General features: G+C 42.1%; 1 protein-coding gene across 2 annotated transcripts; it reads right to left on the bottom strand.

Moving 5' to 3' along the window:
• Window positions 1-19,773: 19,773 nt before the first annotated feature.
• Window positions 19,774-56,933, bottom strand: LOC126164596 (geminin). 2 transcript variants are annotated; one of them, XM_049920254.1, is made up of 5 exons: window positions 56,749-56,933; window positions 56,548-56,669; window positions 47,047-47,156; window positions 25,475-25,647; window positions 19,774-20,751 (listed from the first exon to the last, which is right to left on the bottom strand). In XM_049920254.1, the coding sequence occupies exons 1-5, from the start codon at window positions 56,797-56,799 to the stop codon at window positions 20,701-20,703; spliced, it is 507 nt and encodes a 168-aa protein (XP_049776211.1). In that variant the 5' UTR covers window positions 56,800-56,933; the 3' UTR covers window positions 19,774-20,700. The 2 variants fall into 2 exon arrangements, with proteins under 2 accessions (XP_049776211.1, XP_049776212.1); XM_049920255.1 differs by lacking the exon at window positions 56,548-56,669 and having other exon boundaries at window positions 56,749-56,919.
• Between the last annotated feature and the right edge of the window lie 15,156 nt (window positions 56,934-72,089).

Here is a 72,089-nt window from a genome sequence, read left to right as displayed (position 1 = left end):
ATATTCTCTTGTGATCAGAAACATTTTTTAAAATTATTCTCAGGTAAGTTACTTTTGATCTGTTGATCCATTCACCGTCATTGACAATGTTTCTGATTTTTTTTTTCCAAGTAGAAACAGAAAATTAAAGCACAGATGAACATTTATTTCAACCACCAGAATTTCCAATAGTATTTCGCTGCAGATACTTGTCTTATTAAAAAGAATTGTGAGAACAACAGTGAAGAGTTCCTAAGTGCCATGTCAGAACCATCTCATATCAATGGGCTAAGGGCACATTGCCATCAGTTTGTGGTGTAATGTGGTGATTCTGAGGAATAACATGTTCCACTTATAACCACAAAAGTTGTTCGTGGATATCAAAAACATGGTTAACATAGTTGTTAAGTGTGGGACAACTCACTGTGCACACTCTGGTTTGCTATATGTGGAGTACAACTAGGTGTGACAGTGAGTGATGTCTCCACCAGCTGTGGGGGCCTGCTTATACTTTGGCGTCATGGCTTGGTGGATCCTTGGAAGTCACAGAGCAAAGGATGAGGGTGACAATGTCAGCACCTGAACAACAGAAGACAATAAATGAGAACTGTCAGCCTGTCTCTTCTGAAACGTCAAATCGGTACAGCAACTCATGTTGTTATCTAGTTTGAGCTACATATTGTGAGAGATTTGTTCACCCACAGTTGTAAAGGCTTTTATAATACAAAAAAGTTGCTGCAAAAGTGACTACATCACTTAGTAGCTTGAATAGCTTTCAGCACTTGCCTCACAGCAAAAGATGAAAAAGTCTCACATCTTGGTCTAGTGGCACTGCATAGCTGGTCCACTATGAAAAGTACCTTCAAGAACAGTGACCGTAAGACAATTACGAGGTAAAAGTTGGGATGTGTATTAACTGGGTAACAGATCATCCACTGAATGCAATACAGCATGACTGGAACCATAAACCTGTAATGCTACAAATTTTATCAAACCAGTCACCATATGTAACTCTCTCCAATTTCTATCCAATACATCATCATCACATTTATCCTAAGAAATCACCTGTACAGTTTGTGGCAAAAATCTTGACGTCCAGCCTGTTGCTGCACCGACTAACTGGAACCAATAATCTGCCCTCACTGTAGATAGCAGCAGTGTATAGCACACTCTACCATGTGAACAGTATATTGCTGTATGTGATACCAGTCTGGTAATAAAGGGCGAGCAATGTTAGATGCATGTGGTCTCTAAGACCACTGACACTAATATTTTCATTGTGCATTTTATATAGATTTGCTAAAAGTATAATTGAATCATAGTAGTAGTTTATTTCACTTTCAGATACACCTGAAATGGGATGACTTCATATCCAACATGGCTGTTCTTGAGAAAGCAACAATATATAACATGGAAGCTCTTATCATTGGGCATCAACTCAGATGGGTCGGACATGTCCAGCGGATGAAAAATGACAGACGTCCACACCAAATGCTGTACAGCGAAGTGAGCACAGGTAAAAGGCCACGAGGTGCCCCTCTCAAACGTTATAAGGATCAGTACAAGAAAAATCTGAAAAACTTGAACATCGATCCGAGTAACTGGTCCACAATAGCAGAAGATCGAAGTCGCTGGCACTCAATTACCTCAAATGCTCTTCAAAACTTTGAGCTGGAACATCGAAGAATGGAGAATGACAAATGCTGGAGACGTAAACTCCTCCAGGCTCAGCCACGTCCTCCACCTTCCATCAGCTGTAATGTCTGTGGCCGCCTGTTCCATGCTAGGATTGGATTGCTAAGCCATCAACGGCACTTCCATGCCTGAACTGTGACAAAGGAAATCTCAGGAGGGAAATGAAAACTCGGATACGAGTATCAGCCGCCGCCGACGACACCCTCAATAGCAGTTCCATCCAAAAATTCTGTCCAAAAATATTTGCTCAACAGAGACCTGGGGTAGCTTTTGACTTTTGAACATCTTATGCTCCAGTGCTTCTGGGATAACTATCAACATTCACATTCCCTTCCCATCATGTCTAATCTTCAGTGCTTATTCTTGCTCACTGCTTCAAGTTTGAAGTACTTGGTTACTGTATAATTTTTTTTATGAAAAATGTTTACTATGAGCATAGCAAATATTGTGCAAAGCACACTTTCAATGAAAATTCATGTACACTATTAACTTTGAAGATAATGGGATTGATTCATGAAGAACTTAAGTTGACAAAGGAATACAAAGGTACTACACTAGAAGTTACCCAGAATGGTTTATTTTACAACTACCTAGTGTGGAAGCCCACTAGAACTTGGTGTGGGTAATGCTAATACCATTCACATCTTTCACAGTGTGAGCTGTTTGCCTTAACACTTAGAACAAAGACATAGTATTTGCAACACCAGTGTCCTGTTAGTCTACAGGTACAGTGTTGGAATCCTAGTGTGAAGGCTACCATATCAGGCAGTTCACTTGCTGGAGAACAAATACACTTAAGTATATCTTTCTTATTGGACTTGCAAATGGCTAGAATGAGATTTCGTAACAAAATAAGAAAACCTCTGCACTACTACTACTAATACTGCTGCATAAACTTGACATCTCCTTTTAATAACTGCCAACCTTCTGATAAACTCAAACAAAATTCATCATTATTAGAAAGCATATTTTTGTTGTTGTTTTGTGAAAATATCAGAGCCATCCCACATTGGTGGGTTGCTGAAAATAATTTTCTAAGTTAGTGTCAGTTTTAACTTGCATGTCATCAGAAGTGACACTCTTTACTTTATAGCAAAACTGACCATTTCCTTTAGAGTGGGAAACTGACTGCAAAACATTATGTACAAGGTATGTGTTTCGTATGGTATAGTGTAAGATATCAAGAGAGTGAAACATCCAGCCAGAAGAAGTGAAACAAATCAGGAAACAAAGCTGCGTCAAATGTGATCTTCTGCACATTCTGGGATTTATTCAGCAGCTAAGGCTAATAACAGTTGCTACGCAGTGTATTCTACATGCAGTAACGTTTTGTGTTTGTTAAGTATAGATCTAGCATACTGACTGGCAAGACCTCTTCAGGATGGCTTCACATAGACTGAAAAACTGAAATACTGCATTTCATTGTGAGTGCTATACAGAACTTTTGCCTCTGAGTTGCAAAGGCCCCTTTTGTGCCATTAAGTATACATAATAAGGTGTCAATCTTATATTTGAAATGTAGTTAGTGAGAATCGACATTACCCAATACAAACTGGAAGGAAGTTTAGCAGCAGATCAGATGGTGCTTATACAGACAGAGTGAGGTTATAGCATACCTCTGAGCCCCTCCAGCTATTCACACAGTACAGTTCAGAAACAAAATGATGACCACTGCACAAAATCTCCATATCTCTATCCTATGTTGTGTCACTACCATGGGACTGTCTGGTACAAGGGTTGTATGGTGCTGGACTGGTAGCATAGCATACCCTTAATATTCCAGCCAGGACAGACATTTTATCAGTAGACCCTAGTTGCTGCATTACTTCCTTTCCTGAATCTCAGTGTATTTTATTAACCTATGTTAAAAAAAGAAAATTTTAAAAAACTGAATAGTGTTGATAAACCTAGTGATACCACACGCACTCTTTTCCTCCCCTCCGAGGCTTGGACATCTGTCATTAATTTTCTCTCTTTTGTAATTATTCATTTTGTTCCTCTGATGAATGATTTCTTTAAAAAAAATCATGTGTTCACAATAAAAATAATGGTTGCAAACCTTCTGCACAGCTTTATTTCACAACTTAAGCTTTCCTGGTTTGGTTGTCTCACAGTTAAGTTTATCACCAATCTCATTTCTGCTCCTACTCATTACTTTTCTCTTTCATTAGTTAACTCTCAGTCCACAGAATGTGCTCCTTGGGTTGTTCATTCCATTCAACACGTCCTGCAAATCTTTCTAGGAATGTAATGAGTGAGTCATATAACTGATATCCTCTCCTGAGCAATTTTTTCCCTCCATCATCACTTCTGCAATGTACATACATGTTACCATGAAAGACCAAGATTGGAGAATGTCAAGATTTACATAATCACTTGTGGAGAATGTCAAGATTCACAGTTGCCTGGTGTACGTCCAAAATATTTGCTAAATATTCTTACTTACACTAGCAAATGTCAACATTCGCTAAGCACTGATGGTACATGATGAATAAAAATATTTTTATGTTTTACATGCCTAAAATATATTGTGGTACAGGTTAAAATGGGAGAAATATTAATAAATAGCACATGTAAATAATCTGTTGAACTTAAAAGGAGCAGTACACTCTAAACGAGAAATGAAAATACTTAATTTACTTAACTATATTATTGATATTATAATCACATTTATTGCAACTACTTAAACTGCTAAGACATTTTTAATTGAAGAATCCATTGCTTTTACAATGGCATTTAACTGTGGAATACTTTTTGCAATGACAGTATGTACTGCACTGCCCTCCACTTCTTGAATTAGCAGCAGCTGCTTCTCTCAGCAGCAGTTCTTGAGAAGAAATATCATCTATGGAAAATCGCTTTTCTTTACAAATTATGAACTAATTGCAGGTATAAAGTTGCTCAAGGGCACCTTCTTTATTTGTTAATTTTTGCAAAATTTGGTGTCTTCTATTACTCTTTTAGAAATAAACTCATGTTGTTCAACCAGGGCTTGACATGAAGACATGGTGAGTTGCAGTTCTGTTTCAATATTTTCCTTTTGAATGAATAAGGTTTCTGGTACAGGCACTGCGGAACTTTTCTTCATAAGCATTAAGTTTCTTCAGGCTGTGTGTGTGTGTGTTTTCTTTTTTTCTCCATTTGTTAGCCAGGCAACCATGATGATGCTATGCTTCTTTTCAGATTAACACCAAACATGGCTTCATAAGGACATTGGTGTATTCATTCATCAACACGAATGTGTAGTGCTCTTGGAAAATTGAACAAAGGGCAAACCATCTGACCATGTATTCATACCGTTCTTGTTCATCCATGCAGTTAGCATATTATGTACATCCTGATTCGCCCTTTCAACTGAGCCGTGTGTTTGACTATTTCAAGACTTTCTGTGCACTATCTTAACAGCTTTCCACATTGTGTGCAGTTTGGATATGACTTGGTTACAGAATTCCCTACTATTATCAATTGCAGTATAGCTGGAGCACCAAACATCAAAAGTATTTGTCAAAGGTGATTCACTACTTTGTGGTGTTACATGTCGTTTTGAATGGGAACTTTTCACTGTCTTACGTTTGCAATGTTTGTAGGTAAGCAAACTGTTCATGATACACCACTATGAACTAATATTTGCCAACCCTGTACGACTGCTGGTCTATAAGATCGACTTGCCATCTAGATCTTAACTCTGAACTGACAATCGGTTTCACAAAAATATCGTTTTTACGAGCACTATATTTCATTTACATTCTTTAAATAAATTAAGCCCCCCCCCCCTCCCATGAACCACTGAATTTGCTGTTGGTGGGTAGGCTTGCATGCCTCAGCGTAGCCGTCCCGTAGGTACATGCACAACGGAGGGGTATCTGTTGAGAGGTCAGACAAATGTGTAGTTCCTGAAGAGGGGCAGCAGCCTTTTCAGTAGTTGCAGCGGCAACAGTCTGGATGATTGACTGATCTGGCCTTGCATCACTAACCAAAACGGCCTTGCTGTGCTTGTACTGCTAACGGCTGAAAGCAAGGGGAAACTACAGCCGTAATTTTTCCCAAGAGCATGCAGCTTTACTGTATAGTTAAATGATGATGGTATCCTCTTGGGTAAAATACTCCAGAGGTAAAATAGTCCCCCATTTGGATCTCTGGGTGGGGGCTACTCAGGAGGACGTTGTTATCAGGAGAAAGAAAACTGGCATTCTACAGATCGGAGTGTGGAATGTCAGATCCTGTAATCGGGCAGTTAGGTTAGAAAATTTAAAAAGGGAAATGGATAGGTTAAAGTTAGATATAGTGGGAATTAGTGAAGTTCGGTGGCAGGAGGAACAAGATTTCTGGTCAGGTGAATACAGGGTTATAAATACAAAATCAAATAGCAGGAGTAGGTTTAATAATGAACAGGGAAATAAGAATGCGGGTAAGCTACTACAAACAGCATAGTGAAAGCATTATTGTGGTCAAGATACTGCCATAGTAGTACAAGTTTATATGCCAGCTAGCTCCGCAGATGACGAAGAGATTGATGAAATGTGCGATGAGATAAAAGAAATTATTCAGATAGTGAAGGGAGATGAAAAGTTAATTGTCAAGTGTGACTGGAACTCTATAGTAGGAAAAGGAAGAGAAGGAAACGTGGTAGGTGAATATGGAATGGGAGTAAGGAATGAAAGAGGAAGCCACCTGGTAGAATTTTGCACAGAGCACAACTTAATCATAGCCAACACTTGGTTCAAGATTCATAAAAGAAGGTTGTATACATGGAAGAAGCCTGGAGGTACTGAAAGGTCTCAGATAAATTATATAATTGTAAGACAAACATTCAGGAACCAGGTTTTAAATTGTAAGACATTTCCAGGGGCAGATCTATTGCTGTGCTTTTTCAGTATACACTGAACTTTTCCCGATAGCATGTTGGCGTGCAGTATAAAGGGCTGTGGTTACCACTTCCTCTGCGATTTCTTCCACCCCCACAGATTGTACAGCAGTGGTGGGTTGAAGAATATGCTTCATCTGCCATTCTGAGTATCCATTTTTTGGAATGCAGTTCTGAGGTGTTTCATTCCTGGGGTGGACACATTGTGTCTCAGATGGTGTGTGCACTGTGTACTAATGTTTCTGTTACCCCATTCCTCTGTGCAGACTGGTGGCAACTATCTGCATGCAAATGCAGTTCAGTGCATTTTCTTCTGATAAACGCTGTGGCTATGGTACCATCAGCTCTTCTCTTGACCATGATGTTGTTGTGCCCCCAGAATTTTATGAAAGTCTGGAGTCACTTGGGTTCCAGCCCCTTCGAACACACGTTATTTTGTAGTGGGTTGTAGCATAAACAGATACACACTGCCGCAGAACTTTATTTGTGCAGGCTAACTGAGAAAGAAGAGCAAAACCGGGCCAACAAGTGATGCACTCGGTTGCAGCAAAGAGAAAAGAAAAACTTCCGGCCCAGAATTCTGTGGACAAATTTCATGCACGAAAAACATTGGTGATTCTTGCGTGTTGTGGAGAGACAACAGAAGAAAAAAAAAGATTATTATTAATAGTGATTTGGTCTCGAGCAGACGGACATGTATATTAGTATTGTATCGTTGAGAAAAAATGTTATTTAATTTGGTTGAATTCAGTCGTGTGTGAATGCCCTAAGAAAGTGTGGGCTTACTGTTTAATGTGGCAGTGAATTGGTGTATTGAATTTTGATCATAGAATATGTTAACAGCAACTGAATTTTGAGAGAATCTTTATTTGGACTAGATAATAGGATTTTGTAATAGTAGATGAATTTTCACCTTCTTCAAAATATAGAATCTTCGGAGAAGAGTTTGATGCAAGCAGAAGATGCTGGAGCTGCGGGGAAGCTGAGCCTGTATCCGGCATTCAAGTAAGTTCACACTGATAGTCCAAGGAGTACGGTTCTAAGTTTTAGAGAAGATACAACGGGGCACAGCAATGTCCCAAAATGGTAGTCTTCCACCATCTTTGGTCTCCATAGCGAATTTGATGCTGGGATGTACAGAGCTCTGAAAGAAGTTTGTTACTTCCATGTGGCCAGATGATGACTGTCATCCACATAACAGAAAAAAGCTGGGGTTTCATTTGGCTGACATCAGTGCCTTTTCCTTGAAGTGCTCCATATACAAATTCACAACTGTTGGCGAGAGAGGGATGCTCATTCTGGCTCCCTCTGTCTGCTCATAGTATTCTCCACTAAACAGAAAATACGTGAAGGTTAAGACATACCCGAAAAAATCAGTGGTCTTCTTGTCCAGTTTCTGAGCAATGAGTTCTAGTGACTGGTGTCAAAGCTCACCACAATATCCAAGATGCTCAGTCTGAAATTACTGAGGCATTTCACAAAATCCACAGAATTGCAGATATGATGTGGGCATTTACCTACATAAGGACTCAGTATCTCTGTCAGATATTTTGCTAGCAAATTAGGTGTTTGAATGTTATTGACAATGTGGCTAACAGCACCATATCTTTGTGGATCTTGTCGGGTCCATAAAATCTTGTAGGCTGAGATCAATGTCGTGACAATTTCTTCATGACCCACCCTGGTAACTCCAATTCCTTGAGAAGTGCACTGGCCTTGTTCTCCACCTCCTAGGTGGTGTCAGTATTGATCTTTTTATAGGAGTCATCATTTAGCAGGCTCTGTGTCTTCTCAGTGTAGGAACTACATCGATGCTACCACAGATGCAGATGCAAGCATCTCCACTACTGCTGACATGCGCCCTCAGACACAGACCACAGAGTGAATGGCCCGTGTTGGGAGGGGATAGAAGTCAGCTGCACTGCGTCAGGAGCTCAGTTAATCAACGCACCTGACTATGGTGACATGTCTGATCAGAAAAATAGTGTGTCTGTTGTACACTTTCAGAACGACAACTGCTGGAACAATGTGTAGTCACTAAACTGTTTGACTCTTGGTTACCTAAGGTAGTGACCGCACACTGGCACACACCGTTCCACTGAAGTTCAAAGTCACTGTTTCTAACACCTGCGATTATTAAAATATAAGTGAGCAATCAGTAACTACAAGTGACTCACGAGAATTTGTTTGATGTTCCCATTTAATCAATAGAATTCAGCTATAAGTACGAGGACAGTTCAATAAGTAATGCAACACTTTTTTTTCTCTGCCAATTTTGGTTGAAAAAACCGGAAATTTCTTGTGGAATATTTTCAAACATTCCCACTTCGTCTCGTATAGTTTCATTGACTTCCGACAGGTGGCAGCGCTGTACGGAGCTGTTAAAATGGCATCTGTAACGGATGTGCGTTGCAAACAACGGGCAGTGATCGAGTTTCTTTTGGCGGAAAACCAGGGCATCTCAGATATTCATAGGCGCTTGCAGAATGTCTACGGTGATCTGGCAGTGGACAAAAGCATGGTGAGTCGTTGGGCAAAGCGTGTGTCATCATCGACGCAAGGTCAAGCAAGACTGTCTGATATCCCGCGTGCGGGCCGGCCGTGCACAGCTGTGACTCCTGCAATGGCGGAGCGTGCGAACACACTCGTTCGAGATGATCGACGGATCACCATCAAACAACTCAGTGCTCAACTTGACATCTCTGTTGGTAGTGCTGTCACAATTGTTCACCAGTTGGGATATTCAAAGGTCTGTTCCCGCTGGGTCCCTCGTTGTCTAACCGAACACCATAAAGAGCAAAGGAGAACCATCTGTGCGGAATTGCTTGCTCGTCATGTGGCTGAGGGTGACAATTTCTTGTCAAAGATTGTTACAGGCGATGAAACATGGGTTCATCACTTCGAACCTGAAACAAAACGGCAATCAATGGAGTGGCGCCACACCCACTCCCCTACCAAGAAAAAGTTTAAAGGCATACCCTCAGCTAGTAAAGTCATGGTTACAGTCTTCTGGGACGCTGAAGGGGTTATTCTGTTCGATGTCCTTCCCCATGGTCAAACGATCAACTCTGAAGTGTATTGTGCTACTCTTCAGAAATTGAAGAAACGACTTCAGTGTGTTCGTAGGCACAAAAATCTGAACGAACTTCTCCTTCTTCATGGCAACACAAGACCTCACACAAGTCTTTGCACCCGAGAGGAGCTCAAAAAACTTCAGTGGACTGTTCTTCCTCATGCACCCTACATCCCCGATCTCGCACCGTCGAATTTCCATATGTTTGGCCCAATGAAGGACGCAATCCGTGGGAGGCACTACGCGGATGATGAAGAAGTTATTGATGCAGTACGACATTGGCTCCGACATCGACCAGTGGAATGGTACCGTGCAGGCATACAGGCCCTCATTTCAAGGTGGCGTAAGGCCGTAGCATTGAATGGAGATTAGGTTGAAAAATAGTGTTGTGTAGCTAAAAGATTGGGGAATAACCTGGTGTATTTCAATGCTGAATAAAACAACCCCTGTTCCAGAAAAAAAATGTGTTGCATTACTTATTGAACAGCCCTCGTATCTTCAGTCTACTGCACAGAGTAAACGTATGAGTGTCTCGTCCAACAAAAGATTGCACGCGAGAGAGATTATCTTTCAGATTTAAGCTACAGTCTTTTGCCAAATAATTCCACATGTTTCAGCTGTAAAATACACTGAAGACTGTCACCAACAAACTAGTGTAGTTCAGAGCTCCAGCTATTCAGCCTACATTATTAAAGGTCAGTGCCACTGCAAGAAAATTCTGCAAGTTCAATGCGGTATTCCACACGACTAATACAGCATTTCATGTCATCGTATGCTGATTTTTACTAAGCCTGTACTGAATTTTACGAAGTCCAACACTAGGGCATTTCAGCTGCCAGAATTTGCCCTGGTAATTTCCACTAAACTTTCCGACTCATATGACATCTGAATTCCATTTAGGTAACACCTGGTTCACACACCTCTCTCATTTTGCATACCCAGTCATTAAGCACCCACACTTCCACTCTAACGCCATGTCCCATACTTATACGACCTTTTGTCTGTAATGCGACACAAAGTAGTAAACGATTTTTGCTATTTGGGTAGCAAGATAACTGATGCTGGCTGCAGTAGAGAGGATGTAGATCGTACATTCGCTACAGCAAGAAAAACAGGGTGTATACGGGGACAAGGAAAAAAAATTCCCGGATTATTCCCGGATTTCTCCCGGATATCCCGTTTAAAAAATATGCTTTTTCCCGGGCGAAAATACACTTTTTCTGTGCTAAGTGACAGTAGGTTTTCCGTAGATTCTCCCTCGGAACTGTAAAACTTATCAATCCTTTGAATGGTTAACGTTTTATACAATCGCGCAGAACTTCCCGGGAAAAAAAAGAAAAGACGGGGCAGAGAAGTTTTGGAGAGACTTTTAATTAAAAAAAAAGAGAGAAGTTTTGGAAAGACCTTTGATTTGCAGCAACATATACGCTGTATATTTTCGTATTACGATAGTATAAATTCGAATTGCACCAAACACAGCGCGTTAGTCTTGTAAGCGGGATCTCGCCAGCCGATGACAGCAGCTATTCAGAGCATAGGACACGTGTTATAGTCAGCCAATAGCAAGATCACTGGTCACATAGCGCGAACACGCAAGGGGAAAAGTTAACGGTTTACATTAATGTACACAGTACCGTATATCTACAAGAAAAGCTAAGCTTTCACATATAATTTTGGTCTCTAAGATTAACACGCTACAACAGAAGCTAAGTTTTCACATGTAATATTGATATTTTTTTTTTTTTTTTTTTTTTTTTTTTGCGTGTGTTATACTTTAAGATACATCACACAAATGTGCCAGTAAATTTAAAATTCTGACATAAATGTCTCGGCTCGAAATTCTTGTAAGTGGCTGGTCCTCAAACTGTTCAGTTTCGAATGCTCTGTGATTTAGATATCCATCCCACTTTCTCACACGTAACATAATTCATCTTGCGTAAAAAGAAATTTACTTTGAAAGTAACGCTTTTCTAACCACCGTTCGCAATACTATCCGCAGACTTAGAAATAGGTTCGATTTACCAGTTGCCAGAGAGCGCCAGAAAAACAGGCAGCGTGTGCAACTGTATTGGTGTAGGAAGCCCGCATGTTCGTGTGTATTAAGCTTGTCAGTGTGGTTTTTGGGATGTAAATTTTCTTGGAGTACCAGTACTCTGCGATCTCATTTTTGGTTCTTTGTTATGGCATAATGCCATATATGGCAGAAGATGATAACGTGCACTTGAAATTAGCTTCGCTTGGAACTAGGCAATACTGTAGAATGAAACACTTCGTTTCAAATAAAATGACTGCCTCAGCGGAAAGCTTAATAAAGCCAAATTTCTTTAGCAAACTTGCAAAATTAACTTCACTGTTCTGCAATGCGATTAATGCTTGACTACTACAAACTTGGAAATAAAATAAAATCAGAAAACTGAAAATAATAATATATTTTTGCCCTCCATAATTATGTGAATGTATTTTAATTCACTTGATAACTTCCGGCCACAGAAATCCGTTTTGTTTTCATTTGATGTGGGAGCTGTACACGAAGAGAAGCAGCTAAATCACTTAACGTAAACACGGGTCATGTGGAGAACCCCCTCCCCACTACAACTCTGTGCAAGCGTGAATCTGGCAGCTAGGGCGCGGGAGAAAAATTTTTCTCGTTTGCATCTGGCTGCTTGCTGCTACTACCGATACAGCTAACAGCCAAACTTCAAGTAGCGGGAGAAGGCACTGCTTATACCCGAGTCAAATGTGCATGCGCAACAGACCGCTGGCAATTGGTCAAACAAACCTTACGTGAACAGTTGTGACGTCATGCTCATAGCAAGCCGTTTATTGTTACGAAGAATTACAGTCTGCGCCCTACGGCCTTTGACATATTTTTGCTATTTGCAGACGCTTGTGCGTGCACGGTGTTTTGTTGTTGTGCATTGCACATTTCCTTTGCCACTAAAGTTTTATTTTTTTCCCTCTCGCTTATATTTTCTTGCTGCAGTATCATTCTCCAGTAGCAGGATACAATAACATTCTTTGCTAGAGAATCAATACTGCAGTCAAAATTACAAAAATTTAACTGAAAGCTAAAACAATTAAAAATTCCCGGAATTCCGAAAAATTCCCGGGTTTTTCCCGGTTTTCTCCCGGGTGAAAAAATTCCCGGGTTTTTCCCGGATTTCCCGGTTGTCCCGGGTCGTAGACACCCTGAAAAACATTTCTGAAAAGTGTAATTTTTTAACATGAAATACAAATTTCTTTTCTGAAGATAACTGTCTCAGGTGTAGGTATCTACATTACTGAAACGTGAACAATAAGCAGTTCAGGCAAGAAGTGAACAGATGTTTTAATACGTGGTTGTACAGAAGAATGCTGAGAATTAGGTGGGTAGAGTTAGTAGCTAAAGATGAAGTGCTGAACTGAATTGGGGGAGAAAAGAAATGTGTGGCACAACTTGACTAAATGAAGGGATCACTTGATAGACCACATCCTGAGACATGAAGGAACCATAAATTTAAAAATTAGTCATGGAGAGGCGCGCAGAAAGGAATATATAACCTCCTGAACACCTGATGTTCTGAATACTATCTTCTGTGTCAAACATTAATATAAGCTAGGATGTGCCTTTTAATGAACGAATAGTTTTAACATATTTCTCCTCCTTTAAATATAACATTGTTCATGTCGTCTAGTGAACGGATCATCTAATTTTGACAGGTGCTTCATTCCTATATCTTTATGGGGAAGGCATCAGCCTAACTGCAATCCACAACAATTCACTATAAAAACTAAAGAGATTAATGACTAAAATCAATATATGGATACGAGAGAGAGAGGGAGGGAGGGAGGGAAACAGACAGAATGAATAATACAAATAACTTTGCTGTACGAAATGAGGCAGGGTTTAAAATCTGAGGAATTTCCAAAGAAAGAGAAAGAAAGGAATATATTGCAGGAGTACAATGTCTTATCCTTTGGTCTTTAGCCCAAGTGGGCAATATTACTGTACTATTCTTTCCTAGTTCTTGGGTAGCTAGGTATCAAGTGCAGACATTTTCAGGAGTGGAGTGACAGAGTAACAAGAGGGAATTGAGAATTAATGATGTGGTACAGGCTTGTGTAAAAAGTGACGCCACTTAGGTAATGCATAGACCCACTAAAGTGATAAAAGTAATTGTTTATATGTAGTATTGTGATGCAGAAGTAAAAAGCTGTGGTGTTAAAATGTTGTTCGATATAATCGGTAGAGCAAACGTAAAGTGTGAGCTGTTGCCAAACCTGAGAATTGTGATGCTTTAAGTGAGCAAACTCACTCAGTTTTATGGCAGTAAACTATGATGAGCAAGAACAGTAATAATTTGAACTATTACTGTGTAGTGAACAATTCTGGCTTACTCTCACAAAGAATCAGCTTTGATTAAAACACTCATTCACTGCTCCCCACCCCCAGTTTCAATGCCAAAAGAAGTTAGAGGTTAGTAACATTACATCTGGATTGAAAATATTCCTATATTCTGTAAATCAGAGGACATATCTGAAGTGATGTGATACTGGTTAGCAAACAACAACAAAATAGGTTAGGCAGGCTGGTGTAACAAAGTTGTCTACAAGTGAGCCTGTTAAGTGGGGTGTTAAATGTATGAAAGGAAAGTTCAGTTCAGAAAACTTATAAATTGTGGGGCAGAATAGCTGTTGTGTTCTTACATTCATTCAGGAGAAGTGTATTATTCCCAAGAGGCACACATGGGAGTAAAAGGGACGCATTAACTTACTTTCAGAACTAATAGTCCTTTCCTCATGGAGAAGAAAGGCATGGGTTGGGTTAGGTTCACAAGGAAGGGCAGCTCACTCAGACCCCAGGACAGAAGGAACCTAACTGTTGCGAGGAGACGACAGCTACCCACAGAATTACTAATTCTGAAAGATAGGTGGAACATCACTTCAAAGTTTTATGTTTGCACGCATCACCAGTGCCACATTTCATCTGATGAACATAAGCACTGACTAATAGTTCTGTCTCCTAACTTACTTGTTGAGTGGAGTGGAATGCTGTCTGATCACATAGTAAAGTCTTTCGACAAGATACCAAATTAACAAGAATCATAAAGCACATTTAAATATAGTATGTAGCACTGCACAGTCTGGAGTGTACCAGCACATCACAAAGTACATTCAGTGATAAAAATGCTTCTGTAACGCACAGCTGTACGGATTTCTGAAATAAATATATGTTCCACTTTGCTGAAGATTAACACATAATGTGGTTTTGCTTTAACTTCTTATGAATTTGCTTATTCTGTGATTTATCCTGTCTTGATTTTAAATTTCATGGAACAATTCATCGGTCTGATATGGGCCAAAAGGATACACATGGAGAAGATGGTATAGCAGCCTAGATGATAAAGTGGGGAGGCAACAAAGCAATAGACAACATGACCAACATAATTCACCAGATCTAGAGAACAAAACTTGCCAGAAGGATGGAAGAATGCAATTGCAGTACCAATACATAAGAAGGGGGACAAGAGAGATGCAAACAACTACAGAGGAATATCGCTACTAGAGGTCGGATACAAGGTGCTGTCAAAACTATTGCTCAAGAGAGTATAAGAACAGGTTGAAAGTACAGTTGGTGACTACCAAGCGGGATTCACGAAGGGAAGAGGTTGTATAGAACAGATATTTATCCTGAAACAACTGATAGAACATAGGGCCTTAAAAAACAAAAAGACAGTAATAACCTTCGTGGATTTCACAAAGGCATATGACTCCATCAACAGACAGACTCTTGTTAGGATCCTGAAGAATAAAGGGCTTGATGGAACTACACAAGAACTCATAAAATAAATTCTGACAGACACAAAAGCAAGGGTGAGATTCAGAGGAGCACTGTCAGAAGAATTTGAGATCAAGACTGGTGTTAAACAGGGAGATGGATTGTCACCATTGTTGTTCAATACAGCACTGGACGAAGTGATCAGGCAGTGGAGAGCAATAAATGAGGAAATGGGAATACCAAAGACCCATGTGGGGGACAAAAAGGACAAATGGTCTCAAGTGGACTGCCTAGCCTTTGCAGACGACATAGCAATAGTACGTGAGACAGAAGAAGACACAAAGACACAACCCAACAACTTAAGTAAGGTAGCCAGAAAGGTGGAACTGAGGGTCGCCTCCAACAAGACAAAGATATTAAATACCACTGCAGGCTGGGAAACGCCGGAAGGCACTGTGCAAATGATGGACAAATTTAAAGACCTGGGAGAATTTTTAACAGGAAGGAACAGGAGCAAGGGGGGAATAACAGACAGGATAAAGAAGATGAGGTCAGCCTTCTGCACGACGAGAGAGATACAATAAAAATAATATATTCACAGAGGCAAAGATAAGCCACTACAAGGCAATGGTGAGGAATGCTGTATTATATGCTGCTGAGACGATGACACTAGGAAGAAATGGGACAGAACACCTAGAGAAAGAAGAGAGAAAAATACTAGGTCCCAAAAGAGGTGGAGAGAGTTGGATGCGAAGACCTAGAGAAGAATTGTACCGGAACATGAGAACAATATCCGGGGAAATCAGACTTAAAAGCGCAAGGTTTGCTGGACATACATTTAGGATGACTATGGACAGAATGATGATGAGAGTGCGGGAAACAACAGGGAGGACAAGGGGAAAGACAGGAACCAAGTGGGTTGTTGAACTTCGGAAGGACTGGTTGGAGTTGGGGATCAAGGTCGAAGGAAAGGAAAATTGGAGGAACAAGTACACACCGACCAATATGCCGAAGATCAATGACAGAAGAATACAGGAAAAGATTAGTGTGTCACCAGTGGAGCCGACAGGAGAAACGGACACTGAAGATCTTGGAAGAAGAGCGGGAGAGAAGAAGAGAAAGAATGAAGAGGTTCTGGGAGAAGAGGAGGAAAGTGCAGTCCACGAAGGGGCTACCCGTGTTCCTACAGAAGCCATAACGCAAGAAGAAGGAGAAGAGTAATGACAAGGTTTCAATTTTTACAGTAGTGACATATTTTCAAAACAAGATCAGAAGTGTTGGAGTTATAAGTGATGACACAGGACGTGACTCAGTACATGCTTTGCTAGCAATGTGCAAAATTCTTCAACTGCAAGCAGGGATCATCATTATTTCTGATGGTGCTCATAGTCATTTTAAAAATCGTTACCAGCTGTTTGAATTGGGTAAGTTGCTTGTGCCAACTGGCTGGGTATACAGCGCTACTGGACATGGGAAGGGGCCTTGTGATGGTGTAAGAGGCCAGCTGAAGCACCATGCTACAAAACGTAATCTTTCCAGACCAAATACAGCTGCAATTTAGAATGCTGAGGATTTTATGAGAGTCGTGAAATTTTACACATCCAAAGCCCTCATTCATTTCTCCAAAGTGGAAATTGAAGGATTCCATGAGCAGAAAAAAGAAAAAAAGTCCAAACAAACCACTTATGTGAAAGGAATTCAGAATACACATTTTTGGACTCGAAGTAATGGGCGAACTCATACTGCACGCACTTTAAAGAGCAAAGAATAAGAAATTTCATTCATTCAGCCAACACCTCAGAAACAACAGGACAATATTCAGATCCAGAACTCACAACGTTTTGAAGATTGTAAGTGCTCCAGTTCCTATTGGTTCAACAGAAAGGCATCACTCTATACCAAAGGAAGATACTGAAGCAGTGGAACACATTATTAGTTCATTGATTGGCTAATTTCAGTACAAAACAGAGTGCACAGAAGTTGTATAAATTGAAACCGTTAAGTCTCTGGACCTTTCACATACATTTTGGAACCATTTAAAATGCTTGAAAAATAAGTCTCTTACTCATTTAACATAATTTTAGTTCTGAAAGATACGACTAGGTTTTGATTTTTATGAGCCTGTTGTGTGATATGTGGTACTAAAACAGGTTTTGTGTGTGTCAAAAAATTTCAATTATTCATAAAACCTGTTCAACCTAAAAGTGGAAGCCCTCCTTTTCAGGGAATGTTGAATTACATGGTACTAATCCTTTACAGGGAATGTAGAACTACATGGTACTAATCAACAGAAAACAAAAGAAATCAAAATTTAGTGCATTGGCATTTTCGAAAAAAAAAAAAAAAAAATGTTTCTCCATAAATTATAAAAAAGTTCAGAACTTTGACAGATAAGTCCAAATGGAGGATTTCTTTGTAATCACAAAGCAACTATCTTTCAAATAATAATAATAATAAAAGAATGAGATTTTCACTCTGCAGCGGAGTGTGCGCTGATATGAAACTTCCTGGCAGATTAAAACTGTGTGCCCGACCGAGACTCGAACTCGGGACCTTTGCCTTTCACGGGCAAGTTTGGAAGGTAGGAGACGAGGTACTGGCAGAAGTAAAGCTGTGAGTACCGGGCGTGAGTCGTGCTTCGGTAGCTCATTTGGTAGAGCACTTGCCCGCGAAAGGCAAAGGTCCCGAGTTCGAGTCTCGGTCGGGCACACAGTTTTAATCTGCCAGGAAGTTTCAATAATAATAAAAAAACCAACAACAAATATCTCCAACTGTTCCAGAGATATAGCATTTTAATTTTTTTTTCCAAAATTCACATCTTCAAAATTGTATGCACAGTGTCTTCTTTGGAGGGCTGTATCTCTGAGCAGAAATTTTTTTGGAGAAAACAAAAAAAAAATAGTGTTCCTTACTTAGCCCTTCATTTTAACATGTGCTAAATTCATTAACATCTGGGACTACGAAGGTATGATTTATTCCTAGCCTACCTGAATTGATATGGACTATGCATGATTTACTATATTGAACTATATTGAAAGAGATCCACTATGCAATGTTAGCATTTGGCTCTTCACATGTCGGATACTTACTCGAGGAAAAAAAAAGGCTTATATTTCAAGACAAATTGCATCTTCCTTGGGGGGGGGGGGGGGGGGGGGGGTGGATAAAATAAAAAGAGAGAGAGAGAGTATTGTGACTGTCCTCGCAAGAAGGCACCTTTTGTTTCCAGCATCACCAATTTAAAAGACTCCACTACTTATTCCTAATTCTCATGACTGATCATTTACTGATTTGTAGAGCAGCGGCAGTTCAGTTCACCAGTTCATCCCAAAATATTTCTGCAAGGAACACATGAATTCATGCAACTGACTGTGTATAATTAGGCCATGTCTGACATCAGAAAGTTTCCTAGGGGCGGGCTTCCTTGGTTTGCCACTCTTTTGACCTAATTTCATCACACATCTTAAGGCACCTGACTACAATGACACACTGAGAAATGACTGGCACCATGCTTTTCATAGTGCAATGCACCTGATGTGACAATGCAGTGGGAACTGGCAGTGGCAGGCTTCCAATGGTGTATTGGTGACAAGAGGAGCCCAGCTCGTTATCTGTCAACTGAACCAATTTAAATAAGGCTATATAGGGTAGTTAACATTACAAAGCTAAAACCTCATTCATGAGAGTGAAATATGATGGATACATCTCCCATGGAGTCTACGGTAGCAGTATTGCCATAGTAAATATTGATCTATAATAGTTTACAAATTCTGATAAAAAGGTGCAAGAAAGTACTAGTTTTTTTAGGCTTTCATAAACAGTTTCCCATTCACATTTACAGCCTGGGAACCGTGAAATGTATCAGTTCTGCCAAAAGCTTCCAACACAAATAAATCCAGTTCTCATATCGTATGCTACAATACAACAGTGCAAAAATACTTTTAAAAAATGCTCTCTGTGAAAAGTTATAAACACAATTTATGAACTAAACTACAACCATGAATCCTCAAATGTGGATATACAAAAAGTTTGGACACAAATGCATTTACATATATCAAAGCTATTCCTTAGTTAAAATAAAAACTATAAAATCAGTTGATAAAATAATAATCCTCAAAATACAAAATTCTTAATACTGCTGATAGACAAATATAAGTACACAAACTATCCTACTTTTCAGAAGCATTACTTGCTTCCCCAGGAAGGACAGAGGGATACATTGAAAAAGGTTAAAAAGCAAGGGAAGGTCCAATGACACCAGGATTAGAGGGACCCACCTGTACTGAGGACAGTAGCAGACAGATTTCTCCTCCTAAAATTCAGTGATGGCCAGCAATTCTGTCTCAACTTTATAGTGGATTTTTCTTTTGACACAATCAAGTAAAATAAAAGTCCATTGTTACATCAGTTTTGTACTTTTCTGGTATATTTTCACTCAAATTTCACACATCAATACATAAGACTCATTTTTCAGTCTCATCCTTTCAAAGGTTACATCAGGAAAGTTGCATCCTTCAGTCATAATTTAATAAATATTGTGTGCACTCATACAATACACCACTAATGCACCCCAAATCACCTCAGCACATTCCAATTGACTTCTCACGTACAGCAATAATTTCAAAATTATTTTGTAATTATCTGCACAAAATAAAAATTGTGCTAATGTGATTATTTACAAAATTACTTCCTGTAAGTAATTATATTCAGATTGGCCAATTTTAAAAGAAATCATTACTGCTGTCATAAAATAACAACCTTTACAATTAACTGTAACTAATGTGACAAATAATAGTGCTTGTATGCCACAACTTCTAAAACAGAAGGATACTTGCAGTCAGTTATGACACATGCTTGAAACAAAGACCATAACTTCTCAAATGGTACGCTGTACAATCAGACAAAGTGCTTTGATTGCTGTCATGTAAGATGTCTTGCATTCTGCTAAGAAAATACATGTTGATAACTGCACAGCTTTGTATCTTTCCCATACAACCTGTATTCATGTAAATGTACGCTGAGATACTGGAGCAATTATGCAATAAATGAAGTATGAGAATCACACAAATATGAGATGAAACTGGTTAATAAAACTATCACAACACCAATTAAATAATACACCACAATGATCATCAGAAATTAAAAGAATGTGAACAACTATCTTGATAGGCTAGTAGATGAAACTTAACGAGTTCATGACAATCTTTACATAATGCAAACAGTGCAAATTTAGAGGAGCTCTTATTAATTTCAGTGTAAAGTAGGCAGCAAATCAAGACAGTGTTACAGTCATGCAAATAACTCCATGATCAGGTAAAGTCTTCTTTTCTCCTACTGGTCATCATCTTCAATTGAAACATTACCACTGTCATTGATTATTTCCTGAAAGAACAAATATTTAAAATGTAACCAATATTTTAATCTGAATTATAGATAAACTTTCTCACAGGGAGATGTACAATTATTATATTTAATCTAGTGCAGTGTTACTGGAGGCCACAATTAAATCATGTGTGGACATCTCAACTACATTACATGTAATTCACATTGGGGAGAGAAAGAGAGAGAGAGAGAACAAGTTTTAAGTAAAGAGAGAGTGTTTTCTGTTCACAAATCCAATTGTCTATGAGACACGTAATTCAGAATCTACATGACCTGACATAAAATGTGAAGCACCTTGAAGACACGATCGGATATCAGTGTCATGTTGTACATATGCACACCACTAGCGACTATGTAAATGATTTAGAGTTGGAATTCTCTGCGACATCTAAAATGACCACCACAGTCCATTCATGTTGTTCATGTTTAGTATTATTATTATTATTATTATTATTATTATTAGGCCTGGTTAGATATAAAAGGGGTGTGAGTATCAGATGTTGAATGATAACTGAAGGACATGGAGATGTAGTGTAATAATGTGAGACAGCATTACCGTCACCTCACAGAGTTGGGTTGAAAGGTCCCTCACTGTGGATCTCCATTTGGCCGGTTGGTCAGACCATCCAGACCTGTGGCCCATTCAGTGACAGTGTCCTGATGCTGGACTGTATGGGAACAAGAGGGCAGACATTCTCATAGTTGAGGTCTCGTGTTTGATCATCACAAGGGAGAAATGCCATATTGTGCACCAAGCACGTCCCCTTAAGATCTGCACCTGCCATCCAAGAAATGGACTCCCCACAACATTGTTTTGGATAAGCACAGCCGTATCACTCCTGGTGCCATGGTTTGGGGAGCTACTGAATAAGACTTCAGGTCACAGCTGGTAGGAACTTATGAAATTCTGATGGGACAATAGTACATCACGAACACCGTGCATACTGCATTTTCTTGTGCAACGGTATTGTAATGTCATATTTCAACAGGACAACACTCACCCACAATGGAACACGTTTCTATTAACCGTGTGAGATGCTGAGGTGATCATCTGATTAGCAAGATCCCTAGATCTGACCTCAACAAAAAATGTATGGGACAAACCAGACATCAACCCTGTTCCAGAGCCAGTATCCCTGACATCAATGATAAGTTACACATTTGTGGGCCAGCTTGCTTCCTTACAGTATATGACAGCCTTATGACACGCTTCACAACTGAATCTGTGCAAGCATCCAGGCCAAATTACACACTACTTAATATAACTTATGCTAAAGACAACACACACACACACACACACACACACACACACACACACACACACACACACACATACATGACCAAGGGAGGAGTCAAACCTCCAATGGGGAGAGCTGCGCGAACCGTAACAAGATGCCTCAGACCACACGGCTGAGGTCCAATATCATACCAACAAACGATGCTTTTACTGCAAGTTTTTTATAAATTTGATTCAATTTTGTAACTGATGAAATAACATCACATCCCCTCTCAACCTGTGAAGTTTTCATTTCATTTACTCTCCATTTCTGTGTGTTTCACTTTTTTCCAGGCAGTGTAGGAACCAAGAGGGAATTTTAAGCGTAAAAGACGAAAAAGATCAGATTAAAAAAGGTGTAAACACAGTGAAGCAGTCCCTCGCTCTTTCTATTCAACCTACACGTCTAAGAAACAATGATGGAAATAAAAGACAAATCCAGGAGTGAGGTTATAATACAAGCTAAAAGAATATCAATGATACGATTCACTGATAATATTGATTATCCCTAATGGAAGTGAGGAATAAATACAGGACATCCTGAACTGAATGAAGCCTAATGAGCACACTCTGTGGTCTGAATGTCAAGTCATGGAAGACTACAGTAACGGAGTACCAGCAGATTAGCCATAAATTAATGTAAAAACTGACCATTAAGTAGTCAAAGTGAAGAAATTTTGCTTCTTTGGGAGTGAATCAAATGTGCTGACAAAGCAAGCACATAAAAGGTGAACTGGCATAGGAAAATGGTGCATCCCTGTCCAAACCAAGTCTACTAGTATTAAGCATAGGCCTTAACACAAGGAAGAAATCTCCGAGAATATATGTTTGCAGGGCAGGATTGAATGATAGTGAGTCAGGGACTACAGGAAAACCTGGAAAGAAGAGAATCGAAGTATTTGAAATGTGGTGCTATGAAAGGATGTTGAAAAATAGGTATACTGATAAGGAATTCACTGCACATAAGGAATTCTCTGCAGAACTGAAGAAAGGAAGAAATGCGAAAGCGCTGATAAGAAATGGGGGCAGCATGATAGGGCATGTGTGAAGACATCAGGAAATAACTTCCACAGTACCTAAGAGAGCTGTACAGGGTGGTAAATACTGTAGGGGAATAGAAAGCATCCAAAAAAATAACTTAGGACATAGGATGAAAGTGAAGAGGTTAGCACACTTTGTGTGCAGTTTGCAACCAGCTAGTCAAAAGACAGGTAAGGGAGGTGGGATGTGGGGTGGAAGTGAGAGAATGATAAGGAGAAGACGAATTAGTTGTTAAGAGCCAATTTTCTTTTAAAGAGAAAATTCATACAGTAGTTACAGAATTAATAGGACACTTGACAGCAACTGACACAAACTTTTCTCCAGATGAACACTGATTAACATCAATACTGATCATTTCTGCTGAAGTGATACTTTTATGTGAAGTACAAAGAGTTAAACTCGACATATATTAAGTCAACTTAACAATCCTTTATTGTCGAAGGACAAAAACTGTTTGAAGATCTTTAGCTTTTTGCTCTGAAAGGACTAACTGCAGGGCTTATGTCTTTGGAAAGTTACTATATTTCTAATGTGTTCTGGCACACAGCCTTGTTGGATCTGAAGGTTGTATGTGGCCAAATTATTGTTCTAAAATGGACAAACGTGAAAGGTTCTACAGATATCTGCAGCAGAAAATACAAGTTAAGCATAAGTGAATCAAAGAAATAATTTCAGACACATTGCCATTTCCAGTGCACAAAGAGTAATTCTGAATCCCCTTGACAAACCACTACACAGGACACCAAGAACACTAGATATATTACTTCCACTTAGTATATATTACAGACTAGGAATTGTTCTCTCTATGATCTTGGTGTAGTGTTACTATTTCAAAAAGCAATGTTTTAGATTTTAGTTATGCTTCATGCATGTAACATGTGCTGTTGCTATATACAGTCTCCTCTCCATAAGTGCAGGAAGTTAATGCATAGTTGTTACTTTTAATCATGGAAACCAGGAAAATACATTTACACAGTGTAATAATTAAGATTAATGTAATGTGTTTTTGAAAATGAGCATTTACAATAGGAACTTGGCATGGGGAATGTCAAGAGCTCTTTCTGCCTCCCTCAAGGTACTGCAGTGGTAAAGACAATCCGAATGGTTTTATATAATCAAAACAGAAGCCTTGTTTTTAGAAATTACATAATACTACTACACAATGCTAAATAAGGTTAGTAACTAGCAAAAAACAAATCAATATCAAACAATTTCTATCAATACCTCCACATATTGCAATCTCCACAGTATCAACTTACATTGCACATGGCTTTCAAAATACCTATTGAACTAGCTGCATAGTATTTAAAAAGAATCCTACAGCTCATGATACGGATTCAACAAAAGTAAGGTGAATCGCAAAAAATTTTGTCTAGTATCTTAGATTTTTCTAGTTGTGACAGAACTGGACATACTGAACTAAAAAACTACAGATACTGCAATCTAGGCTGTAACATCCTCACTGGCAGTGAAACAATGCAAACTGTTTCATAACTAATAGAAGGTCACAATGAATGATCAAAAATAGCTGCTTAAATAGTGACATACTTATCCATTTCTTGACTTACTACAGTGGGTAATTCACGTAGAACAGCAGCTACCGGAGTCAAAGCCTATAAAGGGACACTGAACTACTGAGAAGAATCTTATGTTTCTATTACTTATGAAAGCAATGAACACAATATCTTGAGTGCAGTTCAATGAAAACTGACTCAACCTAAACATAAGGCACCAAGAGCAGATGGGTGGAATAACAAATGAAAAGCCAGTGTTTGACACAGCAACTGAAATGTTAACCCTGTGTCTGATTTCTGCTTCAGCATGTAACCAGTTTGAATTTTTTCTACCTTCCTTTCAGTCTCCCACTCTTCTGTCACCATTTCCTCTCTGACTTTTCATTTCTAACTTATCTTTTACATTTTATGGCATCTTTTACACAGTCTTGTGTTTTCTTTCACACTTTATCTTTTTCTACATTGGCACTCATTCAAAATTACCAGAGTTCCTCAAAATTTCCTGACTCTCCAATAAATTCAACTTGGCTAAGAATTCCTCATTATCTAGACCACTGTCGTTTACTGAATACCAGCAGTCCATTTGTATTTCAAATTTTGTCAATTGAAAGTTACGCATTTTCTGGCCAACTAACATGTATATTGATTACAGTTTCATCACCAAACAATGGCCTATTAATGGAAAGTTGGGACTATAATTTAACAGCAGCCGAATTTACACAGAGAATCTGTTTACACCCACATTCAGCCTGCTACAGCTGAAAAAGGTGAGAATTTTCAGTTCTTTCCTTCTCAAATAAAAACTTTTGTCTACTTACTGCTTTACATGCATAACACTTCTGACAACACAACTTTCATTTTCAATGCATATTATACAATTTATTATCATTACCTTGAAAGTATCAACCAAGGTCTTAGTTTCTTCCAACATTGCTTCACACACTTCTTTCTCCTCCTCCAGAATAGATATCTTCTGGTGCAACAACTCGTTCTCCTTTAAAGCATCCTCAAGAGCTACACGCCTCCTCTCTGCCAGTACCTTCCAGTAATTTTCACTGGGTTCCTCTGAAACAGAGATTCAACAAATAATAATACTGATGTCTTCTTGGAAAACGAGTTTAAACAGGCCTTTACAATTAACAGTGAAATTATGTGGTAAGTTATCTACTCGAAAAGGATAGTGGTGAGAGTTCAAAAAATAAAAAAAGTGCAGTTATTCAAAATTAAAAACCGCGCAATAAACTAAACATGAATGAATTTTAGTACTTTGATTATTGATGTAATGCAGTTCTGTCTCAAAAAAGATGGAACTACAGCTCAAAAATGTTTCTGATTAGTTATGTAGTTAATTTTAAGTCTCTCTACTATGTAAACAATGCAGTTTCCCAATTCTCAGTTTAGAATGTCCACTGTCTAGTCTGTTTGTGCACACAAGAGAAATGGTGCAGTTACAGAAATGATACATTAAACTATTATTTTTGGTCTCAATTTCAGATTCGTATCTTTTTTACAATTTCTAAAAAATAAGTAGCAAAATTAAATGACAAAGTCCTTGTTGGCCGAAAGTCCTTTTTGTGCCTTTCTACGACTCAACATCTCGGATTTTTCATTGTATAAAATTAAATGAGTGGTATACCTTAAACCACAGGTGCAGATACTTGTATTAACACATCAGCTAACACAATGTAAACAACTCTCTCCACCACATTCAACACAATCCGCCACAAGTTTAGAATCAAGCAATGCAGCCAACACAAGATTTCGCCTGCGATGTTTACCAACCTACCAATATAATCGCCTGCTCGTCCCAATAAATCGAAACGGACTACGACGACAACAGATTAGGTAGAACCACATTTATGATAAAATATCATCCCTTAGTACAATTATTTGGTTTGTGGAATTATATATAATAGAGGGAAACATTCCACGTGGAAAAAATATATCTAAAAAGAAAGATGATCAGACTTACCAAACAAAAGTGCTGGCAGGTCGATAGACACACAAACAAACACACACACAAAATTCAAGCTTTCGCAACAAACGGTTGCTTCGTCAGGAAAGAGGGAAGGAGAGGGAAAGACGAAAGGATGTGGGTTTTAAGGGAGAGGGTAAGGAGTCATTCCAATCCCGGAAGTGGAAAGACTTACCTTAGGGGGAAAAAAAGGACGGGTATACACTCGCACACACACACATATCCATCCGCATATACACAGACACAAGCAGACATTTGTAATGTGCGAGGAGGGAGTGAAGGTGTTAAATGAGCTAGTAAAGAAGTCCCAGCTTGCCTTCATGATATCGCAGATGACGCGACGGCATCGTGCACAGAACTGTTTATAGCGGATACAGTTGGCCAAAGTAGGATGGTGTCTGAAAACACAAAGAGCACGTAGCCGCTCATGTATTGCGTCACGGCATGCCTCGTTCCACCAAGGGATTGGGGGGCACCGGGGCAATTCGGAGGTGCGAGGTATTGAACATTCCGCAGCTATAAGAATAACTTCTGTAATATGAAAGACCTCATCAGCGACGCTAGGAAAGTGATGGTCATCGAATGTCGCTAGAGACGAAAAAAGTGTCCAGTCGGCTTGGGCACGCTTCCAGTGTCGTGGGCACATATATGGCAGTTGTGGCTGCAAGCGAAGGACACATGGAAAGTGGTCACTCGAGTGTGTATCAGCAAGAGCAAACCATTCGAAGTGTCGAGCTAACTGAACAGTACCGACCGAAAGGTCCAAATGAGAGAAATTTGTCGTGGAGGCAGACAAAAATGTAGGGTCCCCAGTGCTGAGGCAAACAAGATCCACTTGGTGGAAGACGTCTATCAATAGTGAGCCATGAGGACAAGGATGTGGAGATCCCCAAAGCGGGTGGTGGGCATTGAAGTCCCCAACCAGCAAATAGGGGGGCGGAAGCTGACCAAGAAGATGAAGGAGATCAGCTCGTGCCATTGGTGTGGACGATGGAATGTATACAGTACAAAGAGAGAACGTGTATCCGGAAAGGGAAAGACGGACGGCGACAGCTTGGAAGGAAGTGTTTAAGGGGATTGGGTGATAATGGAGAGTATCATGGAGAAGAATCATGAGTCCTCCATGTGCTGGCATGCCTTCAACAGAGGGGAGATCAAACCGGACTGACTGAAAACGGAGGAAAACAAAGCGGTCCTGGGGACGCAACTTTGTTTCCTGAAGACAGAAGATGACCGGCGAGTAGGATCTTAAGAGGATGGACAATTCATCCCGATTGGCTCGAATGCCACAGATATTCCAATGGATAATTGACATAGGGTGGACAGAAAATGGAAGAATGTGACGAAGGCTGCTGTCAACTTAACGACTGCTCAGAGCTTGCGACCGACAGCGTGGAACGACATTCAGCCGGAGGCAGAAGATACTGATCCATACGTTATTCAGGAGCAGCTCCTGCCACCAGCGATCGGCTGGTTGATCGGCCGCCAGCAGTGCGCCTCGGTGACACAGAAGAGGGCCGAGGGCGGCTACCACCAGGTGGTGCTGTTGAAGAGACACACCGTGGGGGGTTTTTGGTTTTAGGGCACAAAACTTCTATGGTCATTAGTGCCCAGCCCGTGACTTAAGACAATAAAAAACCGAAATTGAAAACCAGCAGCAATGGGAACAAAGTCATAAAATTGGAGAAACTAAAAATAGAAGAAATGCTTAAAAATCCACTACAGAAAGGGGGTGGTTGTCCCCAAAAAAAGCTTCAAATGACTGACGTCATTTCACTGTCACTAATAAACTGGAGAACGCGGTCGGCTGAGCGCGTGTCATCTGCTAAAATCGACGATAGATCAGGCGATAGCTGTAGACGGGAGCGTAACGGATTAAAATAGGGGCATTCAATTAAAAGGTGTCTTACTGTCCACAGCTGAAAGCAGTGGGGACAGAGTGGGGGAGGATCGCCGCTTAAAAGATGTCGATGGCTAAAAAGACAGTGCCCTATCCGGAGTCTAGCTAAAATTACCTCCTCCCGACGACGCGTTCGGGAGGAAAAGGTCCAAGCGCAAGGAAGGGCTTTCACTTCCCGCAATTTATTACGGGAAAGTGTTGACCAATGCGCATGCCATAAATGAGCAACTTGGCGACATAAACCGCTCCGTAGATCGGTGAAGGGAAGCGACTGAATAGCTGGCCGAGGAAGAGAGACTGCAGCCTTGGCCGCTATATCGGCCGCCTCATTCCCACAGATACCAGCGTGTCCCGGGGGCCAGAGGAACGCCACCGAGACGCCCCCCAGGTGGAGCAAGCGCAGGCAGTCCTGCATCCGGTGGACCAGAGGGTGCACAGGGTAAAGAGCTTGGAGACTGAGGAGAGAGCTGAGAGAATCGGAGCAAATAACGTACTGTATCCGCTGATGGCGGCGGATGTAGTGGACAGCCTGGAGAACAGCGTAAAGCTCCGCAGTATAAACCAAACACTGGTCGGGAAGCCGAAAGTGATTTGGGGTGTCGCCAACAATATAGGCACTTCCTACACCTAACGATGTTTTCGAGCCGTCGGTGTAAATAAATGTGGCGTCCGTCATTTGTGCACATAGAGCAGCAAATGCCCGACGATAAACAAGTTAGGGGTACCATCCTTGGGAAATTGACAAAGGTCACGGAGCAGGCAGATCCGGGGACGGAGCCAAGGCGGTGCTGTACCCCAAGTTGTCAAGAAGGTTTTAGGAAAGCGAAAGGAAAGAGAATGGAGCAGTTGACGGAAGCGGACTCCCGGGGGTAGTAGGGAGGAGGAGCGGCCTGCATACCCTACATCAAAGGAGGCGTCGAAAAAAAAGGTCATGGGCTGGATTAGCAGGCATGGAAGACAGATGGCTAGCGTAACGACTCAGGAGGACTGCTCGCCGATTGGACAGCGGAGGTTCAGCAGTCTCAGCATAAAGGCTTTCCACAGGGCTGGTGTAAAAAGCTCCAGACACTAAACGTAATCCACGGTGGTGGATAGAGTCGAGACGCCGAAGAATAGACGGCCGAGCAGAGGAGTAGACTATGCTTCCATAGTCCAATTTCGAGTGCACTAAGGCGCGATAGAGGCGGAGAAGGACCACGCAGTCCGCTCCCCAGGAGGTACCATTCAGGACACGGAGGGTGTTAAGCGATCGCAGACAGCGAGCCGAAAGATAGGAAACGTGGGAGGACCAGCACAGTTTTCTGTCAAACATAAGACCCAAGAATTTAGCGACGTCTGAAAACGGAAGGTTGACTGGACCTAGATGTAAGGAGGGCGGAAGAAACTCCTTACGTCGCCAAAAATTGACACAAACGGTCTTACTGGGTGAGAAACGGAAGCCAGTTTCTATGCTCCAAGAGTGGAGGCGATCGAGACATCCTTGAAGACGTCGTTCAAGAAGGCTGGTCCGTTGAGAGCTGTAGTAGATCGCAAAATCGTCCACAAAGAGGGAGCCCGAGACATCAGGAAGGACACAATCCATAATTGGATTTATGGCGATGGCAAACAGTACAACACTCAGCACGGATCCCTGGGGTACCCCGTTTTCTTGGGAGAAAGTACAGGAGAGAGTAGTGTTCACCCGCACCCTAAAAGTGCGCTCTGCCATAAATTCGCGAAGAAAAAGGGGCAGCCGGCCTCGAAAGCCCCAAGAGAACAGTGTGCGGAGGATGCCTGTCCTCCAACAGGTATCGTATGCTCTCTCCAGATCAAAAACTATTGCTACCGTTTGGCGTTTCCGGAGAAAATTGTTCATGATATAAGTGGAGAGAGCAACAAGATGGTCAACTGCAGAACGATGCTTCCGAAATCCGCATTGGGCTGATGTTAAAAGACTGCGGGATTCCAGCCACCAAGCTAAACGGTAATTCACCATACGCTCCAAAACCTTACAGACACTACTCGTGAGAGAAATGGGGCGATAGCTAGAGGGGAGATGTTTGTCCTTTCCAGGTTTCGGAACGGGAACGATAATAGCTTCCTGCCACCGTCTGGGAAAGGTACTGTCAGTCCAAATTCGATTATAAAGGCAAAGGAGGTAACGCAGACTATGGGTTGATAAATGCAGCAACATTTGGACATGGATACCATCCGGTCCTGGGGCGGAGGAGCGACAAGAAGAGAGGGCATGTTGGAGTTCCCGCATGGAGAAAACAGCATTGTAGCTTTCGTGATTTTGAGAGGAGAAAGCAAGATGTCGCACTTCTGCTGCACGTTTCTTCGGGAGAAACGCTGGCGGGTAATTTGAAGAGCTCGAAATCTCAGCAAAGTGCTGACCCAACGAGTTAGAAATTGCGACGGGGTCCACTAATGTGTCATGCGCAACAGTGAGCCCAGAGACCGGGGAGAAACTAGGCGCGCCTGAGAACCGTCGAAGCCGACTCCAAACTTCCGAGGAGGGAGTGAAGGTGTTAAATGAGCTAATAAAGAATTCCCAGCTTGCCTTCTTGCTATCGCGGATGACGTGACGGCATCGCGCACGGAGCTGCTTATAGCGGATACAGTTGGCCAAAGTAGGATGGTGACGGAAAATGCGAAGAGCACGTCGCCGCTCACATATTGCGGCACGGCATGCCTCGTTCCACCAAGGAACTGGGGGGCGCCGGGGCAATTCGGAGGTGCGTGGTATTGAATGTTCCGCAGCTGTAAGAATAACGTCGGTAATATGTGTGACCTCATCGTCGACGCTGGGAAAGCGACGGTCATCGAATGTCGCTAGAGACGAAAAAAGTGTCCAATCGGCTTGGGCAAACTTCCAGCGTCGCGGGCGCATATATGGCAGTTGAGGCTGCAGTCTGAGGACACATGGAAAGTGGTCACTCGAGTGTGTATCATCAAGGGCGAACCATTCGAAGCACCGAGCTAGCGGAACAGTACCGACCACAAGGTCCAAATGAGATAAAGTTGTCGTGGAGGCAGACAAAAATGTGGGGACCCCAGTGTTGAGGCAAACTAGATCCGCTTGGTGGAAGACGTCTAGCAATATGGAGCCACGTGGACAAGGATGTGGAGATCCCCAAAGCGGGTGATGGGCATTGAAGTCCCCAACCAGCAAATAGGGGGGTGGAAGCTGACCAAGAAGATGAAGGAGATCAGCTCGTGCCATTGGTGTGGATGATGGAATGTATACAGTACAAAGAAAGGGAAAGACGGACGGCGACAGCTTGGAAGGAAGTGTTTAAGGGGATTGGGTGATAATGGAGAGTATCATGGAGAAGAATCGTGAGTCCTCCATGGGCTGGAGAGCCTTCAACAGAGGGGAGATCATATCGGACCGACTGAAAATGAGGGAGAACAAAGCGATCATGGGGACGCAGCTTTGTTTCCTGAAGACAGAAGATGACCAGCGAGTAGGATCGTAAGAGGATTGACAATTTATCCCTATTGGCTCGAATGCCACGGATATTCCAGTGGATAATGGACATGGGGTGAACAGAAAATGGAGGAATGTGACCAAAGTTGCTCGGAGCTAGCGACCGACAGCATGGAATGGCAGTCAGCCGAAGGCAGAAGATCCTGATCCATAAGTTGGTCAGGAGCAGCTCCTGCCACCAGCGATCGGCCGGTTGACCGGCCACCAGCAGTGCGCCTCGGCGACACAGAAGACGGCCGAGGGCGATTTCCGCCAGGTGGTGCTGTAGATGGGACACACCTTGGCGGAGAAGGAGAGGAACTGGGTTTCTTTGTAGCCTTCTTAGAATTATGATGTTTAGATGAAGGAGGAACCGATGGTTGGGAAGTTGCGGTACGTAAAAACTCTTCACGAGTATGCTCTTTTTTGGAAGGCTTGGTGTCTGACTTTTGGGCTCGAGATTTAGCAGAACCCGATGAAGGGTGAGCCATAGAGTGGGCAGGCATAAGTGGTGAGGTTGAACGGGCGATCTTTGCGCTGGCCGATCTGACGACCGTGACACTAAAGGTGAGGTCGCAAGTCTGCGTGGCCGCCTCCTTTGTTGGCCGAGGAGAAGCAAGGACAGTGCTGTATTTTCCTGTCTGAGGCACGGTGGGCTGTCGACTGGCAAATAGTTTTCGAGCAGCAAAGGTCGACACCTTTTCCTTCACTCGTATTTCCTGGATGAGCTTTTCGTCCTTAAAAACTTGGCAATCTCGAGAGGAAGCAGCGTGGTCACCCATACAGTTGATGCAGCGAGGGGATGGAGGTGGACAAGCACCCTCATGGGCATCCTTGCCACACGTAACACATTTGGCCGGATTGGAACAGGACTGGCTGGTGTGATTGAACCGCAGACATCGATAGCAACGCGTAGGGTTTAGGACGTAAGGGCGAACGGAAATTATCTCATAGCCCGCTTTGATTTTCGATGGGAGTTGAACTTTGTGAAACGTCAAGAAGACAGTGCGGGTTGGAATGATGTTCGTGTCAACCCTTTTCATAACTCTATGAACAGCCGTTACGCCCTGGTCAGACAGGTAGTGCTGAATTTCTTCGTCAGACAATCCATCGAGGGATTGTGTATAAACGACTCCACGCGAGGAATTTAAGGTACGGTGCGGTTCCACCCGGACAGGGAAGGTGTGGAGCAGAGAAGTACGCAGCAATTTTTGTGCCTGGAGGGCACTGTGTGTTTCTAACAACAGGGTGCCATTTCGTCATCTGGAACAAGACTTTACAGGACCTGCAATTGCGTCGACACCTTTCTGAATAATGAAAGGGTTGACCGTGGAGAAGTCGTGACCTTCGTCAGACCGAGAAACAACAAGGAACTGTGGCAACGATGGAAGAACCGTCTGTGGCTGAGACTCAGTATACTTACGTTTGTGAGCAGACATAGTGGAAGGTGAGGAAACCATTGCGGAAGAATCCCCCATGATTACCGGTGTCTCCGATGGCGCGCTCCTCCCTTGTGGGGGCCCTCACTGAGGGCACTCCCGCCTTAGGTGATTGTTCACACCTCAGGTCACACCTCCCGACAAACGGACGGAGGGACCAATCGGCACTTTCGGAAGGTATCAGCTCGGGTAATCACCCCATCACCCCTCCCTGGGCGTGGCCGTTACCAGGGAGTACGTACGTGTCCTACCTGTCTACCCGGGGCGGGGAATTACGCGTTACCCCGTCACCGGCTACGCATGGAGGTGCGTGGGTCGGCCTTCAGACACGCACAGGGAGGAAAAAAGAGAAGAGGAAAAGAAAGAAGACGGGTCTCAAACGCCGCAGCGGAGAAAAGGGCAAAGAGAAGAGGAAAGGAAAAGAAAAGGACAGAGGAAGGACGAAGACTTGCAAGTGGAGAAAGCAAGGAAGTTGGAACAGTTTCGAGCGTCCGTCTCCGGACGTAGGCACAAACCATACTCCCAGATGGGGAGAAAGGGAAGTAAAGAGCCAGAGGTGAGGGGAGGAGGGGCGAAGATAGGGATGGGGAAGGATGCGGAAAGGGAAGGTATGCAGCCCGGAAAGGAAGGAAGGCCACATTAGCTCGGGGTCCCGTGCTCGCTACGCACGTATCCACAAAAGAGTTGTGGACCCCCTGGGGGGGAGACACACCGTGGCGGAGAAGGAGAGGAACTGGGTTTCTTATTAGCCTTCTTGGAAACAGGATGTTTAGATGGAGGAGGAAACGATGGTTGTGAAGTTGGGGTACGTAAAAAATCTTCACGAATAGGCTCTTTTTTGGAAGCCCGGGTGACTGACTTTTGGGCCCGAGATTTAGCAGAACCCGATGAAGGGTGAGCCCTAGAGTGAGCAGGCGAAAGTGGGGAGATTGAACGGGCGATCTTTGCGCTGGCCGATCTGGCAACCGTGGCACTAAAGGTGAGGTCGCAAGTCTGCGTGGCCGCCTCCTTTGCTGGCCGAGGAGAAGCAAGGACAGTGCTGTATTTTCCTGTCTGAGGCACAGTGAGCTTTCGACTGGCGAATAATTTTCGAGCAGCAAAGGTCGACACCTTTTCCTTCACTCTGATTTCCTGATTGACCTTTTCGTCCTTAAAAACGGGGCAATCTCGAGAGGAAGCAGCGTGGTCACCCATACAGTTGATGCAATGAGGGGATGGAGGTGGACAAGCACCCTCATGGGCATCCTTGCCACACGTAACACATTTGGCCGGATTGGAACAGGACTGGCTGGTATGATTGAACCGCTGACACCGATAGCAACACGAAGGGTTTGGGATGAAAGGGCGAACTGAAATTATCTCATAGCCCGCTTTAATGTTTGATGGGAGTTGAACTCTGTCATCAAATGTCAAGAAGACAGTGCGGGTTGGAATGATGTTCGTGTCAACCCTTTTCATGACTATGAACAGCCGTTACGCCCTTGTCAGACAGGTAGTGTTGAATTTCCTCGTCGGACATTCCGTCGAGGGAGTGTGTATGATCGACCCCACGTGAGGAATTTAAAGTGCGGTGCGCTTCCACCAAGACAGGGAAGGTGTGTAGCAGTGAAGTATGCAGCAATTTTTGTGCCTGGAGGGCACTGACTGTTTCTAACAACAAGGTGCCATTTCGTAATTGGGAACAAGACTTAACAGGACCGGTAATTGCATCGATACCTTTCTGAATAATGAAAGGGTTGACCGTGGAGAAGTCGTGACCTTCGTCAGACCGAGAAACAACAAGGAACTGTGGCAACGATGGAAGAACTGTCTGTGGCTGAGACTCATTGAACTTACACTTGTGAGCAGACATAGTAGAAGATGAGGAAACCATTGCGGAAGAATCCCCCATGATTACCTGCGTCTCCAATGGCGCGGTCCTCCCTTGTGGGGGCCCTCTCTGAGGGCACTCCAGCCTTAGGTGATTGTTCACACCTCAGGTCACACCTCCCGAGAAACGGACAGAGGGACCAATCGGCAATTTCGGAAGGTGTCAGCTCCGATAATCACCGCTCCCTGGGCCTGGCCGTTACCAGGGGGTACGTACGTGTCCTACCTGTCTACCCAGGGCGGGGAATTACGCGTTACCCCATCACCGGCTATGCATGAAAATGCGTGGGTCGGCCTTCAGACACGCACAAGGAGGAAAAAAGAGAAAGGGAAAAACAAAGAAATGGAAAGGAAAGAAGAGAGGTCTCAAACGCCGCAGCGGAGAAAAGAGTAAAGAGAAGAGGTAAGGAAAAGAGAAGGACAAAGGAAGGATGAAGACATGCAAGCAGAGAAAGTGAAGAATGTGTTACATTTTCGAGCGTCCGTCTCCGGACGTAGGCACAAAACATACTCCCAGAGAGGGAGAAAGGGAAGGAAAGAGCTGGAGGTGAGGAGAGGGAGGGGGGCGAAGATGGGGGATGCGGAAAAGGAAGGTATGCAGCCCGGAACGGAAGGAGGGCCACATTAGCTCGGGGTCCCGTGCTCGCTACGCACGTATCCACAAGAGTTTTGGACCCCCTGGGGGGACCTTGGGAAGCTGACAAATGCTACGGAGCAGGCAGGTCCGGGGGCGGAGCCAAGGTGGTGGTGTATCCCCAGTTGTCAAGAAAGTTTTAGGAAAGTGGAAGGAAAGAGAACATAGCAGTTGACGGAAGCGGACTCCCGGTGGTAATAGAGAGGAAGGGCGGCCTGCATACCCTAAATCCAAGGCACGTATCCACAAGAGTTGTGACACCCTGGGGGGTATGAGTACTGCGTTTTGTTGTTGTATATGGTACATTTCCTTTGCAACGTAAGTTTTATTTTCTTTTTTCCTCTTGTTCATGTTTTACTGCTGCAGTATTATTGTGCAGTACCGGGATACAGTAATATCTTTTGTGAGAATATTGGTTCTTACCAGCCAAAATTACAAAAATCTAACTGAAGACTAAAACAATGAAAAATTCTCGAGTTTTTCCTGGATCTCCCAGTTGTCCCGGGCCTTAAACACCCTGACAAAGGTACTATCACAAAATTCTGTGCAAAGGTTATGGAACTGAAGGCAATACAGTAAGGCTAGAGTAGTGTCCTTAGGAAGCAAATGAAAGGCAAGGTGAACACAGGCCGTTGCATGAAGCCAAGGTGGTGAAGGGTTCACACCCACAGGGAAAGTTGCAGATAGTGTGAAGTTAAGCTGGCGGAGCAAGAGCTGAAAGCGAAGTCCAGGAGGTAACAGAAGAGGGACACATCCCATACTGGTGATCAAAGGATTCGGTGAAGGAGGTATAGAATGGGTGACCATGCATGGTAGACATACGGAATGCACACCTGCTAAGAAGAAAGTCACAGCAGTACGATAGTGGTAGTCCAGCAGCTTCTGCGTAAAAGGCGCCAGTGGCCAAATGGATGCTGCGATGGTGGACAGTATTGAGACAGCGTAAGAGGGACAGACGGGCAAATACATAAAAAAAGCATCGATAGTCTAGTTTGGAATGAAACAGGGACCAGTACAAATGGAGGAGGGTGGTTCAATCTGCATCCCGCGAAGTACCATTGAGGACACAAGGGAGAACCAAGAATGTTTCCTATCGAGCCCCAGGAATTTCGGCATTTCAATGAATGGAAGAGCAACAGGCCCAATATGTAAAGATGTTGGGAGGAACCAACTGCGCCACAAAAATTCATGCAAACGGTTTTGTGAGTGGAAAAATGAAAGCCACTGTCGATGCTCCATGACAAAAGATGATTGAGACATCACTGAAGACTCTGCTCAATGAGACAGGTCCATGGAGAACAGCAATGGATGGCAAAATCGTCAACAAAAAGGGAGCCAGAGATGCCCGGTGGGAGACAGGCCATTATAGGGTTAATGGCAATAGCGAAGAGGACAATGTTGAAGACGAAACCCTGAGGCACACCAGTTTTTTAGATAAAGGTGTCTGACAAGGCAGAACCCACACAAATCCTGGCCGTCCCATAGTAGCAGGCTTCAAAGCCCCAACAGAACGTATCTCAGCTCTGGTAGACCAACACCTCCAACCTATCACCCGCAGACTCCTATCCTACATCAAAGACACAAAACACTTCCTAGAACGCCTCAAATCCATTCCCACTCCTCTCCCACCTCAAACCTTTCTTGTCACCATAGATGCTACATCCCTTTACACAAACATCCCACATACCCATGGTCTCTCTGCCCTTGAGCACTATCTCTCCCAGCGCCCATCCGAAGATCTTCCAAAAACCTCGTTCCTTATCACACTTACCAACTTCATCCTCACCCATAATTACTTCACTTTTGAAGGCCAGACCTACAAACAAATCAGGGGAATGGCCATGGGAACCAGGATGGCTCCGTCCTATGCCAACCTCTTCATGGGCCGCATGAAGGAGGCTTTCCTGAAGACCCAACAGCTGCTTCCCCTGGCCTGGTATAGGTTTATAGATGACATCTTTGTGGTCTGGACTCATGGTGAAGAAACACTCCTTAATTTCCTCCATAACATTAACTCCTTTTCGAATCTGAATTCAGGGTGTATACGTGGACAAGGAAAAAAAATTCCCGGATTTCCCGGTTAAAAATACACTTTCTCCCGGCTGAAAAAACACTTTTTTCCGTGTTAAGTGAAATATTTTCCCTGTGAAATTTATCAGTCCTTTGAATGGTTATGATTTTATACATGGGCATTGAATTCCCGGCACTTTAGAAAACGAAACTCAGGGAATAAACCAACAAAATGTTCGCTGCGTAGTTTCGTATTACGAAAGTATACATTGGAATTCCACCAAACACTGTATGTTACTTTCCGAATCACTGAAATCGAGATTGAGATGCGCTTCTGTAAGCCAGTTATAGCTCATGTCATGTGATCTCGCCAGCCGATGACTGCGGATATTCCGAGCATGGGACACGTGACTTAGTCAGCCAACAGCAACATCACTGTTACGTAGCATGAACACACAAACAGGGAAAGTTAATGGTTTAAATTAGTATATATAGTGTTGCTACAGCGTTCACATATAATATTGGTCTCTAAGGTTAATAAGCTGCAAGAGAAGCTAAGCTTTTGCATATAATGTTGATCTTTTTTGCGCGTGTTACACTTTAAGATATATCACACAAATGTGCCAGTTAAATTTTTAATAGTGACATAAATGTCTGATCTTCAGGGTTTGAAATTCTTCTAAATGGCTCGTCATCAAAGAGTTGATTTTTAAGTGTGAGTCAAACGCTCTGTGATTTAAGAAATTCATGGTACATAGTTCAACTTACGTAAAAGGATATTTACTTTGACAGTAACGCCTTTCAAACCACCATTCACAATATTTTCCCGCGACTTGTTAGAAATAGGTTCGTTTCAGCAGTTGCCTGAGAGTGCAGATAACAGGCGACACCGCGCTTGTGCAGCTACCATAACGTAGGAAGCCCGTATGTATGTACACATAAAACATTGAAAGATAATACATTATGTCATAAAAGAAACAAGACATCAGAGGATACTCCAAGAGCATCGGAATTTCGTGAACCATACTAAAATGTGCACATTTAAAGTGCATACTTAAAATGCACATTCCTATGGCCAGATTCGCATTGAAGAAGTCCTTGACTTGATATTAAGTTTTTCAGTGTGGTTTTCGGGATTTAAATTTTCTTGGAGCACCAGTACTGTATTACATCGTGTTTGGTTCTTTATTATGGCATAATGACAAACGTGCTAGAAGATGAAAACATGCACTTGAAATGCAGCGAACAGTTGAAACTAGCCAGTACTGTGGAATTAAATACTTCGTTTCAAATACATTGACTGCCTCTGCGGAAAAGGTTAATAAAAGTCAAATTTCTTTAGCAAACAGACAAAAATAACTTCACTGTCAGGAAAGTTCGAAATAAAATAAAATCTGAAACTAACTACATATTTTAGCCTTCCATAATAATGTGAATGTATTTTGATTCACTTGATAGCTCCCGGCCACAGATATCCGTTTTGTTTTCATTTGACGTGAGAGTAAACGTAGGAGAAACAGCAAAATCACTAAATGTAAACACCGGTCACGTGGAGACTACCCACTAACTCAGACTGCTCTGCGCATCAGCCCCTGATCTACGATATTTGCTAACCGGGTCAATACGCACATCTTTCTGAAAAGTCTGAAACACAAAACATATGTGTTCGAGGAAATGTAAGACATGTTGTTTGGTCGTAAGTGAGCCAAAGTGCAGTGCCATGTCTCTTCAGTCAGCATTCTTGTATCGCACGTCACTGTATTTCGCTCTGTGGAATTGAAACGTGTATATTTTGTAATGGATGCCATCAAACTATATTCAGGACAGTGGAAATTGAAATGTCCTGTGATGCTTCTCCTGCTCCGAATCAGCCGGTTTGACAGCCTGCCCTCTAAAAAAATCTCGCAATTAATAGCGAATGGGATTATTTGTAATCGGGAGAACAAGAACTCTTCAGAAAATTTGCACTCTTTATTGCCTATTAGCTAACAACTTGCTGTTTTGTGTGGCATAAAATTAAATATAGGATACATAAAACTAATAGAGACAAGGGCCAAACAAAGTACATATTTGTTCAATTAGCTCCTAGCATTTTTTTTCTACCTAATCTTGCTACAGCTTTACATGGCGTGCTTTCCTTTCTGCGAAAGAATCTATTACCTCATCAAAGTTCATCAAACGTTTTGCTTCATGAAAAATCGAAATGTAGTTGTCTAATACTGAAAAAACTGTTAATACAAATAATACCTAAGACTGGTGTGGTTTCTCAATCTGATTACGACTATTTTGTCACAATCTGCTAGATAAAACAAAATAGGCCTTTCTAATATTGCAGCAATTTTGTAACACACATATAATAAACGAGACTGTTTTGGCAGAAATGGTCATTTTTATAACATGACAGAATGTAATTCACAAAGTACCAATATCAAATGCCTATGAGGCCTACTACAAATAAAAAGCTTTATGTTAGGAAATAGTTTCACATTTCATTCATACGCACCAGTGTCTCAAGCATGAGATCGAAAAGTAGCATTACGAAATTTTTATATAAATTTGGAATTGACTTATTCTTCCATAATTTGTGTGATGTCCCTGTTTCTTCTCCTTCCTCATTCTAACAAACAATCTTGTCATCACCAATTCTGTAGCTATTCCTGCCAGTGTCAAAATCTGTTCGCCGATTAACTTCACTAACCCGGCCAGAATCACAGGTTTAGTTATCCCGCGATTATTCTCCGGTTAGGCATTGTTACATGTTCGTACAACACGTTTTCCGCGTTACTTCCAGAATAGAACTGAAATGGCTGCTAGCCAGGGCCTGTACAAATGGTCCTCACTAGTGTAGCGATCTGACCAAAAATTTTCTATCAAAATTTCATTTTCTTGGATACGCCGAGAAGATAATACGTAATCTTTCTCACCTGTTATTCCTGTTAGTCGTTTATTTCCATTCTGGTAGTCTGATTCTATGGATTTCGCTAGTAATTATAACAACGCTGATCATTCGCAAACCCAATCAACCACGTAATCAGACGACGATTGGCATTCATCCGTTCGGCTTTGCTCCGCTCAGCTCGTATATCCCCATCTCCTTTTGTCTGCGGAAAGTTTATTTCTAGATGCAACGAGGATCCTCCTGACAGACATCACCTACACTATGTATGCATTCAAAAGTCAACTTATGATTCATTCAGAAATCAACTTAAAACGTGTTCAAAAATGTTCAACATGGATACGTTTCAAAATCATATGAATAATCGATAGACCAATGTGCGCGGGATGCTAAGCGCTTTGTGAATCGAGCTTTTTTTCCTCAAGAATATGAATTTGGCGCCCCCTTTTCCCGGTAGCATCTAGCTGCTTGCTGCGACTGCTTGCACAGTCAACAACTACATTCCTGTAGCTAGAAGCGGGAGAATCTACTGCTCAAACGCGACTCAACTGCGCATGCGCAACAGCCCGCTCGTAACTGCTAAAATGAATCTAATGTAAACAGTTGTGAATTTACGCTCATCGGGGTAATTTGTTGTTATGAAGCATTGCATAGTCTTCCTAAAGCCTTTGACAGATTTTGCTGTTGGCACACGCTTGCATGAGCACTGCGTGTCGTCGTTGTATATGGCGCATTTCCTTTGCAATTTAAGTAATTTTCGTTTTTTTTCTCTCGTTTATATTTTATTGTTGAAGTGTTATTCTGCAATAGCGGGATACAGTAATATCCATTGTTAGAGTATCGGTTTTTACCAGTCAAAATTACAAAAATTTAACAGAAAACTAAAACAATGAAAAATTCCCGGAATTCTAAAAAATTCCCTGGTTTTTCCCGGTTTTCTCCCGGATGAAAAAATTCCCGGGTTTTTCCCGGATCTCCTGGGTCGTATACACCCTGTGAATTTCACCTGGTCCTTCTCCAAAACCCAAGCCACCTTCCTGGATGTTGACCTGCTCAAACCCACAAACAAACAACAGTACCTTCACTTTCATAGCCGCCATCCATTCCACATCAAACGCTCCCTTCCCTACAGCCTAGGTATTCGTGGCAAACGTATCTGCTCCAGTGACGAATCCCTCAACAACTACACCAATAACCTGACCAGTGCTTTCCTCTCCCGCAACTATCCCGCAGACCTTGTCCACAAACAGATCTCCCGATCAATACATTCCTCCCCGTCCAACAACAATGTTCCTACCCCCAGACCACAGAGAAGCATCCCCCTTGTCACCCAATATTATCCTGGCCTCGAATACATCAACAAATTACTCTGCCAGGGATATGACTTTCTCAAGTCAAGCCCTGAAATGAGATCATCAAAATGGCTCTGAGCACTATAGGACTTAACAGCTATGGTCATCAGTCAAATGAGATCACCCTTGACAAAATTCTCCCCACACCACCCAGAGTTGCCTTTCGTCGCCCCCTAACCTTCGTAACATCCTTGTCAAACCCTACAATATTCCCAGACTACCTTCTCTACCCAGCGGTTCCTACCCCTGTAACCGACCCCACTGCAAAACATGTCCCATGCAACCCCCTAAAACCACCTACTCCAACCCCGCTACTGGTAAAACATACTCAATTCAAGGCAGGGCCACATGTGAAACAACACATGTCATTTATCAGCTGACATACCTGCACTGCACAGCCTTTTAAATCAGTATGACAACAACTAAACTGGCTGAGCGCATGAATGGACACAGACGAACTGTCCGCCTAGGAGATGTCCAATACCCAGTAGCAGAGCATGCCCTCCAGCATAAATCTAATGACCTAGGAACCTGCTACACCGTACGTGCCATTTGGCTTCTCCCACCCAACACCAGTCCCTCAGAACTGCGGAGATGGGAACTTGCACTCCAACACATCCTTTCATCCCGCCATCCCCCTGGACTGAACCTACGTTAACCAACCTCACTCCCATTTACTCTTCAGTCTTCTCCTCTTTCCCTTTCCTCTTTAGCCATTCACGCATCTATGCATCCTACATAGTTGTGTTTATCTTTATGCTATATACCTCCTTACTTCTGTATGCATCCTCTTTGGTCTGAAGCTGGCACAGTACTTACAGTAGAATATCTTTGGCTTCCCTCTGACAACCATGCCTCCATCCTTGCTACCCTCCCTGTTTACCTTTCCCTGTTGCTTCATAACCTGGGTTGTGAGTAACTGAATCCACTTTCTCTTCTTCCCTTTCTTTCCCTCTCTCCCCCCTGACGAAGGAACAAAGTTCCGAAAGCTAGGAATGTAAATTTTCTGTTCTGTTTTGTGTATGTATCAGCTGTACTGAACTGAGGTAAGTACTGGCCAGCCCCTCTATCTCTTTGTTAGTATTTGTTTCACATATTTATATGATATTTTCCATTAATCATTTACATACCTTGAAAACTCAGTCTTTTAAAAATTCCTCAAGGAAAGCGCCACCTGTAGAGACTATGGAGGATACCAGTTCCCCAGCAGGTGTCACAGGCTTTCTCCAAATTGAAAAACACGGCCACAGTTTGGGATTTCTGCAGAAAACCATTCATGACATGGGTGGACAAAGTGACAAGATGGTCAACTGCAGAACTGCACACTAAATCCACACCGTGCAGTAGTTAGTAACCAGCCAGGCTCGAATCATATGTTCCATCACCTTGCAAACACAGCTGGTGAGAGAGATGGAAGGTGTTTGTCCTAGCAGGCTTAGGTATGGGTATGACAGTGGCTTCACACCAATGTCTGGGAAACGTGCCCTCTACCCAGATGTGGCTGTACTTATGAAGGAGAAAGTGCTTCCCTGCAAGAGAAATCTGAATGTCAGAGTCTGCACCCTGACACGGAGGATTGGGATGAGGTGAGAGTATGATCTAGCTCCCTCATAGTAAAGGTGACATTGTAGCATTCAAAATTCTGAGAAGAGAAGGATATCGTCCGAGCCTCCTCCACTCGTTTACGAAGGAGGAAGGCAGGGTGATAGTGGAAACAGCTCTAATTTTCCGAAAATGGTGGCCCAAGGTGTTGGAGATTGCAATAAGGTCCACAATGACATCATCTGCTACTGTCAGGCTGGAAATTGGGGAATAGATCTTGGTCCCAGATAGCTGTCGGAGGTTGGCCCTCACTACAGAGGAGGGGGTGGAACTTAAAATAACTAGTGCATAAAATCCAGATAGCTTTTTTGCTATCCCGAAGAATGCGATGACACTGCGCACGCATCTGTTTATAATAAACGCAGCTTGGCATGGTAAGATCACAGTTAAAAACGCAGAGAGCACGTCTCCGCACACGAAGTGTGTTACGGCATGCCTCAGTCCACCAAGGGACAGAGACACAGGGAGGTAAAGAGGAAGTGCGAAAAATGGAATGTTCTGCAGCAGTAAAATATTCCACCTGGTCATCACAACTGGGGAAATCTTGTCAAAGGTCGCTAGGGAGAAGAAAAGCTGCCAGTCGGCCTTAGCAAGCTGCCCTTTGGATGTGCATGCAGGTGGGGTAGGAGTCAGCAAACGGATAGCACACGAGAAAGAGTAGCTCGAGCAGGTCTCGGAAAGAACAGACCAGTGCAGAAGGATAGGTCCAAATGGGATAGGTCAAAACTGACTGGGAAGAAATGCAGAAGCTCAAAGCAGACACACAAGTGGATGCTGCGATTCTAAAAGCAACCATAAACCCTCTTTGTTGGATTGAAGTCCACGAACATTCCATTGGAGGGAGTCATGAGGAGGCAAAAATGAAAGGGTGTCACCTTGGTGGTTGCTGAGAGCCAGTCTGCGAAGACTCGCTGCAACAGGACACAGAGGCAGGAGGATTCTGCTCCATGAGGTCCACAGAAGCATTGGCTTTCTTGTGCTGTCGGCCTGCAGAGTCCAATGGAGAAAACCAGTTGGTGGTGCACAGTGGCGACACGGAGGCCGGCTGGGCAAAGGTAACATGTGGCGACATGGTCGAAGAGGATCTTCGGTGAAGGAGAAGACTGTTTGCCTTTGTTGGACTTCATTGAGTCTTTTCGGCTAGCAGAGGAAGACTCAGGTGTTTGTTGGCTGGATGGACACAGAAAGTCTTCACGGGAGTATTTCTTCTGTCCTTTCTTGCCTGCCGGTTGTGTAGCTGGTGACTTCGTCCCGTGAGACAAGAGTTTGATGGCTTGTTGCACAGCTGGACGAGGGGACAGTGATGCTACCAGGACAGTGGGTGATTTCACAACCTCAGAGCTGAATTTGAAGTTGCATGTCTGCATGGCCATGTCCTTCATGGAGCAAGATGTAGCACGAACAGTACTATAATGACCAAATGGTAGAATGCAGTGTTTGCGACCAACCAATAACTTACGAGCGATTGGGTAAGGAACTTTTTCCTTTACCTGGATCTCCTGGACAGCCAACTCAAAGAGATACTTGGGACAATCTCAAAAGGAGACAGCATGGTCACCATTGCAGTTGATACAGCAGGGAGGAGGAGGCAGACAATCACCTTCGTGCACTTCCCTGTCACAGGTTACACATTTGGCTGGGTATCGACAAGACATTTGAGTGTGGTTGTGAAATGATGACACTGGTAGCAGTGCATCCAGTTCAGAATGTGCAGCCGGACTGTGATACCTCCATAGCCTCCTTTGGTCTTAGACAGAAGCACCACTGTATCAAAGGTGAGAAAAAGAGTGTGTGGGGGCACTAAGGAGACACCTACCTTTTTCATCAACCGATGGACGGCGATGACCCTGATCAAAGAGGTATGTTTGCATTTCGGCCTCAGTCAGACAGTTGAGCAGCCTAGAGTAATTAACACCACCGGAAGAGTTCAGAGTTCTGTGGGCCTCGACATGAATAGGATAGCTGTGGAGAAGCGAAGCAGCAAGCAGTTGTTGTGCTTGAGAATCATAATTTGTCTCCAAAAGCAAAGTGCCATTCTGTAAACAAGAGCAGGATTTCACAGGGCTAGCAACTGCATCAACACCATTCTGAATAATAAATGGAATTACTGTCACACAGGACTGACCAACTTCAGTACGAGGAACCATGTAGCAGCTGGAAGGATCTTTGAACTGTTAGCCTCATTCCATTTACGTTTCGTAGACGTTAATCGTAAAGATGATTGGCTCATTGCGAGAACATCCCCACTGTTGCCAGCATTTCCCTCCTCCTGTCTGGGGCCCCCTTCACAAGGAGGCACAGCCGCCTTAGGTGATTGTCCACACCTCAGGTCACACCTCCCCAATATCTGAAAGAGAGACCAATCGGCAATTTGGGAAGGTAGCAGCTCAGGCAATCACCCCTCCCTGGGCCTGGCCCATACCAGGGATATGTGCGAAGCCTCCCTGTTGACGCAGGGCTGGGAATTACGCATGGACATGCGGACCGGCCTTCAGGAGTGCACAGGAAGGAAGAAAAAAAAAAGAGAAGCCTCAAATGCTGGAGCGGAGGAAGAACAGAAGGTGAACGAAGAAAGGAAAAGGGAATGAAAAACAGTGGTGAGACTCTTCTCATGTCAGCTACAGACAATGCGGAACATTCCCAAAAACACCCCAGACATGTTCCCCAAGGGAGGGGAAAAAGAATAGTAAGAGGGTAGACGCAGCACAGAAGGGAAAAGATGCTGCAAAGGCTAGGGCCCCATGGTAGCCGAGGATGAACCTGCCAAAGAGTGGCGAGCCCCCTGGGGATAGATTTTCCAATGGTGTAGCTCATTCTGTTGCTGGCAGCAAAGGACTTGGAAGATTAACTGAATGGAATAGATCATGTCTTAAGCGTTTAATACAGTGCACCATGTAAGATGCCATACTGAGTATGGTGTTTACTTACCTTATCACTTTTTAAACTGTTCAGTAAACTAGTGGGAGGAGGGAGAGGAGTGAACACCTGTGTCCCCCTACCCCTTGCTGTGTGTGCCCATATATCCATTGCAGCTGTCTTGCAACATGATTCCATGTATTCACTTACTTCAATCGAATGTGAGAAATACTGAGCCTCATATACTACAGTAAAAATAGCACAGTATAACGGATTTTTGGCAACAGTACCAGTTCACTTGGTTCAAAACTTATACTGCATGGGACACGTAATGTAAGTGGAGAATTTGGATCCAACAAATACTGCCCTGTTTGTGAGGATACAAAATTTTCACTATGGCTGAACATACTACAACAACATGATAACACAGTCCAATACACAAATTTAATGCAAATACGAAAACTGGTGAACGCAACTCACCTGTGGATGTTAGGTCTTCTGCAGAGATAAGTTCCTTTTCTGGGTCTGTCTGTACACACTTGTTGCAGAGTTTCTTCCTTTTTAAATTCTGGTCCTTTTCACTGACATTCCTACATGAAAGTTTTGGGGTAAAAAATTCATAACAAGTACATGAAACAGAATAAATGGAATATGATATGGGTAAAGTTAACATATGAGCAATTCACAAAGGGTTATTATACAAATGATAAAGTTACTGTACAATAAAAAGAGCTGCACTCAAGGGGAAAATAAATCCAAACACTCTTGAGCATATGGGCTTTCCAAAGTTACACAGAAATACAGAAGCAAAAACATCCTGTAAATGCAACTCATACTGGAAGGAAAGCTTTCATCTCATCAGACAGTTTATAACAACAGAATGGATTGGAAGGTATCCAACTTGATCAACAGCCCATTTAAGTCAACTGTGCAAATATGGGAAGTTCACAGCCAACAGATTAGCAAACAACAACAAACAAACTGCAAAAGCTTAACAATCAAAACAGTGAGACAAACACTCAATAGGTTACTTATATTGTTTTTCTATAGGCTCCATAAGTTCTGAATTGATATTTGCCAGAAAACTTTCACCAAACATAATACGTGTGTCAGCAACAGCCAAACTGTAGTCAGACAATAAGCATCTATTTTTAACCTCATATTTTAGTAGCGCCTGATGTGTACACTGTAGCAACACATGCTGTTGTGCACATCTGTGAATTTTCTTTGCAATTTCATCTCTAACTGCCACAAATATTTAATTATTCACCTACTCAGTATGCCAGTCAAATTCAATTGACGGTTTGAATTAACTACTGGTTGTATCATCAGCTACAGCCGGAACTTAGGCCTTGCCACTCTTAAACACCGCTCCCAGTAACATAGTGCTAAATGCTGTGTGACACGACCATTTTTCCAGAAATGGTCTCATAATGCATGCAAACTCATAATGAAAGAACCACCTGAGTGGAATATTTAATTGGTGCCAAGGAATATGATAAGCAGCAGTACTAGGGACTGTCGGTTAGTGACAAACCGTTGGCTGCCACCCTCAGAGCCATTTTGCAGAATGTCTCTCAAACGAAGGCCAGGGCAGTTCTTTTGACACTGCCCTGGGGCACCTAAGGCTTCGTGGACATGCAGGTAGGAGTCCCCTTGCAGTGTGAGCTCCTGTCACCCATATTTTATGACCCGAAAAAAGAGAAACATTATAACAGAAAGCACTAGCGTGCACAAAAGCAGGAAGAGTTTTCCAATGGACAGCACTGGACACCACAGAGAACGTCTTGAAAATGAAATGAGGTCACAAACTTGGGCCTTTGAAGATGTGAGACACCCCCGGACACGTCGATTCCACAAAAAACAATGAACATAAGAATCAAAAGGATTGGCTCATTTGAATATATTACAGATTTGACATACCTTTCAAATGGTAGCTACTGCACAACCCAAATGCAGAAAATTATGCCAAAACTAGCTAACATTTTCTAATGTAGAGGAAACACATTCACAAACTGCTTTATTACAAAATTGCAACATTTCACACAAAACATAACAGTTCATTTTCCAATGGCTCTGAGCACTATGGGACTCAACTGCTGAGGTCATTAGTCCCCTAGACCTTAGAACTAGTTAAACCTAACTAACCTAAGGACATCACAAACATCCATGCCCGAGGCAGGATTCGAACCTGCGAGCGTAGTGGTCGCACGGTTCTAGACTGTAGTGCCTAGAACCGCTCAGACACACTGGCCGGCTCTCAAGTAACAAGAAACAGAATGAAATTGTGGGATTACAGCACTCTTCTCCAAAGTTGGATCATTTCCATATGTTTTAATATCAAAAATCTTATGGGCTATTTTTTTTCACCAAGTGCTGTTTAGTTAGTGTCATCAGCTGAAATACTCAGTGCCATTTTAAGGCCCAAAGCAACACAAGCTGCCTCTTAGGTCAGAAGGTTGAGAAGTGCACCAGAGGCACTGTAACTAAGATTTCTACATATGACGTGTCATAATTAGTAGCAGCCTCTTGGAGCATCAAGCTGACAGTAGTGCAAGGCTGGCCCAACTGCAAGATTTGTATACAGTGCATATCACAATTACCAAAAAAAAAAAAAAAAAAACAGACATGAGTTTATGTATGTGGGGAATGGGCAAGACGAAGGGAGGGGAACCTACTGATAAGTCAATAGTGTGGAAAAATATTCTCAATTGGGCCCTAGAAATACTGTTCCGCAGGAGAGAGTGGGGATACTGGACCACATGGGAAACTTGACCCATTCATGCTTTCTTATCTGTAGGCCAATTTTTCCATATGTGATATCACTGTTTATTGTTCATTAATATTTTATAAGGGAAAAACCACCAGCTGCCTTGGAGCAAGAGAGGTGTTGTGCTGTCTTGTTTATTGTTTTTTATGTTTCTGCAGTAAATTTGGTGAGTGGTTTTCAACTTTTATGTTTAACCAAACAAACTTAGTGATTGCAATCAATGCACTTTGAGCATTATTTTTGTTCTATAGTCATTTGAATGGCTGCATGCAAAACCTAGAAATAGAGACCTGAACGAAAATGGTGAATGCAGGGATACCTCTGACACTCAGGTTGGGGACAGTTCAATGGCACAACTATTAGCATCACTTGGTCTGTGCGGTAGCTATCATTTGAAAGGTTTCGACTGTGGATTTGTAATTTTTTTAATTTTTTACTGGAATCTGTCTCACTTGGAAGTTTGGATGAAGAATACTTGCATCATTTGCATTCAGTTTATACATTATAACATATTTTGTCAGCGTCATTCTATGACGAACTTCTTGGCTGAAGCCCTAACTGCAGAAAGTCCTTTTCAGGCCATGACAAAGCCACCTCTATGCTAAAATTACATTCACAGGTACACTCTGAAGAGCAGACATTATTTCACATGAACTATTTTATACAACTTATTACAAAAACACATTTGTAAAAGCCTTTAGCCAATTCCAATTTACTTAATAGCATAATTTATTAGGGGGCATATTTACGCTTGCAAAATTAAGCTACAATAGTAACTTTGTCTCGATAACCTAAACATCCCTTGTTTTATTTGTGAGTGGTACAGGATACCCTCCGACACACACCTTAGGGTGGCTTGCGAAGTATTTACGTAGAAGTAGATCTATGAAAACAAATTATTTATTGCGAATAAATTCTGAATTTGAATATTTATGTTTGTTTTTATTGTGAGCTTTACCATGGAAGCTGCCGGCCTCTACAGTTAGAGCTTCTGCCAAGAAGTTTCACATAGAGTGCCATTAACACGATATGTTGCAAAATGTAAACCTAAACCAAATACTGCAAGTATTCTTCACCAAAACTCCCAAGTTACAGATTTTTACCAAAGATGAGGAAAAAATATTTAAGGACTATTTTATAAAATCAACCAAATTAAAATATGACCTCTCTAGGAAAGTTATGTTCAAATTAGCATACAATTTTGCTGTGGCCAACGCAAAAATACACCCCACAGGTGGAACATAAACCGTCAAGCTGGTATTGATTGGTTTTTCATGGTTTTATGGGCAAACAGCCACCCTTGTCTCTCAGAGAGCCTCAGCCAACAAGCCCATGAGTCGGTCTGGAATACTGATGAGAGTGGTGTCCCCACTGTACAAAAGCCAGGGAAGATTGTGGCAAAGAAGAGAGAAAAATAAGTCAGTGAAGGTACGCCTGCTGAATGAGGTGTTTTAGTCACCTTGAGCTGCGCAATAAATGCAGTAGGTAATTCCATCCCATCTCTTTTCATTTTTTCAAGGATCAGTATCAAAGGTTACTTTCTGAGAGGTGGGTTCTGCAGGATCTGGACATCCATCCGATGACAGCTACAAACTTTGAACTTTTCAGTAGCATTTCATTAAGTATGTTAGATGCTCCAAGGAAAATGTTGTGTTAATGCTTTTAAATAGTAACGACAGCCACATTTCTGTTGCGCCCTCAATTTAGCCAACAGCAATGGCATTGCGCTTCTCACTTTCTCTCCACCTACCGGACACAAATTGTTTGTTTGGTTTGCTTTAGGCTGCAAAAACAACTAAGGTCATATGCAACCATAACTACAATCGATGGAAGGAAAGACAACTAAGAACAGGGACTTGGAGAAAGGTCCATAAAATATGCCACAAGACAACAGATGTCCTGAACTAAATATTAAACGTCCTTCGCCATATTGATATAACACATCAAAAGTAATATGCAGCCAACAGCCCATGTGTCGTTCGCTAAAACAGCCGATAACCCAGACGGAAAACATAAATGGTTAAAAAAGCGAATTCCATCAGGAAATGGTGAACCTTCAAAGGTCGAGGACAGAAAATGATCTCCTCACGGGGAGAGAGCCAAGACGAAGGCAGCCAAGCCACTGGGAGAGGCTTACTTCCCCTGAGTTTGTTCCCATGAAGGGAAGACTAGTGGTGTTGCCAAGGTGATACCTCCTGCTGACAGCAACACAGATATCATAGGAGGGAATGTAAGAACTAGTGGGCCGAGGTAGGGTGACTGCAGCCTTGGCAGCAGCACCAGTGGCCTCGTTTCCGTCAGACTGATGTGACCAGGGACTAAAAACATCACAGTGGCTCCATCAAGAGTGAGCAAGTGACAGTGTTCCTGGACCCTTTACATTAACGGATGGGCGTGTACAGCAGACATACCAGAAAAAAATGCCGCTCATGGACCAGGCTATTACAGTTCATTGAAAAGAGACTACAACAGTGCACCCGATGAAAGATTATTAATACAGTATATCTAGGCCAGTCTATTTTTGTGTACATGTCCAAAGAAGTAGATAGGGCATACCCACTAGCTTTCACGAGTGTGAATATTTGCAGAGACTATCTCCCGATGGTATTACATGACAGACAGCAAAGTTAAATTTGAAAACAAACTAAAAAAATGTTTCTCGTTGACAAATACTATTGCATAGAAGAGTTTGTAATTCTGTAATGTGTAAAAGGTGATGTGTGCGAATTATTAATTCACAACAGTATTTCTTTCAAATAAGATGATAATCAGCATGTGGCCCCATTTAGATATGAACGTATAAAGCAAATGCAAAATATCATTACGATTATCCATACAAATGGTCCACATAACTTTAAATTATTTACTGCTATTACATATTGTAAGGACATAGGTGCCTCCTTAACAGATTACGTAAATGTAACATCTACAGGTTGATTCTGTGATGTTACAAACTTTCAAGCATGACTGACATGAGTTAATGTATCAAGGTCCTGGGGACCCTGGTATCAAGGGACCCTGGTCCGGAAGCAACCGAGTGTAAAGTTATAAGCGAAAATCATTTAGATACCACTGACTGGAATGCATGTGCAAGTACTATAGTTCATAAGTTTGTGGGGAAGGTGGTAATGATGAGCCCTTCCAAAATGATGGAGCCTGGTCTCACTTTAGACTAAGAGTTTTGAACACCCAGATCAGACATTCCCTGAAAAATGGGTAGGCAGAAGTGGTCTTGGTTTGTGGCCAGCGCATTCACCTGATCTCAACCCACTTGATTTCTTCTTGTGGGGCCACCTGAAAAATCGGGTCAACACAAGCGTCTGATTCCATCCGCCTGCTTTGATCCATGACGTAAGGGTCTTGTGGTGTGTGATGTCATTATGGCACAGAGTTTATGAATTGGTTATGTCCGTAGACACCTTGTGTATGATGGCATCCTCCGTGTGTGTGTGTGTGTGTGTGTGTGTGTGTGTGTGTGTGTGTGTGTGTGTGTGTGTGTAGGATGGTCGACCTACTTTGCACTGCTGAAATTTGTTGGTGGTAATTGTTTTTTTGGGTCTATTTTTCTCAAGTTGTAATGTTTTGTGTATTTATTGTGTATTGAATATGTTTTAATTTACGTAGGGATGTTTGGCTTTTGAATTTTTGAGGTGTTGTGATTTTGGTTTCGTTTTTCGTAGTTGCAGGTACTGGTTTTTTGTATCAATAATTATGGTTGACCTATATAGTTCAAGGGAAATGACTTACTGGTTTTTTGTATCAATAATTATGGTTGACCTATATAGTTCAAGGGAAATGACTCATTCCAATTTTCGTAGTTTTATAGGTAGGTATTGGTGTTTTGGTATCGTCAGCTGTGGTCAGAGGAAATGCCTGATTTCTATTTCCGTAATTTTTGCTGTTGGTGTTTTGGTATCGTCAGCTACAGTCAAGGGAAGTGTCCAATTCCTGTAATTTCCCCCCCCCCCCCTTCATCATTTTGTGTGTTTTGGGATTGTGGTGGTTTTTTTTTTCACTGTTATATTTAGCTTGTCCCCATCCTAAAACCCCCAATTTCTCTCAGCTGACCTGTTAGTTTGATTGTATTTTGGAGGGAGATGTTATTTTCTTATTTATACGTATTTTCGTATTTGTTGCCGTGTGTATGTAGTGAAATCATAGGCGCCATATTGGAGATGCTTAGAACAGCCATTTCCGTCATACTGACGACGTCATGAGTCAAGGCAGACAGGTGGAATCTGACACTTCCGTAATCCCGAAAAATCTTGTGTACAAGACACCTGTCGAAACTGAAGAGGGTCTCCTGGCAAGAATTCTCACTGCCTGCAACTCTGTTCAAATGACACTGGGGATCTTTAAAGTCTCTTCGGGTTTGCTGCTGGATCCTAAAATCAACTCGATTCAATATTTCAGTGATCCAATGGGTTGCCATTTTCAGGAGAATGCTGCTTCTGTTGTCGAGTCCCACTTAGAACTGACGCCAAGCTGCCAATCGACATCCTATGTAGGCCAGCGTACCGTACACGGCGTCACAGTTGCTGCCCTCCAAGACTGGGCAGGTTGCGCCTCCCTTAGTAGAACATTGGCAGCAACGATATATCCAGCAGCAAATCCAAAGAGATTTTCAAGATTTATTACACCGGGAAACCTATGATGTCACAACACTGGGGATATTAGAATGTGTACTAGAGAACCTTGACGATGCGATGCCTCCACTGATCCTGGGGGTGCCATTTTGAACAATTGCTGTAAATGTAGAAACTTCTAAAACTTGTGCACGTAAATGGAATTCGCTATTACTGTACTGTAGACTTAGGACTTTCACTCTCTCTGGCACTATGTGCACTATTGACAGTCCAACAGTGGAAATTATCTGAGTGCACTGGGAAGTAATGAGTGGGAATTCTGTATGCCATGATCAGGATTCAGAAGTTGGGGCCCTTAGCTTGAACACTGTGTGAGGCTAAGGCAGGACTTGAGTAGATTTTTGCTTATACCTTTTGATTCTGTCATTTCTGGACCAGGGTCCCTTTTCTCAAATTGAAATATTTACCCTTCTCCATAATTCCCGAAAGCTGGTATCATTACGTGATCACCCTGTAGGAAAGTCTAAACCTATTGTAAAACTTCTCGTATTCTTTTAAATCAACCACAAAGATTAAGAAATTAAGCAGTTACATGCTACTTTCGATCCCCATATATTGTTACTGAGTAGAAGCAGCAGTACTATAAATGACTGAAGATTTCAAGTCTTCTGAATCAAACATTGCTTTTATGGAAACAATCTTGCAAAGTTACAGCTTATAGTATTATGAGGTAATTAGCTCTCAGTGGGTAACAACTCATTACTGTTCAAAACACTAAATCATTTACTCAAAACATACACAATAATTACAAAATACTAAAAGAAATACTAAAGAGTTTTGATAATTCTGAACTAGACAGTATCACACTCACATTCCATCTAATTTAAATTTATTTCCTTTATTACGGAAGAATATATAATATTTTGGCATGATTGTACTAGACCTTAAACTCTTACTTGCAATAGCAGCCTTCAGTCCCACCATAACAGCATACCAAATCTGTATTATAAATGTTTTGTATATATTTTTAAACAAGGCCAAAACAGGACACACATGTGTCTACTTATGGCCAGTAGCATGGCCATAACAGGGAACCTAGACTAAATACGAATCTGTTAATGGTCGTACAAGCTACGATGGTATGTTTTCGGGTTGTACCATATTTAACTCTTAAGAAATTAAACTATAATACTTAATGCGACCTCCCAACACATTAAGTTTCTTCCGATGTTTTATTTAAACGTAATATGAAAAACCAATTATGTGCTCCTTGTAGAAAGCTCTATGAAAGTCAACGTCTTCAACACACATTGTCCTCTCTCATGTTCACCTGGCAATCACTTATGTAGGTAAAGGAATAGCTAAAGTGTGATTTGTTGTAACAGTTGATAAGATACCATTCTACTAAAACCTTTAAATGTTATAGCACTGAAGCATTAATTCCACACAATGTATCTACAGAAACAAGACATCACAAATTGCTGCATCCACTCACTGTCTTCCTACGCAGTAGCTACTGTTTCTAGTTGACACTTTCCTCATTCAGTTTCTAAGAGTTATTTCTCTACAGTACTCCAAATTCAGGATATGGCTACTACTATTATGAGTTAAGAAGACAGATCAATGAGATTCCCTGAATTACAAAATTCAGGAGCCATGCCTCATTACAAGGCTTACTTCCTGAGGAATGTTTTCTTATGGTTCTGAAAGGGCCACATACCCTTATGTAACTCTGCCCTTATTCTTAACAGTACAATTAGTAATCTAATTTATAAGCTGTCATAGACCACATTTAAGTTTTCTCACTAACAGAAGCAGCCTATAGCACATTCCATTACCTTTATGGACTCACAAACCACAACATTACAGCACAACACTTTTTTTGTTTCCATTACTGAATTAGCAGGTAGTGAGAGCAGTACTGCAAATCATTATGAGCAAACTGCTGACGACAATGGTTGAGTTAGCCAACGTATCTTTAATGTCTGACAGAACAGCAGCATAGTAAAGTTCCAGGGCAGTACTGATGTCCACTTAAACTCTTTTCCATAATTACCATAGTATGTAACACGAATTTATAGCAACTTGTGACAAACTAAGATACGACAGCACTAAAAGAATAAACACTGAACACAGAAAAAGATATATGCCACCTCTACAAGATCTCTCATATAGTTACTATCATGTAATATGAAAGTTCGTTAATATCGTTTGGAAGCTAAGCGCTAGGGAACAAAGGGGGGAAACATGTCACGATATACAAATTCTGTCTCTCAAATAACCATCCAGCTTCGCAATTACTACAGTCATCTGCAGACAGTATTTAACTACATTTCACAAAATCCTTTGTCAGTTAAGATTGATTTATTAATAACAAAAAACAAAGTAAATAGTTGTGAAGATGTTCTTGTCATTATCGATTTCATAACGGGGGTTGGGGGTTACAATTCAAACATATCATCCAGGCGTTCAAATCTAACTTGAAAGATATGTTAAAAATTGCTAGTTACATTATGAATTTTGGATAAGTCTGACAGTTATTCTGTTACATAATTCATTGAGTAACGTAACAACTCTAGTCACATGGCAATAATACACTGAACATAAAAAGTGTATAATATTTACTTAATTTTCGAGTTGTCTTTTCCCGAAGAAGGCATCTCTCTTCCAGGGCCAACAAGATTTTCCTTATCCCTGGCTGCAGGCTGAAGTACGTGTAATGATTTCCTCGCATTTTTCAGATTTTCCTAAGTAAGAACACCATGCAAGTAGAGTAACTGGCTAAACAGTTGATTGCACCATGTGAGTATTGATAACGGCTAGTACCTGTTGGTCAGCATTTTTTGTGGACGAAGCACTTGCTGAGCCTGTCTTCATTATAGAGATGTTTACAAAGAATTCTCTGAGGAAAGCTCCAAATCGAGGTGCAGATACTTGTATTAACACATCAGCTAACACAATGTAAACAACTCTCTGCACCACATTCAACACAATCCGCCACAAGTTTCGAATCAAGCAATGCAGCCAACACAAGATTTCGCCTGCGATGTTTACCAACCTACCAACATAAATCGAAACGGACTACGACGACAAAAGATTAGGTAGAACCACATTTATGATAAAATATCATCCCTTAGTACAATTATTTGGTTTGTGGAATTATATATATATATATATATATATATATGTGTGTGTGTGTGTGTGTGTGTGTGTGTGTGTGTATTTACATTCCAGTAGATGAACTCAAAATAAAATAGTGCCTCTAGTTTATTACATAAAGAAATTAGAAGTCTGCTACTTTAATCAGTTGCACTCTATCTGTAACGCACTAAGAATTCCGTTATTTATCTCACAATGTTAAATGAGTAAAAATATTTGCCATCATATTAAGCGTTTGTCCCACATCGTCTTAATAACATTCAAGGCTTCAATTGAAAACCTGGAAAAAGTACGTGATCAGATGCCAGCGTGCTCGATGTTTCATTCTTTTCAAGTTAATCCATTTATTGGTTTTATTAAGCTATGCTTAAGAAGTAAATTTCACAACTTTTATCACTATCCTAGGGATCGAAAGCGTCTTGTTGCTGAAGAACGCTGTACCTCTTATCATTACTACTACTATTATTCTGCTTCACTGCACCAGAGAATATCGTTGTTCTTCAAGTATGTTAGCAATGAGTTGTTATGAAAAAAGATCGCTCTATATACACTTAAATGTTATGTAATCCAGTATACAGAAGCATGGGCGGATACAGAATTATTTTCCTTTTTGGGGGGGGGGGAGGGAGGATAGGAGAGGACGAAGGGGCACAAGAATTAGAAGCATGAACATGTCCTTATAGGCTTTATGATTCTAATTAATTTAAAATAAAGACAAAGACACACACACACACACACACACACAGGGTGAACCGAAATTCGGGCACTCGGGCTTCGCAACGTGACTCCTCATATATCAGCAATAAGAAAACCTCTCTCCCAAAATTTCGTCCGGCGAGTACATCCGGCAGAAAAAGAACGTTAAAGAGTGGCAATCTGGCAACACTGTAACCACATATATGGTAACAATGGTAACTACCTCTGCCAGCAGATGTTATTATTGCTGTACAGTTGGTGTTGTGGATAGAGTTTTGGGTTAGCATGCAGGAGGTCGATGGTTCGATCTTGGGGTGGGGCGCATTTTTTTTTTACTTTTTTTTTATTTGCTTATTTCATTCTGTAATATACACCGTTCCTTAGATCACATGTATCCTAAATTTACAACATTTTGAAACACTGAACACAAGAAATATGTGGTTAGACAAATAAGAAATAGACAGTTGAAACAGATGACCTGTCGTAGGACAGAATAACTACAAAAACAATATCAGTTTCGAGATGCTAAAGATGATAAAACAGTACAATATCACAACATGTACTAGTCATTTATACTACATGTAATATGAGCTCTAGGATGTCACATGTTAGCAACCAGTGACAATAATAATGTCCATATTAATGATCGCATGACCTTCACAATAGAATATGTTGTCCTCAGAACAACAGATGCTCAAAGCGACCTCCCTGTACATCCAAACATTGCATAACCCGCAGAACTATACAACTCTGAACCCCTCACAGCAAAGCTACATCCACAGTAACAAGAGCAGCATGAACATACGCTACCAATTCTTCCACATTTGTCAGTGGAGTAGAGGACACGTGCTCCTTCAGGTGTCGTCACAGGAAGAAATCGATGAGATTTATTTAGGTCAGGTGAATGCGGTGGCCATACAACTGGACCTCTACATCTGAGCTATTGCCCTGGAAATGATCTGTCCAAATACAGTCGCACGTTAATTCCAGAGTGTGGAGGTGCACCATCATGTCAGAATCATGCAGAACATGTAGTGAAACCTCTTCCAGCGCATCAGGCAGATAGTTTGAGAGGAATGCATGATTACTTTATGAAGTCAACCTGTCAGGCAACATGTAGGGGCACAAACACCTGTCGCCCAGTATTCCAGCCCAGTCGTTGATACCAAAGCGAACTTGATATACACAGTCGTGGCTGACATGCAGGTTAACCTCACAGCAATGGTAGGCATTGTGCATATTGAAGACACCCTCACCCTGTCAGCCCACACCAAGGACACTTGTAGACCTCCAACCCGCTCTTGCTGAGGAATGGAGATCCATCTCGTAGAGAGCGTGCCATGTGTAGCTGTTACAGGTAACCATATCCTCCATTAAGAGCTTCTTTTGTTGTGGAAGACATTTCCTAGTTCTGTTATTTTCATACAAATGTTATCTTAGAAACGACATATTTCTGGGGTTATGTCGATAACATTCTTTTAGTGTGGGCATATGGAACTGGTGCCCTTATCTATTCCTTAGAACATTTTTATTCCATGCATGCCAATATTAAGTATACAGTGGTTAGTGGTGACTGATAGAAGACTGCCATTTTTGGATGTTCTCATCTACAAATGACAATGGCACTATGAGACATAACATTTACTGCAAACCTACAAATAATGCCCGTCATGTGCATGTGACTCGCTGTCATCAGCCACACCAACGTATTGGACTTAGCTGCTGATATAGAAAGCTGACCATGCGAACATGCAAAGCTTGTTCTGAAACTGAAGAGATTCTCTGAGAAGCAGATCTGTCATGCCTTAGAGTTCAAATCATAATAGGAAGTACAGCAAGATGAAGTTATATAAGTTACTTTCCTACCATGTGCTGGGACTGTGTCTCTAAAATAGAGAGAATTTTAAGGAGTTTTAGCACCAAGACCGTATCTCGTCCTCCAATCAACATTAATGTCATTTTGCGCTCTCTTAAAAATGGTCTGAAGCTAAAGAAGTGCTAGTGAGATAAAGTGTATGTAGGTCAAGTCATTTGTATTGCTGAGAGCAGTGAAGATTAGCATGTCAGAAGGTTACAATAACTCGAAAAATCCACAGTACGGAGAACTGCTTAGCTGAGATACACCCAGTGAAATGTAATAGCCACAGGCGTTTGCTGCCGCTTCTCGTTACTGGTATAGTGTTCTGAAGGAATGAAATTGACTAGCTGATAATCTTATCAAAAGTGACAAGGGCATCTTTTGGAGCCCTGCCCTGTCCTACATCAAAATACCACATTCTTAGTCGCATAGACTAAACAACCCCACATTTTTTATTACATTGACTAAAGATGATAACTGAGAATTTCATGATTTTATGAAAAATATGTTGTAATATAATTACATAGCCAAATACTAGACTGCAGCAAGTAAGTATTGCCATCTGCATACATGGAGAAATTTTCACTACAAAGCAAATCAGAAGTACACAGTATGATCAGATAATTCACATTGGTCATTTAAACTAACATATCTAGTACTCAGAAGTGGTGTCCCAAACGCCAGTGGATGCTTGGGACTGCTCTAATGCAACCACACAGTGCCTTGTGCCTATGACCACTTCCATGAAACAATGACAACCAACCAACTGGTTTGCTTAGTCTATAAACTCAGAAAATTTGTCTCAGTTTGTACGCACTGATTCAGCAAAATCATCCCAATTTGCAGTCATCTAGATGGGACGGATGGAATGGTTCGGTCATAAATGTTATTGGCCTTCTCCTTCACCTGAGTACTGTCCGTCCCCAGTAGCTGAGTGGTTAGTGTGACAGAATGTCAGTCCTAAGTGCCTGGGTTCGATTCCCAGTTGGGTTGGAGATTTTCTCCGCTCAGGTACTGCGTGTTGTGTTGTCCTAATCATCATCATTTCATCACCATAGAAGGGTAAGTCGCCGAAGTGGCATCAAATCGAAAGACTTGCACCTGGCGAACGGTCTACCCAGCGGGAGGCCCTAGTCACAGGGCATTTACATTTACTCGAGTATTAATTTAATTTGCAAAAGGAAATATAACGAATATTAAACGGTTGCTGAGGGATGAGAGAAGGGTGACCGGTGGGAAAAAATTTCTTCCATTAATCCACCTGTAAAAGTCTGTCGGATGCTACAACAGGCAAAGAACATAGAGTTGCCACCCAGCACCACATTTCATAGAATGGAGTACTGGAAGACTGGGCTAAAGTTTCTATGATTGTGTCAGGCCAGTCCTATTGCTTTTATCACTGATTATTTAAGATTTTAGGAAGATTGTTTCCGTGAGGTGCATTGCCTGTAATATTAAGTTGAATTTTCAGTGATCAATGGTTTACTTAACACAGTGAACTGATATGAAAGTGAGCTCATTTTGTTCCTAGTCCATTTTAAGCTATAACAACAATTTACTCATCGGAATCACTATTTTTAATACAATTTTTCTGCTTTAGCACCAGAACATGGAAGAAATTTTAATAAAGTCAGTTACTGACCTAGGGCCACAATTAGTATTTTTATACTGATGAATGTAGTTTACTCAGACGATTTTTAATTAAGCCTCTTAATCTGATAGTCAACCAGGCTCAAATTATAAAAATGAAATAACGTGTAGCCTGAAATATAGTGTGCAGTAGTCTATGTTATCCAACTACATTCAAACAGAATTGTCTCCATTTGTGGAGGGAACTGTCACAAACGAAATTTTAGAATTTAGAAGAATAAATAGATTGTAAATGCCTCCATTATTTTACACACACACACCCACACACACACACACACACACACACACACACACACACACACACACATACACTCCTGGAAATTGAAATAAGAACACCGTGAATTCATTGTCCCAGGAAGGGGAAACTTTAGTGACACATTCCTGGGGTCAGATACATCACATGATCACACTGACAGAACCACAGGCACATAGACACAGGCAACAGAGCATGCACAATGTCGGCACTAGTACAGTGTATATCCACCTTTCGCAGCAATGCAGGCTGCTATTCTCCCATGGAGACGATCGTAGAGATGCTGGATGTAGTCCTGTGGAACGGCTTGCCATGACATTTCCACCTGGCGCCTCAGTTGGACCAGCGTTCGTGCTGGACGTGCAGACCGCGTGAGACGACGCTTCATCCAGTCCCAAACATGCTCAATGGGGGACAGATCCGGAGATCTTGCTGGCCAGGGTAGTTGACTTACACCTCCTAGAGCACGTTGGGTGGCACGGGATACATGCGGACGTGCATTGTCCTGTTGGAACAGCAAGTTCCCTTGCCGGTCTAGGAATGGTAGAACGATGGGTTCGATGACGGTTTGGATGTACCGTGCACTATTCAGTGTCCCCTCGACGATCACCAGTGGTGTACGGCCAGTGCAGGAGATCGCTCCCCACACCATGATGCCGGGTGTTGGCCCTGTGTGCCTCGGTCGTATGCAGTCCTGATTGTGGCGCTCACCTGCACGGCGCCAAACACGCATACGACCATCATTGGCACCAAGGCAGAAGCGACTCTCATCGCTGAAGACGACACGTCTCCATTCGTCCCTCCATTCACGCCTGTCGCGACACCACTGGAGGCGGGCTGCACGATGTTGGGGCGTGAGCGGAAGACGGCCTAACGGTGTGCGGGACCGTAGCCCAGTTTCATGGAGACGGTTGCGAATGGTCCTCGCCGATACCCCAGGAGCAACAGTGTCCCTAATTTGCTGGGAAGTGGCGGTGCGGTCCCCTACAGCACTGCGTAGGATCCTACGGTCTTGGCGTGCATCCGTGCGTCGCTGCGGTCCGGTCCCAGGTCGACGGGCACGTGCACCTTCCGCCGACCACTGGCGACAACATCGATGTACTGTGGAGACCTCACGCCCCACGTGTTGAGCAATTCGGCGGTACGTCCACCCGGCCTTCCGCATGCCCACTATGCGCCCTCGCTCAAAGTCCGTCAACTGCACATACGGTTCACGTGCACGCTGTCGCGGCATGCTACCAGTGTTAAAGACTGCGATGGAGCTCCGTATGCCACGGCAAACTGGCTGACACTGACGGCGGCGGTGCACAAATGCTGCGCAGCTAGCGCCATTCGACGGCCAACACCGCGGTTCCTGGTGTGTCCGCTGTGCCGTGCGTGTGATCATTGCTTGTACAGCCCTCTCGCAGTGTCCGGAGCAAGTATGGTGGGTCTGACACACCGGTGTCAATGTGTTCTTTTTTCCATTTCCAGGAGTGTATATATATATATATATATAACTTACCAAACGAAAGCGTTGGTATGTTGATAGACACACAAACAAACAAAACACACAAAATTCAAGCTTTCGCAACCCACAGTTGCTTCATCAGGAATGAGGGAAGGAGAGGGAAAGACGAAAAGATGTGGGTTTTAAGGGAGAGGGTAAGGAGTCATTCCAATCCCAGGAGCGGAAAGACTTACCTTATGGGGAAAAAAGGACGGGTATACACTCGCGCACACACACACACACATATCCATCCACACATATACAGACACAAGCAGACATATTTAAAGACCTTAAATATGTCTGCTTGTGTCTGTATATGTGTGGATGGATATGTGTGTGTGTGTGTGCGCGAGTGTATACCCGTCCTTTTTTCCCCCTAAGGTAAGTCTTTCCGCTCCCGGGGTTGGAATGACTCCTTACCCTCTCCCTTAAAACCCACATCCTTTCGTCTTTCCCTCTCCTTCCCTCTTTCCTGATGAGGCAACAGTTTGTTGCGATAGCTTGAATTTTGTGTGTATGTTTGTGTTCGTTTGTGTGTCTGTCGACCTGCCAGCACTTTCATTTGGTAAGTCACATCATCTTTGTTTTTAGGTATATATATATATATATATATATATATTCCACTGATACTGGTGCAGTTTTTCCATTCAAAATGTAGAATTTATGTTTTTATTCGAAATTTTTTTCCGGTAACAACTGTGGTTTTGATGAACTTATATGCAAACATGTTTGATTTCTCAAATTTATCAGGCTTGGATAGCAAGAGCATAGCCATTAGTGGAAAATAAATTTTATGGATACAGAGTAATGAATTATATTATATCTGAGCTACACTGATCTATCTTCCAATAGAGTACCATTTTATACTCTTATTTATTTTTTATCATTTTCATCTTTTCTGTACATAGATGCAACTAGATATACAGCAACTCAGTTTGCAGTAAGAATTATACTACGAGAACATATTCAGGCAGCATAATAGGTGCTTGATGATATAACAACAAACTCATTCAATACATTATAAATTTGTAACATTTGAAATGGAAATGAAGTTACATGCTTCTTGACAGAGCATAGGGGAACGATGCGGGAGACCCGCACCACCGTACTAGGCAAGGTCCTAGTGGAGGTGGTTTGCCATTGCCTTTCTCTGACTGTAATGGGGATGAATGATGATGATGATGATGAAGACGACGCAACAACACCCAGTCATCTCAGGGTAGGTGAAAATCCCTAACCCCTCTGGGAATCGAACCTGGGACCCCGTGCTTGGGAAGCACAAACGCTACCGCGAGACCATGAGATGCGGACTTTGTAGCGTTAAGCTGTATAAATAATTTCAAAAACATATGTAATACAAGTATAAGATAGTATATAGATAAGAAAGTACTAAGATAGCTGTGTGCTTATTAATAGCCTATACGCTTAATGGTCAAATTTCTTAGAGTATGTAACAGAAAATATGCATACTGGAAAATCAACAGATGAAAATCTTACTATCTATTTCGTCTATAAATAGTTTAAGATGACATTAATTCATCAACACTCTTGTACAGTTTATTAAAAAGATATGGTTTTAGACATTGTGTAAAACTATTTATACTTTTTTCTTGTTTAATGTAAGGTGGGAGTTTCTTGTGAAGTTTTTACCCTCCTAATAAAGGCCCAGCTTATCTCAACTTTTTTTTTTTTTTTGCATATTCATCACACAGTTTCATTTCTTGTAGCACTGTATCAGTCAACTGTCATACTGGTAACATTATAGGGATTTTTTTGGGCCTGTAGATGTACACACATCAAAAAAATTTTGCATCACCCCAGTTCCCAGAACTCCTAAAGACATATGTTGACTGTGGATATTGTATCACAGACACAGTCCCTTTGGTTGTACAGTGATGTCACTACACTCGCCCAAAGATGTAAACAACCATGCATGAGCAGCATCTATTAGGGGGTTCGACATCCGATCAGTTCCAGTCATTCCACCAGGAAGGAGGAACACGGCTCGTGTTGTTTGTAGTTCATTCATGCCCAGACAGTCAATACTGCAGTTCGATCACGTCCGCATTGTTACTCTGTGCCAGAAAGGGTTCCCAACAAGCGAAGTCTCCACACATCTCGGAGTGAACCAAAGCGATGTTGTTCGGACTTGGAGGAGACACAGAGAGACAGGTACTGTCGACGACATGCCTCGCTGGGGCAGCCCTTGTGCTGCTACTGCAGTGGATGACCGCTACCTATGGATTATGGCTCGGAGGAACCCCAACAGCAACGCCAGCATGTTGAACAATGCTTTTCGTGCAGCCACAGGACGTCATGTTACGACTGTGGAGTGCATGATGCACAACTTCACTCTTGACGTCCATGGAGAGGTCCATCTTTGCAACCACGACACACGCAGTGCAGTACAGATGGCCCCAACCACATGCCGAATGGACCACTCAGGATTGGCATCACATTCTCTTCACTGATGAGTGTCGCATAAGCCTTCAACCAGACAATCATCGGAGACGTGTTTGGAGGTAACCTGGTCAGGCTGAAAGCCTTAGACACACCGTCCAGCAAATGCAGCAAGGTGGAGGTTTGCGGTGGCATTATGTGGGACCGATGTACCCCGTCGGTGGTCATGGAAGGCGCTGTAACGGCTGTCCAATATGTGAATTCCATCCTCCGACTGATAATGCAACCATATCGGCAGCATATTGGCGAGGCATTCATCTTTATGGACGACAATTCGCGCCCCCATCGTACACATCTTGTAAATTACTTCCTTCAGGATAACGTCATCACTGGACTAGAATGGTCGGCATCTTCTCCAGACATGAATCCTATTGAACAACCCTGGGATAGATTGAAAGGGCTGTTATGGACGACTTGACCCACCAAACACTCTGAGGGATCGACGCCAAATCGCTGTTGAGGAGTGGGACAATCTGGACAAACAGTGTCTTGATGAACTTGTGGATAGTATGCCACGAGGAATACAGGTTGCATCAATGCAAGAGGACGTGCTACTGGGTATTATAGGTACAGATGTGTACAGCAATCTGGACCACTGCGTCTGAAAGTTTCAGTGTGTGGTGGTAAAACATGCAATGTGTGGTTTTAATGAGCAATAAAAAGGGCGGAAGTGATGTTTATGATGAACTCTATTCCAATTTTCTGTACAGGTTCCAGAACTCTCAGAACCGAGTTGATTCAAAACTTTCTTTGATGTGTATATATATGTATAAGGAATGGGAAATGCTATTGTTACTTGTTTGCATGTATTATAATGCTTTGTTTTATATTGTAAATGTAGGTTAAATATTTGAAGATATTAGCTTTAAGTTGACCTGCCCTATATTACAGGTCCAGACACTTTAATAAGGTAGTGAAATGTGATAAAATAAAAGCAATCAACATGCCTGGTGTGAGTAAAATATATTTTTAATTTTTTCTCATTTTCCTTTCTCTTGAGGCGGAAGTATCTCAAAGTAATACGATATATCAAAGTAATACTGTCGTGTTCAGGCCTGTACGGCCATCTTTACAGCCTGACCTCACCAATGCAGTGTTGTACTTGGAAGGACAGCATTTTGTTTTGGAGAGGGGGAGGGAAGGAAGATCAGGTTCTAACGACCCACTAACGATGAGGTCCTAAGAAGTTGTGCACAAGCTATAGCATTGAGGCAGTATGGGAAAGAAAGTCAGTTGTGTCATTTTCAGTGCAAACATTTCAAAATTTCCATTAATGATTTGTTTGTCCCAACTACTAACCTCAGATGACAGATACTGTTGCTAGATGGCAACGCCATTATTTTCTCTTCCTAACATGATGAAAACTGTAGTTCGTCATGCTGGTGTCAATTCAGTAGCACACACTTTAGATTAATGGTTACAAAAGGGTTTAAAAATAGGAAATGATACAGAAATGTTGGTTAAAAACGCGAACGTCTCGTAGAAATCACTAAGAGATATTTGATGCCCTTTTAAATCAATTCGATGCCTCACGAGTAAGTGGATATTTGCTTTCATGTTAAGAATAGTTTGAAAGCTCCGATTGAAAGCAAAATACTGACAATTTTGAAATAATGTTATTCTCTGTGGGTTCTGAGACAACTTTTAAATTAATGTAAGTGACGTCACGCTAGCTGCAGTCAGTGGTAAATAAGATTTGGAGAGGGCTAAAATTTTTGTGAAGTATTTAGTTCTGCTTCGTATGTGTAAGATATGATGAGGAAGCGATTCAACATATAGAAGATTTCGTTTTCGTTATAACGCCCTCAAATATCTTCTCGCATAATGTTCTCCATATATTGTTACTGCTTCTGCCTTACATTCCTGCCCCTGTGAAAATGGTTTCTTTCATTTTAAAAGGATGTGTTTTTTTACACCCATTATGTATCTGAATGGTTCAATTCCATGTTGTAGTGTACGGGTAAATGAACGAACAATTTGGCAATCTTGTAACTGAATCAGAATGAAAGAATTTCCACTTCATCGCATCTGTAGACAGCTTTTGAACAAGATGGTGGTGTGGGAAGTGACATTATGCCAGAAAGGTGAATGACTACTTTCTCAGACTGTTATGACAGCAGGCCATGTGTGGAAACACAGGTGTTCTCCTTTGCAGTGTTTCACAAAAGCAGCAAGCGGTTCTAGGTGCTACAGTCTGGAACCGCGCGACCGCTACGGTCGCAAGTTCGAATCCTGCCTCGGGCATAAATGTGTGTGATGTCCTTAGGTTAGTTAGGTTTACGTAGTTCTAAGTTATAGGGGCTGATGACCTCAGAAGTTAAGTCCCATAGTGCTCAGAGCCTTTCACAAAAAGAGAGCAATATAGACAGAGAAATAATGTTCTGAGCATTAGAATTGATCTGTTTCCCTCCTGAGTGGAACAGGTACAGTACTGTCCTCGTCAATAAGCATGCTCTGTTTCTGCTCATATGTTTATTGGTTAGCTTCAAAATGTATAACTTTGCTATGATGGAGTTTTGTGCAATTTGCTGAGAGAAGATTTCAAGGTTTTCTGAAAGTGAGGAATATAGCGTATGTTTTTGTGATTATGACAAATTTTTATTCATTGTTCACTTACCACCGTTTTCGGAGTGAGCTAGAAGCGACCAAGCAACTGCTCTTCAGTCTTTGGTTCACAAAACGAAGGAACAGAAAAATAAATTTGAAGATGATCAAGCAATGGTGATATGCACGAAATGGTGTTTATTACAGGTGTGTTTCTGTTCATTTATGACGATGATGGCGAGGGTTCCTGGTAACTGCATGATGAAGAATGTCGGTGATGATGGTATTGGAAATTACATGGGATTCACATGGGGGAAGAAGCTGATAGGTGAGATGTAGTAGTTACGTGAGTAGTATTTCAGTTAGTCCGAAAGAGGGTGTATTGGTTCCATTTTTTTGGATGGGACAGGCGGAATAACTTACATGTAGTAAGATGGGTAAAGCACAGGGGTGGTCTGATGGTCTGGGAGGAGGCCGAAGTTACCGAGTGAGGTGGCACACTGGTTAGCACAATGGACTTGTATGCAGGAGGACGACAGTTCAAATCCCCATCTGGCCACCCACATTTAGGTTCTGTGATATCTCCAAATCTCTTAAGGAAAATGACAGGATGATTTCTTTTAAAGGAGTACAGCTGACTTCATCCTCATCCTTCTCTAATCCGAGTTTGTGCTCTGTCTCTAATGACCCCATTGTCGATGGGACGATAAACTCGAATCTTCCTTCCTTGTTTCTTGGTGGTGGGGGGGGGGGGGGAGGCATAGTTAAAGTTGGCTTACGAATGATTATGGAGGGTATGGAGATGAATGGAAGGTGAAACCTGCAGTGCGACACCAGACAAGGAGAAGCAAGGATGGCTACGCCAGGAGATGAAATTGCTGAGCTGGAGTTGGAGGGATCGTTGGGATGAAAGGAGTGTAGAATGGATACGAAGGAAGACGATTGGAGCAAGTATGCATAAGGAGAGGATTTTGGAGCCTTATCAGCGTAAGAGAGATAAAAGAGTGGCGCGAGGATCCATAGGACCTGCCTGCAGATGGTTGAAGAATGTGTGAGTAAATGTTTATTGTCACTTAGGATGGACAGTTAGTGAGGGTGGATGCTAGTACACGAATTTGAATGCCTGGAAATGTATGCAAATGGATTCTGAATATGAGGTTAGACTGCAGCACACAATCTAAAGTTAGGAAGTGGTAAGTTCTATGATATTTTAGTGTAGTGGATGGCGTTCTAAGTATGGGAATTGATTGCTGTTGGGAAATTTGAGACGGAAGCCACAGAGGTTGATGAAAAGAGGAATGTGTCGTTTGAGGTGTTTGCTCAAGCTTGTTGAGAGGAGAGAGCTGAGAACAGATCTGAAGAATGAAGCTAAAGACTCGGTTGGAGGAGGTTTTTGCGTTTTAGACAAGCATTTGGGGGGGGGGGGGTCTTCCGTGGAGGAGGGTAAAAATCAAAGTTTTGCATGGGTTTTCTAGGATTTCTAAGGATAGTCTGATTGCATTCAACTCCAAGGGCTGCCCTGTATTTCTTAACTATAGCACATTTTATAAAGTGTGCTGTAATTGAAGTACTTGAATTTGTTTGTGGTGTGGAAGCTGAGGGCAGGGGGGGAGGGGGGATGTGCTGTGTCAGTGCTCCTACGGGCACATGGAGTCATGGTGTGCTCAAAGTTGGAATTAAGGGGGATGGCAAATGTGTCTTGCAGGAAGGGGCGAAAGGTTGCTTTTAGTTACGTTTTCGCGTAGAGATTTATTGTTTTGAAGGTGCGGATAGTGTGAAGCGGATTGTGGTCTGTAGCCCAGTAGACAGCTTTTCAATACTACTTGAGTCTGTGGTTAGTGTTGTGCTGAGTTCGATTCATGTTCTTAGTCAATTGCAGCGTCTTTCGCATTAAGTTACGTATGGATAATTCATTGTCAATGACGGCGCGAAGAAAGAGCTGTTATAGCCCACTGGTTTCTGTTAGTATTTGAAGTGCTCGTGAGGTGAAGGAGAGATCGTCTCAGATAGGCGGGGAGAAGAGATATGTGTGCTGTAGCTTCAGTCAAAACTTGTTGTAGGAGGGAAGCATTGTTGATTATACCTTCAGATACTCGTAAGGAGACAGGGTGGATTCAGGTATGAGTAAGGATATACAGCAAGCCAGCAACTCAGACGACGTCATGGTAATTTTGGATTAGTTTTAAGACATGTAGTTCGGATGGATTTGTTAGTGTGAGTGAGTATGGGTGAGAATTGAAAGATTGGGTTGCGATCACTAGGATCAAGGAGTCGGGATCTGTACGTTCAATAAGCTTAGACGACGCTATTATTACATCGTGTACTACTATAAAGAAGGATATATCGCTTCACAGATACCAGTTTTCGTGACAGGATGATAATAAACTGACGCTATACATCCACTCTGTCTGCAGAGTAGCTGAGGAAATTAAGACCGCTGGTAGTAAGTGGAGGAAGGTTGGTAATTAATGAGGGGTGAAGCGATTGGGGCACCAGTGACACCAGCGACAGTGAATGTTGTAAAATGTAATGAAAAGGTTAGGTGGTGAGCAAGGCCTTGTTCTTTCTGTAGTGGTGGAAGATACAGGGACGTCGGGTGCCTAATATAACAGAGAACAAAAACATGTTTCTCACCCTTTCTTGTTATTTTTGCCTTCAGTACGGTGTTTCTATTTATTTAGGCTATTTGCAATCAATTTCGAAACACAAAAGACATAATATTAAGGAAAATACAGTGTTAATCGACGTATTGTATATCCGCAAGTGGTTCTGATCACTATAAGGCACAGCTAGACTGCTATAATGGTTGAAGAAAGGTTTTGGCGAAACGGGGATAATATTGAGATGTCTAAGGGTTATTCAGTCATTTCTTCTGGAGGAACCTCGATCCTAAAATCCATACGTCCGTCTTTGCCTATCAACCGTGTAAATGTACATTATCATCAAGGAAACACGCTGCACGTTCAACATGCCTTGGTTTATAACACCCTCAAGCCGATGCCTACGCAAATCCCAGCGCACTGTGTCAACATCGGTACGTCCCTTCTGACTTTAACTCTGCAAGTACATGTTTATTTAGTTTCCAGCAGAGTTATTCGTTTTGATTAGGTTGAAACAATACTCCGATGTTATTTGGACTGTGCACGCGTTCCTCATAGGAGAACGGAGACACAACGAACGCTGTTACTTAGCAGTAGCAATTACGCATTTTAAGCACCAGTTTCACAACACACGGCGTTTATGTTTATACTATTACACATGTCTGGTAGTGACAGAGGCTCGACTGAACACTGATAAATGACTCTATACAGCGACTGTGTCGCCGTTTTTTACGTGAGGAACACGTGCCCAAGAAGAACGACGTCGGAGAGAAACGTGGCAGACCACCCGATCAAACCAAATGAATATTCCAATAAGATACTTAACAAAAACAGAGACCCACTAATAACGATACATATATGTTTAACATGTTTGGGAGAAAAGAGATTGGAAATCGTGTGTTTCACAATGGCAGGTAAAGCTGAGTTCTGGAAATAGGCAGTGGAAAAAAAGACATAATAAAAGACTAACGTCTGTCGTTTATACAACACAAACGAATTTCAGCATCTGTCCTCATAAATGGGTTTCCGCACTTTCGTCCAAGGTATTGTGCAACATACGCCTCAGATCGCGGCTTTATCTGTTTTTCATAGTTCATTCAGATTATCACTCACAGTCGGCAGTGTGGTGCTTACATCCATGAGATTACATCAAGATACATAATGTAACGCGCCGTCTTCCGGTTCATTATACTGCCCCAACTGACTTTACAATAGCACGGTTTTAAAATCAGGGACACTGCCAAATCAATGGCTTGTCTGTGTTTTCAACTGCCCACCACAAAGCGTAGTTTTCGGAAGCAGTGATGTATTCAAAAGTCATGCACAATTGTTTTTAAAACTCACAGTACTACGAAATAATCACTAGAAACGTGTGCGGAAATAAAACAGTATTACATGACCTACAATAACATCTGCCATAGTACCCTGAAGCTGTAATAGGAGCCTCCAAATATCAGC

Source organism: Schistocerca cancellata, chromosome 1 (genome assembly GCF_023864275.1).
Source record: "Schistocerca cancellata isolate TAMUIC-IGC-003103 chromosome 1, iqSchCanc2.1, whole genome shotgun sequence".
NCBI classification, from domain to species: Eukaryota; Metazoa; Arthropoda; class Insecta; order Orthoptera; family Acrididae; genus Schistocerca; species Schistocerca cancellata.
Note: the sequence above shows the minus strand (reverse complement) of the source record. Positions and strands in the feature narration are given on the sequence as shown.

What these genes read in the sequence shown, in the direction of transcription:
- LOC126164596 (XM_049920254.1), bottom strand. Translation starts at nt 56,799, where the DNA reads ATGAAGACAGGCTCAGCAAGTGCTTCGTCCACAAAAAATGCTGACCAA. An exon ending in CAAAAAATGCTGACCAACAG is followed by an intron (nt 56,670 to 56,748) that starts GTACTAGCCGTT and finishes GTTCTTACTTAG; the next exon opens with GAAAATCTGAAAAATGCGAG. An exon ending in AGAAGACCTAACATCCACAG is followed by an intron (nt 25,648 to 47,046) that starts GTGAGTTGCGTT and finishes TCTCTGTTTCAG; the next exon opens with AGGAACCCAGTGAAAATTAC.